Source organism: Lactuca saligna, chromosome 2, assembly GCF_052625555.1.
Source record: "Lactuca saligna cultivar CGN05327 chromosome 2, ASM5262555v1, whole genome shotgun sequence".
NCBI lineage: Eukaryota > Viridiplantae > Streptophyta > Magnoliopsida > Asterales > Asteraceae > Lactuca > Lactuca saligna.
In genome coordinates, this window is record NC_136418.1 from 128,009,604 (window position 1) to 128,081,692 (window position 72,089).

General features: G+C 35.3%; 2 protein-coding genes and 1 long non-coding RNA gene across 5 annotated transcripts; 1 reads left to right on the forward strand and 2 right to left on the reverse strand.

Moving 5' to 3' along the window:
- Positions 1-11,731: 11,731 nt before the first annotated feature.
- On the reverse strand, positions 11,732-16,486 carry ATH13 (ABC2 homolog 13). Its single transcript, XM_078980149.1, has 20 exons — positions 15,857-16,486; positions 15,656-15,791; positions 15,412-15,578; positions 15,217-15,337; positions 15,037-15,137; positions 14,818-14,916; positions 14,544-14,654; positions 14,364-14,443; positions 14,222-14,291; positions 13,825-13,898; positions 13,575-13,733; positions 13,375-13,499; positions 13,203-13,283; positions 13,065-13,125; positions 12,915-12,969; positions 12,722-12,820; positions 12,544-12,633; positions 12,406-12,465; positions 12,192-12,315; positions 11,732-12,126 (listed from the first exon to the last, which is right to left on the reverse strand). Exons 1-19 carry the CDS (start codon positions 16,310-16,312, stop codon positions 12,199-12,201), a joined length of 2,262 nt encoding a protein of 753 aa, XP_078836275.1. The 5' UTR covers positions 16,313-16,486; the 3' UTR covers positions 11,732-12,126; positions 12,192-12,198.
- A 4,714-nt stretch (positions 16,487-21,200) lies between these two features.
- On the reverse strand, positions 21,201-24,429 carry AGT2 (alanine:glyoxylate aminotransferase 2). The gene is made up of 9 exons (XM_078980150.1): positions 23,968-24,429; positions 23,405-23,635; positions 23,145-23,315; positions 22,927-23,070; positions 22,652-22,831; positions 21,879-22,104; positions 21,684-21,797; positions 21,512-21,598; positions 21,201-21,422 (listed from the first exon to the last, which is right to left on the reverse strand). Exons 1-9 carry the CDS (start codon positions 24,205-24,207, stop codon positions 21,379-21,381), a joined length of 1,437 nt encoding a protein of 478 aa, XP_078836276.1. The 5' UTR covers positions 24,208-24,429; the 3' UTR covers positions 21,201-21,378.
- A 16,984-nt stretch (positions 24,430-41,413) lies between these two features.
- LOC145029073 (uncharacterized) lies at positions 41,414-42,034 on the forward strand. 3 transcript variants are annotated; one of them, XR_013676354.1, is made up of 3 exons: positions 41,414-41,432; positions 41,560-41,671; positions 41,774-42,034. It is a non-coding gene; the product is annotated as an uncharacterized LOC145029073 (long non-coding RNA). The 3 variants fall into 3 exon arrangements; XR_013676353.1 differs by lacking the exon at positions 41,414-41,432 and adding an exon at positions 41,448-41,466; XR_013676352.1 differs by lacking the exon at positions 41,414-41,432 and having other exon boundaries at positions 41,473-41,671.
- Positions 42,035-72,089: the final 30,055 nt, after the last annotated feature.

Genomic DNA, 72,089 nt, shown 5'->3' on the forward strand with positions numbered 1-72,089 from the left:
AGGGTAATGATCCCTTAAATATGGTGCAAAACCTCGAAAATTAGGGTTTCATCCTCTAGCTCCTACTCGTCGAGTCCCTTCTTGGACTCGGCGAGTAAGTCACTTAAACACGTGGACCAACCCGCTGCTACTCGACGAGTCAGGGAACCCAACTCGTCGAGTAGACCTTGAAATCATGAAAATTTAACCATAAATCAATACTTTGGGAACTGGAGCGTTACAGTTTCGGTAGCAAGGAAAGGGTCTGACATGATTACGTTGCATCCATTAGAGATTCCAATATTTTATGACTTTTGTTTTATTACTCTGATATTTGATACTGGAATTGACTGACTTATACTTTGATTTTATATTTATCTTGGAATGAAAATACGATAAGTTCTTTTAAAAATAAAAATTTTGTTATGAAATCTAAGAAGTTTCACCAAGTTTTTTTAGGAAAAAAAATTATTAAGATGGATAAATTTCATATTTTCCCCCTCAAAACCATCATCCCAATATTTGGTTGATCAAGAGGGAAAACAATATAAATATCATCGTACTTGGCTATTTATATTCACCAAAAAGTATTTATATTTACCAAAAAAATCGGCTATATATTAACTATGTTACACAAACATGTAAAAATGACATTTTAATTTCTTTAAACTAACGTTCTTTAAATTTTCTTTTCGTTTCCTTTCAACTCCATATAATTAATTCCTTTCCACTCTTTTATTTTTCTTTAATTTTAAAACTCAAGATATTAGTTAAGATAAAAAATGCATTTCAAAAGGTTGACAATTTAAGAAGGTTTTTGATAATTGATTAAAGTTGCTAAGAAACAATGTGACAAAAGTATTAAGTCATAGTATAGATCAATCATTATGGACGCTCTTTGAATAAATATAAAATATAGTTTTATGTTTCCTTTTTGGTACACGAATAACTCCCTTGTAGATAACTCTATTAATCTAACAAGGAAAAATGGTTTGTTGATCTAACAAGAAATAATGATGTTATATGGGCGATCCAACCTTGTTTGATATGATTATCCATTATTCTAGAAATAGGGTCAGGGTGTTTAAATCTCATAGGCTAGAACAGTTAAGATTATCTTTGAAAAAAAATTTAATCTTTTCAAAAGAGATGTTAGCGAAAAATAGCTCCCAAAAGTTAAGTAAAACAATTTAAGTTGGAAATTTAGTTATATGAAGGTATTCAATTATATTTAAAAAAAATAGTCTAAAATAAAACATTATAATATACAATGCCATCTAACTTTCCAATCTTTACGGTATAGTATATAATTACATGTCTAGATAGAAACATCATGTTTGAGAAGTTAGTAAGAATTCAGACTTCGACTTTTGAATGAAATTGGACAGTGGACATAATCCAATTTCAAAGTCACACCCTCAAAAATACTTTCAAAACTATTATATAACTGTGAGTATATAGTCATAGCAATCATTAGTACTAATCAAATTTACAACCAAAGCAAAATATGCAATGCACATTCAAGTTCTCAATCTAATTTTCTACACTGAAAACAAATCCCTTTGTACAAGTGGTCGTGATAGTACAATGACATAAACAAAGTAATAGCATCACACTCAAAGCCTTTCAAACCCCGTCGACGTTTTGTACACATGTGACCATCCCATATAAATCCATGAAATGAGTTTGCAAATTCTATCCCTAAACTTTTAAATGATCGTCAACTCATGACGAAACCGTCCACCTAAGACAAAAAAGTTAACTTATGATGAAATGGGAGTTAACCCGAAAAATACATGGGAAGCACTCAAGTCCACCCATTGGATGAAGGGTGTCGATGGCGGCTTCGATGTTACCTCCAAGGCGACGATTCCAAGCAAGGCTAGGTACCGTGTTTGGGAAAAAAACAGGTTCGTGTCAATTTTTTTAAGTTTTAATAAAAAATTAATAATATTAATTAATATAAATAAAATAAAAAACCATCATATTAAATGAAAACGGATGCATAAGGGCCTCGCCCGCTACAACGGCCTCGCCGCTCCAGGCCCCGCCTGGCTTCGAGCCCCGCTCGGATACAGAGCTGTTTCACTTAGACCTCGCCTATCACTGGGCCCCGCCCGCTAACATATAATACCACATAAGCATATAACAACACATAAGCTAACATATACTAATAAATCCTATCCTGAGGCATCGCCTATCTTGGGCCTCGCCCTTGTCCTGCTACTGATGAGTCATGGAACCCCATCCACGCCCCTACTGGTGGTGAGATACGGGCCCAACCCACACTCACTCTTTCCCTAACTTGGGCCTCGCTCTACTCTGGTGCTAATGAGATGTGGAACACCGTCCATACTTTGCTTGTGGTGAGATACGGGACCTCTCCCACACTCACCTCCCTACCAGGCACATACAAGTATCACACAGACAACAAGTATAAAGTATCACATAAACCATTCCTTTGGCACCCGCCCGCTACCATTGGACCCCTTCCTTAATATCATACTAGCATATTGTGCCTAGGGACAACCCCCTGGTCTTCTACTCATAACTACATGGGCCGACATTGTGGCCTTAGACCCATTCACACAAAGGGAAACTCACCTGGTACTGCTGAACTTGCTGATAACCCTTCTGGATGCTGACCGATAATTCCCTGAACCGCTGCTCCACTAGCTCCCCGAGCTACCAATATCAAACATATATCACTTAGCTTAACTGATCTCCAAAAGTCAACTATGATCAAAGTCAAAGTCCTGTTCAAAGTCAACCTTCCAGGTCAACCCTACTCGCCAAGTCTGCCTACTGACTCGCCGAGTTCATCAGCTCAGAATCCTTTCATTCGCGACTCAACTCGCAGAGTCATCCCCTGACTCGCCGAGTCTACCGATTTCCGAGTCCTGACCTGACCAACTCACTGAGTCCCCACTCAACTCACTGATCCGAGTCTTAACTCGAAGGGTTTGGGGTTTCTCAACTTGACTTGCCGAGTCCAAGGCAACTTTCAACAGACTCGCCGAGTTGTTCTTCCAACTCGCCAAGTTCCTGCCCAACTTCATCCAACTCGCCGAGTCCACCCATGTGACTCGTCGAGTCGATCCAGTTCTTAATCCATTCAGTGGCTTTTCGAGCCATACAAGGGCTCCAAATCATAGATCCATACTTTCAAAGTCCATTCCCCATGTAAAGTTGCAAACTTTACGTATAACTAAGGAGATCTAAGCTCAAAACACTCTAGGGCTAGGTTTTAAGACAACCATGCTTCACCTACACCCCCAAGGCTGATACTTTATGACTCTCTAGGCTAGAATACACTTAGATCTGAAGTAGCGACTTCAGATTTGGCTCTAACTCGAAATGGTTCAAGAACATGGCATAAAAGCCCCAAAACTCACCATGAAGATTGATTTACATGCAAAAGAGGGAAGGTAACGACTCCTTACCTTGAATTGCTCTGGAAAGGCCCTCAAACTCTGGATCTACTGCAAACCCTTGAATCCCCAATGGTTCCTTCCTTCCTTTTTCCTTCAAATCACCCCAAAAATGGCAAGAAACTTGATTGAGCAATAATGGGGCTTAAGGTTTCAGTTTCTGGATGAGAGAGGCTATATGGAACCCTAATGGAGAGAATAAGATGCTTAAATAGTGCCCAAAGTCCTGGATTTAGGGTTTTCCTCGTTCAGACCAGACTCGCTGAGTCCCCTTTGCCGACTCGCCGAGTCGGTTACTTAATTGATCCCCCGGATCCCGCTCCGAATCATCGAGTTCCTCCCTGGACTCGACGAGTTGACCCTTTGACTTAGGTTTTCTTTCCTTTCTGATTTTGGATGTTACATTGATTCTATCATACTTGTATTCTGAAAAAACTAGATCTATTAGTAAAATAAATCTATGAACAATATTTTGGTAAATAGAAAATAAATGTGCACCTTATTTGGCAATTTTTTCGTAATATGTCACATACAAAACCTATGTGATGACACTGGAAGAACTTCATTTACAACTTTGTTCAAAGTTAGATCCTGATCTGTGAGAACAAGCTTAGATTGTTTTTTTAATGCTTTCAAGAATGCTCTAAGTAGCCAATAATAAGAACTACCATCTTCTAAACTCAAAAGTCCAGCAACAAAAGTTACACATTTCTTATGGTTATCTATCTCAGTGAACGATACGAAAACCATATCATATCTGTTTTAAAATTTAAAAAATAATTAATATTATTGGAAGTAATAAAAAAATTGTTGATAACATTATAAATGTAAAATATACTTATTCATGTTGAATGTGGCATCAAGGGATACAACGTCTCCAAAAGCATTGTAGTAATACTTTGTGGTTTCGTCAGCCCAAAAAAGTGCATTCAATTTTTTTCTGCACGACTTTAAACTCAAAAGAAAAAGTTGGGATATTTTTTTCCTTTCCATCATCTTGACAAAAAGGAATTTTGTATCCCTGGAACCTATGTAAGAATTAAAATTTCTCGTACTGTTCTTGAAATCAGAAACCAAACCACCTCGAACATAAGACCCACCCTGAAGTCCGGTATACAATATATGTGCTCTTGAGGCACCAATATTTTTCTTTGACGGGTTGTGAATAAACATCTCGTGAGAATAATCAAGTTTCCTCTTTGTACGGGACAAAAACACGTTGTCCTTAACAAACAACTCATGAGTATGTTGTTCGACAAAATCATCAACAATATATTTATTAGTACCATGTAGTAGAATAAAAACAATTTTTTCTTTGCATTCGCACCTAAATGAGTCTTTCCTTCTTTGAATCTTATTTTGTTGAGGGTTTAGAGTATCCACTTTAGCGGATCTTGGTTTACCTTCCCGATTGCATAGAAAATGTCGTTGTATAATAATGTCGGATTTCGTTGTTCTAATTGTTCCAAGCCTGACATCAAAATATGCTTCTTATGCATATTTATTATACATTGATAATGTTAAACCATATGAATCAACTGTTGAGTTGATTTTAGGTTTGATGTGGTATGAAACAACATGAATCCAATAAGGTGAGCAACCAGAAGAAACATAATAATGTGTAACATGTGATTGTTCTGCATCAAAAAAAATATTAAATTATATACCACAAAATACATATACTGTGAAATGAATGTCGTCAATGTGAAAATTGCAAACAATAGAAATGAAATAATAAATGTTCTAAAATAATTTGTTATTGGTGTGCTTACCTTTCTGTAAATCAATATTATCATCGGCTATAGTATCATCTGTCTCACCATCAATGAACTTGTTTTCGTTTTCTGCATCTTTTAATATAATTAGTATAATGGAATAATTACATATACAAAAAAAAAAAAAAAAAATACATCACCTTGGTTATGATTACTAGTTTCACCGAAATGATAGTCAGAATTGACATCAAAATGATTTTGAACTTGTTCTAATGGATCCTCCCATTTGTAAGTTAAAATTTTGCCATAATGCAAAAAACAATATACAAGTTCAACACTATTGTTATAAAATTTAACACGTAAATAAACTTAAAAAGAGAAATCGCCTCCATTAAGATTAATATTCCTGCCTATTCAAAATCGATATTATGTAGAGAATCATGATCAGATAACTTGAAATCTTCATTATCGTTTGCATAATCAATAGGATATTCATGTTGATCATGAATATGATCATCACTAGGTGATAGTTCATCATCCATAAGATAATTAACAGTCCGATTTAACACCAATAAATTGCAGAAAGTCGTATAAAATAAATCCACTTAACTTTGAGCTAGATAAATATATATTAAAAAAGGGGAAACCGTATGAATGATATGTAACTAAAAAGGCGTGATATCTGCAGTCATTATTATGAATGATTTATTTTTTATATTTTTTGAAACATTGTAAAGATAAGAATCAACTCCAAATCCTATTATTGATCATGATATTGTTATTATTTGATAAATTCATATTCTAACTTCACAATACATCATATTCCATAGATAAGACTTTACATTGATTTCTTTAGCAATTTTTATTAAACACGATTATTTCATATGAAGTTTTATATGATTACTGATTAATTATGGCATAACAATAACAACACAAATATTAAGAAGACATTGGAGATACAAATCTCTTATTCTGTCAGTATAAGTGAAACAACAATAACATATGTATGTTATCTTTTAAGTACGGATTTATATAAAAACATAATAGTTTGTTTAGTTTTATGGTTTATTAAATTGTACATTTGTTTGTATAGTATATTTTACTAAACACTAGCATTCTGCATATTTTACTAATAATATTTATACGAGAATCTTTGCAGAAACAATATGTATAACACAATTATGCTTTAAGAATACAAAAACAAAATACATTTAAAACAAAAATTATGTCAGCATATCATAAATAACAAAATGTATCAAAATAAATCAACATCACAACTATTTCACTTGCATATGATCATCCTGTAAGACAACTATAAACGATAAACTCATATGGAAACTATAAGATAGTTAATCATTTGATTATAAAAATAACTAATGAACAGGCTAATGAACAAACAATAAAATTGATCAAACCATGAAATATTATTAATATTTAATGACTGAAAATATAAATTTACAAGGAAAAAACCCTTAAAATTCATGAATCCATATTTTTAGTTTACTGAAATAAAACTCTATTAAAGCTGATACGCGTAAATTGAAAACATTATTAGACTTCTACTATCTCTTGACCAATGCATGATGAGGACAGTTCCTCCTATCATGACCAACACCAAAAAAATCCACATCTTTTTTTCTTCAAATCTTGATTCACTTTGGACTCCTTAACATTACCAACCTTGTTATCAGAAATATCATTATTTTTGTTATCAGCATTATCTTGGTTCTGAGAATTAAAATAAATATACTAAAAACAATGAATTTGTTAAACAACATCGATGAAACGAAAAAAATAAAGAAAGAATAGATGAAAAAGAAAAACATGAAAAATATATCCATTCACGAAAGCTTAAAAGAAGAAATACAATATAAAGATGATGAATGAATAATTTGGGATAGAAGAAAACGCATACGATACTAATGTTTGTGTATATATATATATATATATATATATATATATATATATATATATATATATATATATATATATATATATATATATATATATAAGTGAATGTATGGATGAATGTGGATCAATCATTTTATAAGGAGATCATAATAAATTTATAATTAAAAATTAATAAGATTGTAACTATTTAGAGGTAAACTATCAGTTACAAATTAAATCTCCTTATCTTTACCTTCTTTTCCTACGTACGCAATCATTACTTGTTTATATGATCTTCGTCACTTTATACAAAAAAAAATGGTTATCTTGTTTGTGTATGGAAGTGAAAAAATGTGTTATTATTCTTTATAATCTTTGAAACCTAGAAATGGTTTAAATCAGTATCAGGTTTGTTAATTTGTTAATTTTATTTTACATGGTTTTAATTATTCAATTTGACATCTGACAAGGGAAATCCATTTTTTTTAAATGTGATCTTATGCGTTAAAATCATTGAAACTCCAAAAGCATTTTATTCAATTTAAAATCAACTTTATGTATTTTTAATTTGTTTTTTTTGTTCTACAAGGTTTTAGTTATTAAAATTGGCATTTGATATTAATTCACCTCATCCGAAAAGTGTTTCACTTTTGATTGTTAATTGTGTTTTCTAGCTTTTAAAACTTAACTTTGATTTCTAATATCTAACTAAGTTTATACAGAAACTTTTTATTTTTAAAATTATCAAATTAATGTTGGATTAGATGTCTAAACCCATAATTATAATTGGAATGTACTTGATTTGATAGTAGCATGGTCCTTTTGGGTTGCCTTCACTTTAGCAACTTGACGGGATGACTTTTGGAGAGAGAGATTATTAAATGATTTATTAATATATTATAAGAATAATATATTAATTAGAAATCATATTATTTAATTAGTATTTAATCAGAAATTAATTTGATATTAATTTTGGGATTAAATGAACTGATTAAAAGTGTGGGGACTAATATTGCAAATCAATGATAGTTGCAGTATTGGGCTGATGGACTCCCTTGGAAAGGGTTGGAAGAAATCTATAGGAGGCCTTATAGAATTCGTCCAAGGCCTTCTAGAAAGTGGGTTCATGGGTTGCTTGAAGCCTAAGCAAGGATTAGGCTTTCCACCTGAAAACCCTAGCAGCCACAGCTATTTAAAGACCCTTAGACCTCTCAAATTCGACACCTGCTTCCCAAGAGAAACCCTAGCCGAATTTTCGCCCTCTTTCTCACTCATCATTTTTTTTGTGACTCCATTAGAGGTGCAACACTTGGGGCACTCAAGCTTTCAAGAGTCAGAATCATCCGTAGATTACTTGTTATTACGAGATAACAAGAAAGATAACATTCTAATCCTAGTTTCATATTGAATTTCAAAATTATATGCTAGTATTAGGGTTATTGCTTTGGAAGATCTATTTGTATATATAACTAGAGAAAAACTTAGATCCAAAGCAATTAGGGTTGCATGAACACATGAGAATGTTGTTATGCTCAAAACGCATCAATTTAGTATTTGCAAAAATAATATAATTTAGTTGATGAGTTGTTTGTCACTTAAATCCAAACTAATTTAACTAGGTTGAACAAAATTTGGTCAAAATATAGATTATTTAGGCATAAAACTTAGATATGTGTTGGTGAAACCATCGTATCCTCTCAAACTTGTGTTTCTTCATTATAGTTATGATTTTATGTTGTAAACATTAACAAAATTCAAATTGTTTTTTCCTGGTTATGAAAGTGGCATGGACAGTTTTTTTTTCCTAATAACAGTTGAGAAGTTATTTGTTGCTTGTTTTTCCAAGTATGAATTTGGCACCGGCAATTCTTTAAGAATTACGGTATGAGAATAGAGATTTATTACCTTTTTAGAAGTTTACGGTTCAAGTTACACATTTTTAAAGAATACTATTTGGTCATTTTTTTCATATAGTTGAACCGACTTTGTGTGTGTGTGTGATATATATATATATATATATATATATATATATATATATATATATATATATATATATATTCTATAATAATTTATTCACTTTACTTATTTATGTTTGTATTCTCAAAGAATATAGAAATTCAATGTAGTATGTATTCAATTGTTTTGGTCGATGCTGGAAAATAGAGGACTGAAACCAACGTATATTTCAAGAATGGTACATGTATTAAAAATAGAGGCATGGAAAAACCATCAAAAACAACGACATGGGCATGAGAAAATCATCAAAAAGCCAAGACAAATTCTTTATGAATAATAAAGATTCTTCAAGAATGTATTATATATTGTAATTTTTGTATATTCATCGGAAATGATAAAAGATTCCTAAAGAATATAATATAGAAGTTTGTATATATTCTTTAAAATATTGTATATATTCTCGTATTATGTTATAAAAATGGTTTTTATTTTCATATTTTATATTATTAATTGTATTGTAATATATTTTCCTTAAAGAATTATATGTTATTGTTTTATATATGAGGTATTTTATTTAAGAATGTTACTTCTAAAAAAAAATTGTATTCTTTAAGATCGAAAAACTAAAAAAAAAAAGTATTAAATAAAATCATATTCTTCAAGAATGAAAGAATCAAAATATATGTTCATGTGTTAAATGAAGACTGTTATCAAAAAAATTTAGATTAAATTTAAATATGTGATTTAATTTGATTTTTATTAATTAGTTTTACTTTGCTACCTAATATGTTGATAATTATCATTTCACCGTCTTTATAAATTATCATAATCATCTTAATAATTAATAGTTGTATTTATATATTATATGTTAGTCCATGTTAATAATATGTATCTCAAGATCATATCATTTCATTTTTTTTAATCTAATGGTCAAAATTTGATACACATTCACACGTGATTCATATTTGAACCTTATATATATATATATATATATATATATATATATATATATATATATATATATATATATATATATATATATATATATATATATATATATATATATATATATATATATATACTCCCTCTGTCCCAAATTGATAGTCCATTTTTGACTTTTGAAGTCTTTTGCTTCAACTTTGACCTTAAATATTTTTATTTGTGTTATATATTACTTGATAAAACTTATAAAAAATAACAAACATTTAAAATACAATCCATTCATATATTTTGCATCAAGTATTATCTATCAAAAACAAAAATATTTAAGATCAAAATTGAAGAAAAAAAACTTTAAAAGTCAAAAGTGAACTATCAATTTGGGACGGAGGTAGTATATATATATATATATATATATATATATATATATATATATATATATATATAATATATATATAATATATATATATATATATATATATATATATATATATATATATATATATATATATATATATATATATATATATATATATGCTTTCTATGTCATGGTTACTTGTGGTTTCTACAAAAATACTTGTATAAAAATAGTTTTATATGTTTTTATTTGTTTGTGAATTAATTTTTGTATGTTTTTAATATTTTTTGAATTAGTTTTGTATGATTTTAATAATAATAGTGATGCGACCAACTGGGTTGAGAAATAAGTTTTCATGTGTTGTAAGTTGAAAAAGATGGAAGAAAAAAAAATGATGTGTAACTAATGTGACAAATGGTTTGAGTATGTTGAAATTACCATCCACCCGAAGTTATATGCACATTTAGGATGAACATGTCCATTGCTCCAAAATCATCGGTCTAACTTAAATCAAAATTAAAATCTTTGTTTTGAAGGTAGAAAGTTTAGAGTTAGGGGACAAACCCAATTAATTCTTTCGATTGAAAATTGAAATATAAGTAAGCCTTAATGAGATTTTACTCAATGTAAGGTATATCTTCACAATATCTTATAAAAGTGTCAATGTCAAGGTTGTTAAGACCAGAATCTCACATAAAATCATTTTCAAATTTGCAAAATTGAGATAAGAATCTTAAGTTACCACAAAAAGTGATAAAAAGGTTATTGATTGCATTAAATTTTTTTTCCATATTTTAAAGTTAAATAGCTCAAAAAGGTAACAGGTCATGTAGCAATTAATGACACGATTAAAAAGCTTAAAAGAGTATTAAGACTAATCATTTATCATATAACATAACAATAACAGCTCACAATCATCATGTTATTTGCTTTAAATATTAAATACGTTATATGTTTTAACTAATAAGGAAGAAACCAGTAACAATTTCAACTTTTAAAACTTATTTAAAAACCACAAGTTCTCAGGCTCTTAATGAAAAGAGCTTGAGAAGTCAAAGAAAAGAATCTAGAAAAAAGCTCACCTTTATTGTTGAGCGTCAACTATTGAAGGAATCAATTAATAACAATCCAAAGCTTAATCTCAAATTCTACCATCCATGCAAGTAAAATGTAAAAGGAGAAAAAGATTTATAATGTTATTGGTCATTTACAGTTCATAAAACAGTACAAAAATATGGTTATTCTCGATTGACCTTTGGCTAAAAACCAGATTAAAATTTAAAAATTTTCATGGATTGGTAGGATCGGATCGGATCTACGATCTCATTTCAACGATCTTACATACAAAACGATCATATTGCGATCCGGCAAGATTTTCATTTACAATCAAGATCCCAAATGTGACCCCATAACGAACTATATTGCTCCATAACATGCACACAACACTAATGTAATGTAAATACTTTGTTAAAAAAAATCATTAAATACCTTTATTAATATAAATAAATTACCAAATACACTTTTGCACCATATTACATTTAACATAACACCAAACAAATCATCCCCCGATCATAGAAAATTGACTACAGTACTAACAATACCAATGTCATTTCTTACGGGGATATATATATATATATATAATATATCATATATCTACAGTATTTAGGGTTACTAACATTTAAACATCACACACCACACACCCCAAAACCCTAAATGGAAATATGGTTCAAGTTCAAGCACATGGACATGGGTGGGTCAAATTTAAGCACATGGGAATGCTTACCATTTGTCTACAAAACTCCACAGCCTTTCTCTTTGAAGGTTAGGTCATCATGAACATGTATTTACTCTTTTAACCCTGCACACAATTACCATATTGTCATCGATTCATGAAGTACATGGGTAAAAAGGTAAACTACTTACGGTTTATTTAAGCTGTTCCAGTGATCAATTTCTCCCGTTGATCGAGTTTTTTAACCTTCAGTAGCCCAAAAAGAACTTGGAATCCAAAAATTGCACAAAAGATATATGATATTGTAGCAGGACCCTGAAAGTATTTTATAAATCAAATGAGGAAATTAAAAATGTTTTATTTAATTTTATTACCATTGTAGTATAAATGAAATTTGATGCTTACTCTTATTGAATTCATGTGTAAAATTGTTGCTAGGTTGACTAGGCTTCCAGCAGCTACAGCCTGCTCATTTGACCACAGATAAAATTAATATTCGAAAATTAGGATATATATATTTATATTAAAAAAAAAAAAACATACATTTATGATTGTTTTTTGAACAGCAGCAACACGTTGAAATGACCTCTCGGACTCTAATGCTCGAACTCTTAACTTCAAATCACCTTGCTCCTGTTAAAAAAAAGTATTGTGGTTTAAAATAAAAATAATAAAAATAAAAAAGTATAGTTAAGTTTTTAAGAAAAATTTATATTATTACCAATCGTTCAATAACTTGAGCGAGTTTTTCAACTCTGTCAGCTTGTCTAAATAAGTTGTAAAAAGCTTGTGATTGTCTCTCCCATCTGTTTTTGAAGTCCTGTAACATAAAATTAAAATATAAAATTAATTCTTGAATCAACATTAGGGAAAAAGTATAACAACAAATGGTTAAAAAGGTAAAAAGTAAAAACCTTGATGACCACTTCAACACCAGCTTCACGAAACCTTAGTAATTCCAGAGCATATCTAAAAATATTTATAAAAAAAAAAAAAAAGAACCTTTAATTTTATAGAACTTTAGGTAAGATTAAGAATATCTGGATTTATAAAAATTAACTCACGGTTTAGCAATTTCGGTTATATCAAAACGAGGATCAAGACCCTTCCCAATTCCATCTAAAACTGAAGGATTAAAGTAAATAAAGTGAGATTAGTCACAAAATTTACCAATTAATAAATATTAAATTTTAAAAAGAAACCTGAAAAAGCTCTAACAACAAAGGTGAAGGTGGCAGGAAACCGAAACGGTTGATCTGCTGCAATAGCCAATAGATCCTCCCCTAAACATTTAAAAGAAAAAAAGTAATTAATTATATAAACTCCTGAAGTTTATATAATCTGATAATAAATGCATATAATAAAATTCAATACCAATTGCAGCAAGACGCTGTTTTTTCTTTTCTATTTTTTCCTCTTTGCTCAACTGTTGCTTAAATCCAAGTTCTTGTGTTGCCAATTCTCTCTCTTTTCTTTGTGCCACAAGTCGTTCTTCAAAACTTTAAAAAGTGTACATGTCATACATCTATAAATATATATATAAGAAAAAAAAAGTATATAATTTTGAATGTAACCTATTAAGGAAGAAAAGCGCTGTTCTCCTGACAGCTGTCATGTCGCCAGTTGGCACAAGAACACCCATTTGAACCATTGCTTGAAGAACCTTATTTGGATCCTTCTCATAAACTCCATAAAAAACTTCCAATAAACCTTCTCTGATATTCGGGCTTATGCTGCAACAAACAACTCAAGACTCAGTATTTCAAGAAAAATTATAACTTTTTTGTTTGAGAAATAATAAAATAATTACTTATTACTTATTACCTTCCCATCATTCCAAAGTCATAAAATATTAGCCTTCCACCATTCACATCATCAACAGCTATATTACCAGGATGCTGTATAAAAGAAGGTAACTTTTTTTTATTATAATTGGCATGTGAATTGTATTAGAAAAATTGAAAAGAATAGCAACATACGTTTACTCTTGCTACAATATACATATTTTTTTTTTTGCATGTTATTGTAAATTTGTAAGTATTTGCTATTTTTGTGTAAAGTACATTTCTATTATGGAACTACATAAGTATGTTTATATTATGGTTAAAAGGATGAAAGTACAATGTTATTATGGATAAAGATAAAAAAGAATAAACAAATAAAGAAAGATCTTGAATTCTTGATATACAGAAAGCATAAAAATACTAGATAGGAAACTCACAGGGTCAGCATGGAAGAAACCATGAGACAGAATCTGTTCCAAATAGGATTCAACAGCATACCTACTCAACCTATTGGAAAAAAATAAAAAGAAAATGTAAAAATTGAAAAAAGGAAAAAGAAAAAGAAAATACTAGACTTACTTTTGGCGATCAACACCTAATTGATCTAAAGCTTGTATTCTGTTAATCTTGATTCCTGGGACATACTCCATTGTAAGCACCTACATATGAAATAAACTATTGAGCCAAAAAGGGATAAGAAAAAACTTTGATAAAATCATAAAATCCAACATCAGTTTATATTTTTACTGAAATATTAACCTGTGGAGTGGTGTATTCCCAATATATGCTTGGGACTTTTACATAATCAAGATCTTTGAAATTACTTGCAAACAACTCGGCATTTGCAGCCTCCTTTGTATAATCAATCTCCTGAAAAAATTATAAAAATACGAATGTAACTCATGAGAAATTCTTACATGCATCTTAGACCTTGGTTTTAAAAACCTAAAAGGAGTGGATTAATATTCTAAAAGAGTATGAGTTTCACACCTTATGATTTGAAAATCCAAGTTTTGTAGTAGAAAAGAGTTACCTGGTATAACACATTAGCACACTCATCATAGATAGCAACCCAATCCCTTTTTGCTCCATCAGATTTAGGATCAAGTTTTTGAAGATTTTCTGCTATCACCTGAGAAAGAAAATAACAAAAGATATTGCAACAAAGTGTTAATTATATACATCCACATCCACTCATTTGTAGAAAGGTTTTATAACAAATATTCAACTAATGAGAAGTCTTTACACTAACCCTCAGATTTTTAAGATCAATATCAAAAAGATCCTTGAGACCTGGTCTCTGTACTTTAACAACCAATTCTTGACCCTTCAATCTTGCTCGATGTACTTGACCTGAATTTGAAAATAATGAATGGTTGACCATTTGACCAACATAAACTTTTTCATTGACATATGAACAAACTTGTATTACCAAGACTAGCAGCAGCTATTGGTTCAAAATCAAAGTAATCAAACACTTCATTAACAGGGGATCCAAGCTCTTCTTCAATGATGGAAACAGCAGTCTCTGATGGAAAAGGAGGAACTTGATCCTGTATAAAGATTCACAGTTAGCTTATTTGTGAAAGTCAAAAGGTAACTAATGTGTTTATGATATATTATATACCTGAAGTTCTGATAACTGATCAACATATTCTTGGGCAAGAATGTCTACTCTTGTTGAGAACTGCTGTCCGATTTTGATGAATGTAGGCCCTAATCGCAAAATACTCTCCTTCAACCACTTGGCTAGAGTTTTTCGCCTTTGAGCTTTCTTCTGCTCAGTCATCCCCCCTGTAGCAATCAAAGAGTTAAACTAAAAGCTAATAACAACAACAATGGTGATGACAATTGATAACTGATAAACCAACCTCGATATGCAAATTTCTGATTGTTGAACCAGGCTTTGAAGACAAATGTCAGAACAAAACCCCATATTTCACAAGTCCTTTGAATGGTTGAATAAGTTTTGAATCTATTCCATCGTCCACCAGGAGCAACAGATACCTACACAATTGAAGCTTTCATCAGAATGATACAGAATTAAAACAAAAAATGGTTCAAACATATACCTCAACTTTGCCAGCTCCATTTTTCTTCCTAAACCAAGCATCTTCTTGACCAATCTCCTCAATTGTCTTCTTCTTCTCATCCCTCTTCTCCCCAGCCTTTTCCCCAATTTTCGTCGCAACGCCTCCATTAGCACTACCATTCCCATTACCATTAACATACTTCATGAGACTACCATTTTCGCCAACAACGCTCCCGTTCGAACTCTTCCCGTTAACATATTTATAGCTCCCATTACCACCCAGATCGATCTTCCCATCTTCCTTCTCAACTACAACGACTTCATCCCTCCCAACCGCTCGAATTCGACCTCTAATAGAAACTGTGGTTGAGGAACGATTGAATTTACGGAGAGCATTACGTCTAGAAATTGAGAAACGAAGCTTGTTAGCGCAAGTGTCTGGACGGAGAAACCCAAGTTCAGGTGAAGTTGATGCAGAAAAACACGATGCCGCCATATTACCGAGGAAATGTTTTATGGGTTATTGAATTAAACCCTAACCCTGAGCATCAGAGGGAAGCGATGGCAGCCATGATAGAGGGGGGAAGTAGTAGCGCAAGGAGTGGCGGATGAGAGGACACGGAAGCAAGAGGAAGATGAGTGTAGGAAGGAGAGTCGAGGTTGTGATTGGTGGAATGAATTTCACTTTTTTGTAGTTTTGTATGCCATGGATGGCGTTGAAAAGTCAAACCAATTTCAGCCGCAACTAAACATGTCGTGTCCTTTTTTGTTGAATCAGGATCGACTCCTTCGCGTTGTGCCCAATTTAGGGAGTTCTGTTAAGTGTGGCATTTAAAAATATATATTTACGATAAGACTATTACCATACGTTGACAGTTTTTTTTTCTGCCATATAAGCATCATGTTATTTTCGTTTGGATTCATCTTGACCCATGAACTCAACTAAATTGGACTTACATATGGATTAGAGAGATGTGTGAAATAGTTGACTTTAACCCATCCATTTATTCAATTAAAACGGATTCATATTTCACCCGTGGGTATAGTTGAAAAAGATTTAGGGGTTATTGGCTAAGCTAGTTAAAACAACTTATTAAAAAATATTTGGATTAAAATAACTTATTCGGGTGGAAACCTCTAATAACTCAGTTTTTCATAAGTTACCATACACTTACTTATTAACATATAAGCTAATAAACTAATATGTTATAAGCTAATAAGCAATAAGTTTTTTGGCCAAACACCCCCTTACCATACATTTGGTTCCTCCCGCAAATGGAAGGCAAATGTGGGATACGGTATAGGGAGGTGGAGGTGGAGGTGTTAGACAATTTAGGGATGAGCATGGTGTCGGTGTGGTTTTTGACCAAAATCGAATAGAAAATCGCAACTTTGGTTTTTTGAAGTTTAGAAACCGTATCGTTCGGTTTTTATGCGGTTTTTTGTGGGTTTTATTTTGTCATTTTTTTTTAATTTTTGTTTTGCCTTTTTACTAAAACTCAAGTAACTCAACGAGTTACTTTGACTCGGATGAGGAGTGTTAATCATTTATTGAGAAACTTTATATAGAGATGAGGAGCGTCGGATTTTTCATCCCCAACAATGTAGGACTCCTCGAAGATGCGAGTTAAAAGCCATAGACTTGACTCTCTTATCTGAAATGTGAGAATGGTGAAAGTTTTATCTCAAAAACAATGGGGGGGGGGGGGGGGGGTACTCTTATAAGGCTGACAAAATTAAAGCCCAAATGATATCTTGGAGATGAATCGATACCACCACCTTTTGGTTTGAAATCAAATGACATAACCACTCATCCAACATGTTTATAATGCTCGAATATAATACGAATTAAATATAATATTTGTTTCACATATACATATCATAATATCAATTAATGTATCCATAAAAATGATATTATCATCACCATCACTAGTATTCTTCATATTTAAATGTTAAAAAATATAATAAACATTATTTATTCTTGTAAATATCACTATATGTATACTTAAAAATATACAATCGTCATCTGATAATATATATATATATATATATATATATATATATATATATATATATATATATATTCAGTGCAGTTTGATTTTTTGCAGTTTTTGCAAGACTAGAAACTGCATCACACCGAACATTTTTAGCTTTTGCAAAACTAAAAGTCATACCGTTGGTTTTCATTTCGGTTTCAGTTTATGCGGTTTTTTGGTTTGCGGTTCTGTTTTTGCTCACCCTTAATTGGACATCACACAATCTTCTTCTCTCCATACCTCATAGCCTTATATGGTACTATTAACAATATTTATATAAAAAAAATAGTAAAATCATTTTTGAATGTGGGTCTTATTATTTTAAAAAAATATATAAAAAGTGTTTTTTGTAACAGCCCAAAAATCAATGATGAAAATTTCATTTTATTATAATCAAAACATAGGTGTAACTTGATCCAAACATTTTAAAATATTTCTAAGTAAAACAATTATCAGGGTTAAATCCTAAAATCACATATTACGGAAAACATGGGTGTATGCGCTGCGATCAAACCAGACTCCTTGCTTTTGAACCGGAAGTGCCTGAAACCAAAACCACAAACCGTAAGCACAAAGCTTAGTGAGTTCCCTAAATATGAGATACCATACCTATCAAACGAACCATACACACCATACATAATCATGAGCCATACATATCATACATATACCACAATCAATAGGAGTACTATGTGCCAACCATAGTCTTGTCATTATGCTACGAGCCGCATCGTGGTCTTCCTTTCCAGGTCAAAGTCAACGTCTTGGTCAAAGTCAAAGTCAAGATCAACTCCTAGTCAACCCAACTCGTCGAGTTATCTCCCAACTCGGCGAGTCCCTGTAATGCTTAAACTCGTGGTCAACTGAGTCAACTCGTCGAGTCCCTTCACAGACTCGTCGAGTTCTTCTTGTCATAATGATCGGGACAGCCCGCTTCAAGTCGTCGAGTCCTTCCTTGGACTTATCAAGTTCCCCTGTCTGATTGAGCCATCCCAAAGGATTAAGCACCTACCTTTTAGATCTATGCTCCAAACTTCATCTACATGTTGGGAATACACTCTTAAGGGTAAAGTTTCCAACTTTAACCGTCCTTAGTCCTTCTTGATGCGTTTAACCCAAGGGAAAATGACATAAAATCCCTTAAGTTTTCACAAAAGTGTCGGTTTTACCCTTGGACGTGTTTTAGGTCCAGTAAAGCCCGAAGTTTTGTTTAATTTGTTCATTTTTACCCTTGTAGCCGGTTTTCAGGTAACATACCGATTACCTAATGCTAGTAAAGCCCTTGAATTTTCAAAGATGTTTGGATTTACCCTTAAGTTTTTCAAAAATGTTCGGATTTACCCTTACCTTGATTTCTATTTTGATTATTTTGATTTCTAGGCTTTTAACATCTGTTGGACATATAAAGTCCCGAGCTTTCCTTCCATGCATTGTCTTTTAGGACTAAAAGGCCATATACTTGCTTACGAGCTTGCATGGGGATTCCATGGTCATAAAGTTTGCACCTTTATGCCATGGAACCTTCCTAGATCCCAGATCTGAGATATAAGTCACTTGGGACGTCCTAATCTCAAAGATCAAGGTTCTTGAACCAAAACCTTCATAAAATGGAAGCAAATAGATCAAGTTAGAGACCTGATCACTAGAAAGTGTAGCAAATTGAGTGTAGTTTCTGGATATACTTCTTCCCTCTTGAGCCTTCTATCTTCTTCTTCTTCCACAAGCTTCAAAATGCACAAAGATTGCTTAAAATGACTCACACACTCAAAGAAAGCTCTAGGGTTTCGTGAGTTAGGGTTTGGGACAATGAGGCTGTAAATGAGGCCAATGGATGGGGATTAAGATGCATAAATAGGGTGCAAGCCTTAAAGATTAGGGTTTCATCCAACCTGTCCTACTCGTCGAGTAAAGACATTGACTCGTCAAGTAGCTCACTTAAATCCCGCACATAATCTGCTTCTACTCGATAAGTTAGGGCCACCAACTCATCGAGTAGCCCTCCTAAAATGAAAAAAATAAAAATAAATTAAGTGCATACCAGGAACCAAGCGTTACACTGGACTTGGAAGCAACCAATGTAACTAACCCAACGAAGTTGATATCATTGGTTATATCTACACCAAAGCATGTGTAATCCGGAGCAAGATACTACAAACATACATCGATACGCTGCCATTGCCCTCCACTAGAAACTGGAACTCGGAAAAAACCCGTATACATACTCATTCTGGAATGTTTTTAGAAAGTATCGAGCATACAAATATATTAAAAACACAAATGTATTGCATATTTGGAAGAAAAACACAGAAAAACCCTAATTTTATCTCTCCGGAATGTACGGCCATTCCGAACGTCAGTCTGAAAGATACGGAGTGATAGATTCCGGACCTCATCCCCACCAACCGGCAACCACTCCGGAACAATATCATAAATACTATGAAATATCATATTCTGAAGCACACCTTCAGAACAAAACATCGTGCTCCGGAATATGGTATTCTGGATCAAGTGGCCATTTTTCCAAAAAAAATTGTTGGTAATTTTTATTAAAATGGTTGTTTATAAGGGTTAGATTACTCAATCTCCTTTTTTAACACTATTATTAATGATTTTGTATATAAAAGACTACAAAAAGTATTTTCTTTAAAATAGTAGACTTTTGCGGATTGTTTAGCTATACTTATGGCTTTAAAAGGTCTTCCACTCACCACAAATTTTGATATGGGGTACAAACATTGTCAATATATATTATATGTAGTTATCCAATATCAGACATTAAAAAACATGTTATAATCTCTTTAGTTGATGGTATAATAACATGAAACATGTTTACAAATAATATATATATATATATATAACAATTTTTTGAAGGTACTGTAGTACCACCAACGCCCCATCTAACTCCACCACGGCTTCCACTCTCACCCAACCCAAATTATATTTGGACCATCCACCCTGATTTGTTGATATTTTCAAATGCCATTCAAAAGTTCTTTGTCAAATTGTATTACTATTACATATCATATTATCATTACCTTGTAGTTATCGAGAAGAGTCGTAAAGATTTAGCATAACTGTCTTTTCTGGTCGACAAGACTGTCAAGTGTTTGTAACTTGGCTTTTCCAATAATAAGAGAGTAATATATTGCAAATTGCCAAATTCTAATAACATTTGTTGTCCTTTTAAATGGAGTTTATCACGTGCTATGTATTATCTTACTATATTATAATGATAAAAGCCAAATCCTCTAAAAGCATTTTCACAAAAATCCTTTCATGTGACATGTGATAAGTCATATAAGTTGTTGGAACGTTTCAAGTGTTTTTGATAGTTTCAAACTTTACAAAATATTATAAAAAAATTCCATTATGAGCATTTAGCATTATTAACTAAAACAAAATACAAACTCCTTTTCTTCTCCAAACAACAATCTTAAATTGTTCTACAATTTTTGTACGAAAGATCACCATCTAAAAAATGAAATAGTAACGTTTAACAAACTGTTCTTGATCATCAACATCCCATGACTCACAACTTTGACATGGAATAATCCAATGCATCCACAAGGAAATCTACACACAACATGAATACAATGTTAAAATCTATGTATACATATACGTATATGTATACACATGTATTAAGTATATATGTGAAAGAATACCTGCATCATCTTTATTGAAGCACATAGGTGGTTTTATCCTGAAAACATTCCCATGTAATCCACCTTTTCCAACCAGAACCCCGAGCTCTTCATTCACAATAATATAATAAAAACAATTATATCAAGGTCAAAATGGGTATTTCAAAGTTTTCATACATAACAATTAACATACCTCGTAGTTTTTCAAACAAAATGCCAGTTTCACCCTTTGCTGGTGTCTTCTCTTTCCGATCAGTCACAAGCTCAATTCCCACCATCAATCCTCTCCCTCTCACATCTCCAATCACTAAACAACAACAACAACAACATCAAAATCTTGTAAACCAAAATAAATAAGGAAATTTTTATGAAATGATCAAATTATTACAATCATGTTTTTGTTGAAGATCTTTCAATCTCCCAAACAAATGGGAGCCCACATCAGCACAATGTTTTTGGCGATTTTCTTTGTCAAGAACTCTAAGCACTGCAAGTCCTCCAGCTGAACACACAGGGTTCCCTCCAAAAGTGTTGAATTGTATTTTTTGAGACATTACTTGTGCTATTTCAGGAGTTGTAACCACAGCTCCTAAGGGTAATCCATTTCCAATTCCCTGGATCCACACATAAGGGCAATTTCGTAAAAATCCATGACTTTTTCTATTAAGTCGTTCTGAATGGATGGATGATGTTCGTCTGGAGTAAGTGTTGTTGTATAAACAAAGACTGTTTCTTCTTTTGGATTGAATGAACAGTCTAAATATGAAAAAAGTTGACCGTTTTACCCTTCTGTCTAGAAGTGATGCTAAACTATAAAATTTAAATTGGAAATGACTACAAATCAAAGAAAAGCATATGTTTATGATAATATTGTACTTTCAAATTAATAATTTTCAGTTTATTATAATAACAAAAATCATCCATAATGGAATATACCCAACATAAAAATTGGATTTAGTTTTTAATAGTTTGATTAAAGGGTAGCAACATAAAAAAAATGATGTCTTAATGGATAAAGACACCCTCATCTCACTTACTCCTTTAAACCCATCTATTTATATTAAGTGAAAATGAAACATCACTATATATCTATCCAGATTAAGTTCTATCCCCATTAAGTCAAAAAGATATGTTTTCAACTTTTCATGATTTAAAAGCTACCTTTGCCATGGTGACAATATCTGGAATTACATCTTGTGTTTGGAAACCCCAATAATGACTTCCTGTTCTACCAAATCCAGTTTGAACTTCATCAGCAATACAAACACCACCCGCTTTACGCACCATTTCATAAACCCGTTTCAAGTAACCCGGGGCCAATTCCACTGCTCCCCCAACTCCCTTCAATCAAGATTCCGATTCCATAGTTGTAATCAAATTTGACATAACAGAAAACAACACAAACTGATGATATTTAGTTTTCATCCCATCCTAACCTGAATGGTTTCAGCTATAAAACCAGCAACTCTTCCTGAAGTTCCATGATCAATGTGATCTTGAACATCTTCAGCATATCGAATCCCATCTGACCCAAAGACCCCACGATAGGGGTTTGGATTCACAACATGGTGAATTTCACCCTATACATAAATACAATATGAAATTTGCAAAAAGATTGAAACTTTTTTATTCAAGATTTAGGTTTTATGCATGCCTGTGGTATTGGGTACTTCCATGTGTTCAAAGCTGTTAATCCAATTGTTCCAGCACTTCCACCATGGTATGCATTTCTCAAAGCAATCATCCCAAGGTTTCCACTGTATAATCTAGCCATTAACATTGCAAGCTCGTTTGCTTCTGTCCCAGAGTTTACAAAATACACAACCTGTTGTTATGTACATAGAAATGGACTCTTTAGAAATCAAGAAACTGATAGATTATGTTTGGAATGAATGTATTTGAGAGAAAAACGACCTTTAGATTTCCAGGCATCTTTTCTGCTAGACCTTCTGCAAAATCACCGATTGCATGGTGTAAGTATATAGTTGTAGCATGTTGAAGAAGCTTGTTTTGCTCCTCGATAGCTCTTAGAATTTCAGGATGACAGTGTCCACAAGAGACAGTTACTATTCCAGCAAACGCATCAAGATAACGCCTTCCACTTTCATCAAACAAATATTGCATCTTTCCTTCAACTATATTAAGCTGCAAGGATAATCCCATAGTGAAAAGGGTTAATTGTTCTTACGTTATCAGAGGTTTTCATAGATGAACACAATAGTAAGTGAATCAAGTACAAGAACACATTTGGGGTTTTACAACAAGTCTAATTGCTAATTGGAAATGGCATTTACAAGAAGATACAAGACTTAAAATGTGTACTCTTTCAAAACCAATCAAGATTTGGGCAAAAATATTGAAGGGTGTTCTTGGGGATTTTTTTTGATACAAAATGTAAGCACGAAGGTTTGCATGTGAATGTGGACATATAATAGTGGTTGAAATGATCATAAGCAATGAGAGGGAGAGAAGATTACTGGTTTCTGGTAGTAATGGAAGAGAGAAGGGCCAAGGTACTTCTTTCGCTTTACGAATACTTCATCGGCTAATGGACCTTTGTATGGAACCGGCTGGTAATCAAAAGGAGGAAGCTCCGGCGGCTGCAATGACGAAAACCGGCGGAGGGAAGGAAGATTGGACTTCAGATTAGAAACCCACATCGCATTTGCGACATGATTGAGGGTTTTTCTGTTCATGAGGTTTCTCTGTACCCCCATTGATCGTTATCGCCTTTTCGGCTATTCACAACACAAGGATAGATCACTCGGGTTCTAAACTCTAGCAGCAAAACTGGCAATTTTGGGGGAAATTGTTGAGAAGAAAGAAAGGGTGGTGGAATCAGACTTGTTAGTTTAAGGTATAAGACGCAAGATATGACATGGTGACTTGGAATGCCGTGGACGAAAGATTCTATCTATCCATTGATTACCAAATATTGAAATGAATAAGATAGTGAACAACTCCACTCACTGCTTTATGCACTAAACGACTAAACTCCAAAGAATTGTTAATTTTTGTTAAATGATTCATAAAAGCATCCAATATAATGTTTGATCTCTATAAACAACTTTTAAAAAGATTACAAAAATCATAATGACATCCGGGTTTATGCATGTTGTTGTCGGCATCCAAGAACATGAATCATGAATCAGAGTAGGTCCCATGCTCCCGTTACCTCACGCAAATGAATTGTATATCGTTTCATTCATTTGCATCCATGCATTTTATATACAAAAAGGGGAGATTAAGCTTGTGTTGTGGTAAATTATGTTTTTATGGAAAAAGAGGGTTATTTTAGCCCAACCAATTTATCTTATTTCTTTTAAAATGTCATTCATTAAATTATTTATTTTTATTTTAAGGGAATGAAGTCCGGGTTTACCGTTTTAAAAGATTCTTATTTACCTTGGTACCGGGTAAACGGGTAAAATATGTGCCTTGACTACTGTTTGACCATCAACTACATAACACCCTCCAAACCATGAACCTAGTTTTATTTGCTGTGTAACCTTCTTCTTCATCCCCATTTTATTTGTTTCGTAACCTTATTCTTCATCCCCATTTCTTCTTTTCTTCATTTACATCAACTGAACAAGACATTTGTTTCTACACATACGAACTCTGCTTCTTTACCCCAAGCTTCTTTTTTGTTTCCATCTCTACCATTGGTGAAGACATTTTGGGCATTTGCTTCTACTTCTTCTCCATCTCCACCATTTGTACATACGACAGTGGAGCCAGAATCGAAGCGGAGAACATGTATGGAGGTAATGATTGTTATGTTCTCTTGGAAAAAAGGCATGAAGATCTTGTCGGGACATCATGCTCACAGCCGATAGGGAGATGTTTACACCTCTCTCTCTCTCTCATCGTTGGAGTACCAATAGGAAGATGTTTACACCCACCTACACCATTAATTTATCTCCATTTCTTTTTTCCCTACGATACATTCAACACCAACATCAAACAAAGATCCAAACAACATTTCTCCACGATTGGATTCAACGCATACTTTATCACTCCGTTCCATTCTATCAATCTCTAACTAGATCTATTTACATATTTGTATGTTTAACAAATCATTTTCATAAACACTCACATGGATCTCATCTCTACTGCATTTGATAAGTTTTAATGGCTTTCTTCGAATTCTAATCAACAACAAGGCCAAATTCCAAATCGATGAACCTCCATTGAATCCCCTGAAACTTGCAATGAACCTACATTTATCTCTCCCTATTCTTCCTTAACTTACCAGAGATCTGAGACATAAAATGAAACATTACTTCCATCTATCTTCTCTATCTAACTCTCCCACTCTCTGATGCTTTCTATCTCACTCTCATTTTCAAGTTGGGGAGAAAAAGACACAAGACGTGACTTTCTATCTCTTACGTGGCATATTAAACCGGTTGTAGTCGGTTAGGTGACTAAATAAACAGGTCAATACTCATTTTGTTCCCTTATAATGCAAGAAATTAAAAAACTTAAGGAGCTATTTAAACCATTTCAAGAAAGTTTGTCGGGTTAGAATGATATTAACCCTAATAAATAATATAAAATATTTGTATGTAAGACTATTTGGGTAATTATATATATATATATATATATATATATATATATATATATATATATATATATATATATATATATATAATGAAAAGAACAAAAACATAAAGAGGATATATTTATTAAAACAAATAATATATAAATTTTATAATAAAAACTAAAATAGAAAAAAAAATTACAAAAGTGGGGATAAAATTGTGACAACCCCATTTTCAAGGCTAGAAAAGACCGATTTGTTTAAGTTTATTTAAAAATCAGAGTATCATTTTTAAAGAATAATATTGCGGAATTTGTTTCCCAGAAAACATGATAATGATATGATCAAAGCATTTTCCGAAGAAATGAATTTTATTTATACTAAAATATTAGGATATCTTCGTCAATACAGAAACATAAGCATAACGAAATATTACAAGCCTTACAGTAATTAAACTAGTGGCTCTATACTTATTTAATCTTTCAGCAGAATGTATCTTTCATATCGCTATCTGTGATACAATAAACTGAGTGGGTCAGGTTGGGAAACCTGGTAAATACATAGGGTTTTCAACGCACAATAATATAATTATTATGGTTAATCATTAACAATTAACCCAATTTCACATCCCCATTATCTTCTTTATTCTTAAGGATCTTCCTTAAGAATCATTTATTCTTCATTTATTCATTCCTAAGGAATAGGCACAAAGTCCATCGTTTTAGGGTTTATCTAACATACACTAAGTCCATAGTTGACGATGTTATCTATTAGGCACAACTGCCAATGTTATTTATTAGGCATAACTGTTAATGTTATCTATTAGGCACGACTGGCATTGTTATCTATTTAACACTAAGCCCATAACTGCCAATGTTTATTTATAAGTCACTAAGTCCATAGCTACCAAGGTTTTTAGAGTACATCTGGTGAACACGTACTTTAAAAACACCTACGGGTTGTGATATGAGCATATTTAGTTATAAAATTCATGCATTATCTTAATACTTTATGTTGATTTTGTCTCATTTAATGAACAAAAGGTGCTTAATTAGATTAAATATTTCATTTTCAGCAACAAATACATGCTCGAAAGGAAAATGAAGAGGAACTAGCGATTGGACGCTTGGATCATGGATTTTGAAGAAAGAAGGACGTTGCTGGACAGCTTGACCCCTCGTCAGTGTTTTGGCCATATCTCATGAACCGTAACTCCGATTGACGAGATTCAAAATGTTCTGAAAACTAGACACAATTTCGGATAACTTTCGTGTTTTGAGAAAATGCTGATTCCAAACGTACTCGGCGAGTAGGGTCGATTACTCGCCGAGTTGGTCTGAAGTTTCGTGATTCTGGACGCGCTGACTTGCCGTACACGGGTTTTAAGTGACGTACTCGCCGAGTAGGTCACTGGACTCGCCGAGTAGCCCCTGTTTTGTGAAAATCTATATAAAGGGACTTTCAGATCGATACCCTAGCATATAGATGAACCCTTGGAGGCCAATTGTCGACTAAAGGTGCTGCTGGAGCGTGGGAAGCAAGGGAATCAACCCTACATTCAATTTTAAGGAGAATTAAGTCAAAATCAAGTTTACTCTTACCTAATCTCTTGTTTGAACTATGTTTTTACCAATTGATTTTGTTTTTGTGCTTGTTTCCGCTGTAATCATGAGCTAAAAACTTATTCTTCTGTTAGGGTAGACAATTTTGTGAACATGGATTGATTATTTGAGTAGGATTAATTTTGATTGGTAATTATGTTTTGTTAAGCTTGTTAAAGAACCTTATGTGTTGACAATAACTATTCTTCTATTAATAAATCAGTAATTAAGTTGTATGAACATCTCTTAGTTATTAATTTCATATGATTTATTGTGACCACATAGTTGTATATCTAGGAATAACAAACGTGAAACTAGAATTAACTAGAAGATAGGTAAGTTAATGTGTAAGCTTGTTGGATGAACATCGACAAGAGGTTAATTGAAGGGCCAATTTAGTTAACCACTACAAGTCTTACTTAACCCGAATAATTAATCTAGGAAACCCGTTAATTTAGACAACTGGCCATTGCTTGAGTTAATTTGTTTTCTAAGAATTAGGAATAGCGAACATGAACCTAATTATCTTAATCGGTAGCCAATGAAGAATTAATCCGATACATTAAAATCATCCATGGGAACAAATGAGTCGTACCTAAAAAGAAGTCCTCTTTACTATTAAATTTAGTTGGTAATTAATTCTTTTAGTTGCTAGTTAGTTAATTTGTGTGTTGGTTATTCTAATTAAGTTTCTAGTCTTGTAAAACTAGAGAAAACCCCCCTTTTGTTATTTGTTTTATTTAGATAATATTAGCATTTATTTTAATTGTTTACCGTTCCCTGTGTTCGATACCCTACTTGCTTGAACTATATTACTAATCGAAAGGTACACTGCCTTTCGTGTGTTTATTTTGTGTCTAAGTTAGTAGGATTAAAACTAGTTGGTTTTACACACATCAGGTTGTGAGTCTGCTAGCTTTCCACTAGACTGTCTAGAATAATCCGTAGTTGTCATCTATATTCTGCAAGATGATTGGATTAGCTTTAAAGTCAAGGCTTCTCATCATCTTTCACCTTTCATCATCTATATCATCTTTCTTCTCTCATCATCCATATCATCTTTCATCTACCCATCTTTACCCAATATATTTATAGGTATAAAAATACATATACAATTTAAATCAAGTAAAACATGTATAAATCGTTCATCTAGCATAGATATCAGGAACACAAACAATAAGCACATATAACATTTATTAATATTAAATATTTCATATCTATGTGTAAGATGAAAGTAATTATATACTCACTTGTTAAAGTGACGACTTGAAATTCGGGTAGCGCTTCACTTCTAGAAACTGTCTTTTCCTTTGACATAACCTAGTGTCATTATCACTAAGTTTTAGTCTAATATTTATTGCGACTAGTTATTAGTCTTGATTTACCATTAACTCAAAGTCTACCTCAAGATCTATCAAGTAAGGAACAACTAGGTAGGATCATATCGGAAGTAGGGTCTGTTTGGTATACGAAGTATACTGTTTGGAAATTGCACTTTAAACACCTCACTAAGTCCAGCCTAGACATCATCCCCATAAGTAGATCAATAAGTATAAAGACTTGGAATAATTGATAAATCTTTTTATAGGTTCATAATAACAATAATGAACTTAAACATAAGTTATACTTAAAGTACGGTAAGCATAACTCAACTTATAGGTGGTTTAGTGAGATACCGAACTCTGCATGGGTAGAACTTCTAAGACAAAGGCTCTACTTCTCGGGGGTTTCTGGCACTTTGAGGATTCGCTACTAACACCTTGGAAGTGCTAGAGAAAAGCCTTGAGGCTTGGGGGGGGGGGTAGGATTGCCACTCTAGCCCATAATCTCCTGATTGGATTACCCGAGTTTGTTGGCCGACAACACAAAGTAGTATAAACTTAACCCACCCATACTATGTCGACATATGTAACATATAAACATATAACCAACAAACACCTAATCATGCAGATCTAACAAATCACTAAAGCATATCAACATCCTATATACCATGATACATAACCGAATGGGTCGATATTGGTGCCTTCGACCCACAAGTATAGTGAGGAAACTCACATCACAGTCTGAAAAGATAGCATAAGAGAATGTTGCTCCAAATGAAAACTCTACAGGTCACCTATACAACAAATCGGGACCTAACTCAAACTACAACCCACAATACCTAAAATGTAACGACCCGATTTTTCAAAGGAAAATTTTCATTTTTGATTATCCAAACACATTTCCATAAATTACAAAATCCCATATATAATTGTTTTCAAACTCATATCAATTACAACTTTTATTTAAAATATCAGAGTGTCCATAAAATGCCTGTGTGAAAGTGCATGTCGCGCCATCACGCCTTGCCCTTGCCATTGGGATCCAATGTACCTGAAACAAATCCACAACCCGTAAGCTAATGCTTAGTGAGTTCCCCAGAGCATACCACACACACAATCCACGTAACACATTATTGGGTTTGAGCATTCTAATACTCCTTTGGTGTACATGCAACCCTATATACCTTGGATCTATGTTTTCTCTATTATACATGCAAATATCAATTTTCCAAGGTATCATCCTAGCTAGCATATTATGGAGTATATACAATATGAAATATAGTTGGATGGCATACCTTTTGTTGCAACTTGATTCCTTGGATCTTAAAGAGCTTAATGCCCCAAGTGTTGCACCTCAAATGGTTCACACAACACCACCAATAGTTGGAATAACTTGAGTGAAGATTATATACACTCAAAATCGACTATCCCTCATGTGTCTATCACTAGTCACTCCTTAGTGCCAATTTCATGAGCTATGAGGCTTCGTATATAGTGTCCACATTATGGTTACACCATGTAACTCATGACTTTCCATATTCCTCATGATCCATGGGTTTTAGCCTCTATGGAGTATCCATGGGTCACCACATGGATTTAGCCCAACATGAAGAACTATGGATCATAAGCCCACTATATAAGAATGAATGATTTACCAAATCAATCCCTATTTATTTAATTAGTCTCTTTTGATCACCAAATTAAATCCAAACTAATTCTTGATCAATACTAATTAAATAATATGATTTCATATTAATATATTCGAACTTATAATATATTAATAAATCATAAATATCCTCTTCTCATAGAAGTCTATCCAAATTGTTCCGATGCCATGCAACCCAAATGGACCATGCTACTCTCGGGTCAAGTACATACCAATAATAGTTATAGGCTTAGACACCTAATCCAACAGTCTCCCTCTTGGATAAGTTTAATAAATATTATTACAAGCATGAATCCAACCCGACTAGAAATCGTAGCTCTTAAAAGTCGTTGTCGAACTCTGATATGGTCAATGACGTATCCATTAGATAAGGGATCATATATTCCTCCATTCTAGATATCATATGGACTGAGACATGGATTATAATCATTCTCTCTGTCCATCTGTTGTTTCCCGATTTTCGATTTATGACGACCGACTAATTGAACAAATCAAATCAGTCCAGGCTTGGCTAAGCACTTAGGGGTGTCATCATTAAATCCTTGAGGGGACCACATATATCTATTTTATCTACATGGAGTAAAAGGAACGGATAAACTTCGACCCAAATGCTCGCTTGTACTTACTCATCAAATTACACACAACGATATGCTTTATAACAACCAAGTTACTGTTGCATTTACATATGTCAGTGTGCAATTGACTTGTAACTACAACTCACATGTCTCCGTTTGAAGAATATAAAAATATTATCATCTCATGATCACTCGTGATAAAATCCATGAAGTGATTCAAATGAGCGTGGGTTGAATCCAACACTCGAATCTTATTCGATGAGTACTCATGAACACTGCAGCCACTTTGTCCTAGACAAACTACAGACCCAATCATGACAGTCTTGCCTCAATACCTACTTCCAAAGTATGATCGACTATGGATGGTTTTAATAACCTAGTTATTCGGGAAGTCAAAATATACAAAGTGAAACACAAGAATAATACTAATCCTATATGGCCCTAAAACTTTTAAGTCATATTGATTACTCATCATTCATTGTATAATGTTTCGGATAATCAACTTAATACATGAGGACAATCCCCGATGACATGACCAACCTTGCTACACTTGTAGCAGACCATACCCCTGGAATGATAAATCTCATCATGCAGTTTCCCGCACGTGCTGCACTGACCCTGACCCTATTGGCCCCTTAATTACTAGTCTGAAGTCTTTGGTCTATTCTCGGGACCATCCAATGCCTACACATGATCTGGACCCCTCTTCTCTAGGTGTTCTAAATCGATCTCCCACTCTCGGGCTCTAGAAATCATATCATTCAGGTTCTTGCATCCTGATATACTTACAAACTCCCTGATGTCATCCCTCAGCATATCATGATACATTACCTTCTTCATCTCCTCATCTTCTGCATACTGCGGAACCAATAAGTCCCTCTCCCGGAACTTGGAAGTGATCTCTACGACAGTCTCAGTAGTCTGGCAGAGATCCTGAAACTCTTGTGCCAACTGCTGCACCTCAATCACTGGTGCAGACTCAGCTCGGAACCTGGTTGAAAAATCATCCCACATTATAGTATCAACAATATCATCACCCAACTCACAGCATACCTCCTCCCACCAGTCCCCTGTCCTGTCCTTCAAATAGCAGGAAGAAAATCTGACCTTCGACTCCTCGGGACAGAAACTCATCCTGAACGTGTTAGCCATATCTGCTAACCATCTCCTACTGGCAATGAGGTCCTTCTCCCAGAGAATGTGGGAGCTCCACATGCACGAAACTCACAGAAAGAAAGAGTGTGAGCTCCAATGATAGCCATAACCTCAGCACGGAACATGCCTAAGCGCTCATCCAAAATCTCCAGAATCTCGTCCTTGACCGTACCAAAGATTATAGGAGTCTGCTCCAAAATACCGCGAGTAATCTCCAACGAGATGAACTCCCGCATCTGGTCGCTAATCGTCCCAGTGCCTGCACCTAATCCGTAACTAAAACCTGAACCTCCTCCTTAAGTGCTCATCACCAAACTGAAATACAATCATGAAAATAATTAGAACATACTCAAGAATCCTCATCCCACAAGCTTCCTAGATTCTCTAAGACTCTCCCTAATCTGAGTATGTATATTGTGCTTTCAGTAGTATGGGTCCAATACTACCTTGCACACCTATCCATACTTTAATCAGGAATTATCCTGAATCCTCTAAGTCACCCTCTCAAATTGATGCAACCTTTTATTGCTAAATAATGCAACTAAACTTACTGAAGCATTTCCTAGGCTCTTCTTGGTTCCCGACCTCACCTGCCCTCAACTACTGAAAGGCTCTCACCAATGTTAAGTAACTACCTCATGAATATAGTCACATGCAACATAGATACAATAATCTTTTGAGTAAAAGACTCAACCCTGTACCACATGTGACTTAGCATATTCACTTAGTAGTTGATCCACATTGCTAAGAGCCCTACAAAGCACAAAGGAAGCAACATTCAAGAAACGGAAAATCTAACCAACATACACTAATCAAGCCATTCCATCCACTTATCCGAAAACCATAATAGCATGCAATCCTAATAGCTCATACAGTTAGACATATAAAGGCATCTTTCCTATCATAAAACCCTGAGTAGATCCTTAGCCCTAATCTAGCATGCAATTCTCATAATCATATCATATATCATAATAAACATGTATTAGTATTCTGGGAACCACTTACTTGAGCTTGATCGATTTCACACATCACACCCTTTTCTTTGATTAGAAACCCCCATTTATAAAATATTGCTTTTATGAAAAATTTCATCAAATCCTTAGTTTGAGTTCAGGCACACCCGAGAGTATGCCCGAATCCCTCAAACCAAGCTCTGATAACAACTTGTAACACCCCAAAATATGAAGGTAAAAATTTCATTTTTAAAAACACCCATTTATCATTTACTAAAACGCTTAAAGGTATTTTATAATAAAAACAGTTACCAGAGTACAATCCCAAAATCTCAAGGTTACGGAAAATATGGATGTATGCTCTGCGATCAAGCCGAACCCTTCCCTTTTGAGCTAGAAGTACCTGAAACCATAAAAAAAACAACTGTATGCATACAATTTAGTAAGTTCCCTAAATACCACGTACCATGCATAACATATGAGTCATACTTATCAAACATGTAATAGGAGGTGCTATATGCCAACCAGTCTTTCCACATGAGCCGTATCATGGTCTTTCATTACCAGGTTGGGGACCAAAACCTTGGCTCTTACAAAAAAGTGCTATGATCCACCTCTTGGTTCCATGAAATCATCACAAAGACAACTAGAATACAATCTACAACTAGTTATCTACTTAACTGCTAGAGTCCAAACTCTGGTATTGCATATAGATTTGCCAGGAGCCACCTCCAGGTCTTTCATATAAATGCCAAGGGCCTCCCCTGGTCTTCCTATAATACATAAAGCAATAGGCTGGCATTGGTGCTTTTGACCCACTAGTACAGTGTGGAGACTCACCTCAGAAAACTGAAACCCACAGATAAAAATTTGACTGTAGATCCGCTAAAATCCACGTGCTATCAAATACCAAAATGACAACCCATCAATAACTAGATCTTGACTCACACTAAGAGTCCAAATCAGGGTAAAAGATCTTATTACTCTTCCTCCAACTTGGCCCAATCTAGATGACCCAAAAGCCCAAAATCTAACACAAGCACTCAAGGCCCACATGTGGCCTAATTTCCAAATTGGGCCTAATCCATTTCATGGGACTTCGCCCAAAATATTCCAATAAACTCTCAATAGCCTAACCATAAAATACAGATAGCCCTAACATGGCCCAAGACAACCAAGCCCAAAACAAAGAAAGCCAAGCCTGATGAGTACGCGAGGCGTACTTAGCTTGTACGCTCATCGTACAGTATGAAAGGCTTGTACGCACATCGTACAAACTTGTACACCCAACGTACTCACCAATCATGGCCAACCTTTTCAATTTAGCTCTTAATCAATTAAAACTTTGATCTAAACTCATATTTGACTTCCCCAAGGTGGTTAATCACATAAAGTTGCCAACTTTATGTGCATGCATTGCTTAATGGGGATCTACAGATCAAAGGATCTTAATGAATGACTTAATACTCGCATGAGACCAAAATCACCATAAAGTTTGCACCTTTATGCACAAGAAACCATGAACATGTCCCGATCTATAAGGCTATGCTCTAAAAACAACCTTAATTCCCAATCACCAACCAAAAGGACCAAAAGAATGGCACAGAGAAGATCTAAGAAATGAAATGGCAAGGTTTGAACTTTATACCTCACAAGCCACCAAAAGAGGATGATAAAGCAGGATCTCAAAGCACTCCTCCAAAGAACAAGTCTTCGAGCTGATTCTTCTTCTTCTTCTTCTTCTTCTTCTTATAGATAAACAAAACCCTCCACAAAAGCTTCACAAGAAATCAAGTTCACCAAACATGGGCTATGGAACGGATTAGGGTTTTTAGGATATCGAGGCTAGCTAGGAAATGATCAAAAGAGGATAACATATGGCTTATATAGGGTACAACTTGAATAATTATGGTTTTATTACCTCCTCCTCGTACGCCCAACGTGCGAGGCTACAAACCTAAGACCAACATCCACTAGTACGCTAAGCGTACATCAAAGGTACACCCGTGTACTTGCTTCTCAGCCAATAAACCAAGTGTAAGCTGTTGTACGATCCGTGTACTACTTACAAGGGCCAAAACACAATTATTTCATATCCGAAGGGAAACAAGGAACATCTCTATTTCTAAGCATTACAACCATCATGGAATTAGTTTTAGTAACAAAGTTCCAATGGGGCATTTTGTAATATCGGTGGCTCAGTCTCTGTGACTTTGAAGCCTCGACATCACAGAAGATTAATGCATGAAAGGTTGGAATTCCAATACATTTTGGAATTGTGAAATGAGCATCTTTGTAATAGTGTCCAGTCATTCTGTTCACCAAGGAAGGACAATAGAGAGACATAGTATGCGTGTTTATAACATGGCATGACTGATGTTATTTAATTCAAATTTTTAGTTGATTACTCGAATTATTATACAAGGAATAAAGTCTTAATTATTATGGTGATGAAATAATAAGAGTTTTATTTATATTGAAAAGTTTTGAGACCATAGTTAATTACTTTTTATTGTATTTCATTTTGCATGTTTTACTCCCCGAATAATTCGATTATTCAAACTCCACAGTCGTTCGTATTTTTGAAAGTAAGTAGTGAATTAAGACCATCATGAATTGAATTGTAGATTGTCCAAAAAGTTTTAGACATAGCAATGGTATTTGTACAATGTTCATGAGTACTTAGAAATGGAGATTCAAGTATTGGATAAACTCATACTAAGAGAATCACTTCATGAAATTTATCACGAGTAATTCTGAGACGATAATATCTTATAATATTAAAATGAACATATATGGGTGGTAGTTTACAAATCGGTTGTGCATTGATAATATGTAAACACATCGGTAACTTGATATTATAAAACATATTTTCATGCGTGATTTGATGAGTAAATGGTGCAAGCATATAAGTTAAAATTTATTCGTTCATTTTTCCCTAATGGAAAAAGCGATATCTTTGGGCCCTCTGTGATTTGGTATTGACTTATAGTGCCAAGCTTGGTCATGACTAAATTGATGTGTTCAGTTAGAAATTTTGTGTCATTACAAACAAGAAATCAAGAAATAAAGTATTGGACAATGAGATTGATTCTATTCCATATCTCGTGTTCAAATGATGTAACACCGGGAATCTTGAGGAATAATTGTTTGGAATAAATCCTCTTTTTAGGATTGGACACGTCGTGTTGGAGCGAGTTATATTATAAATTCGGGACCATGACCCGAATATCTGGCTTCGGTCCTTGAGGAAGAAGGATTTAGACTCTTTTTGGATATGGGTAAGGTAGGTTATGCGATAAAAGAGTTCGGGTTGTACTTTAGAGCCCAAAGGTATCGGTATAGGCGTTGCTTCGCACATTTCATGAATTTTGGATTTAAGTTCGGTTGGTTTTCTGGCTAAATAGTTTTGATAAAAGTGTAGCGCTTCTTGTTACATTTCCGTGGACTTAAAGAACGTAGAAAACGGATAAAGGATGCAAAATTTATAAGCATTTGAAGTTAGAGGGGTTTTGGGCCAAACCGGGTACACATGGTGTACCACGTGGGAATACATGGCGTTCAAAAGGAAAATGGACGCATGCCAACTTGGGAACATTGGGCGTTACCAAAGGGAACACAGGGCGTTCGCGGGGTTGTTTCAAAAACTCGTTTTTAGGGTTTGGCCCCTTTATAAGCATCATTATGGACCCAAACATCTTCTATTCTCTAGCCTCCATCCTCTTTAACCCTAATAATGAAACCCTAGCCCCCATTTGAGTTATTCTTGAGCTTCAAAGTGATCTATATGTGTTTTGGTGCTTGCGGAGGAAGAAGGAACTTCTTGAAGAGTCATTGCTTGACTTGGAGCTTTTGGATGTAGGATTTGTTCACCTTGCTTAACTTCTGGAGTTATAAAGTCTCAACCTTGACAACTCTTTCATGTAGATCTATCTAGGTGGCACTTTGTTATGATTTTGGTCCCTTTGTGGTAGATCTTGTGATTAGAAGTTACTCCAGAACCTTTAAGCTTCATATTTGGCCCTTATTGGGGTTATGGAGTCATACAGTTTGGATCTTGATGAGTATAAACCTTCCATGAATGATTGGTAGTCATTTGATGAAGTTTGGGACTTAGGGTTTTGATTTGGGTCCCATTGAGTTATGCTAAGTCATAAAGTTGGAAACTTTATGACTAAAGAAGTCCCTTGAAATCAGATTTGTGGTTTGGACTTCTAGGCTTAAGCATTAAGAGCTTAAGAAGGATTTTGGCTTAATGGATTAGTACGCTAGGTGTACAAGTCTGTACACACAACGTACAAGCCAAATAGTGTGTACGCTTAGCGTACAACTGAGTACGCGGGGCGTACTCAGTTGGGTGGGATTTTGCTTATTGGGCTTCGAGTTTGGGCTTGGGTGTTTGAGTTTTTAATGGGTCATCTAAGTACAAGTGTTTTGGACTAGGAAAAATGGTTGGGCTTTAGGGTAAGGCTCATGTAAGGGGTTGGGCCCAATTTGGAAAATTTGGCCATATTTGGGCCTTGGTTGATTAATTGGCTTTTGGGCATTTCAGACTGTGAGTTTGGGTCTTAGTCTTAGACCAAGACAGGTTGGGGGTAAAATGGTCTTTTTACCTAGAGTATGGATTTATGGTTATGGATTGGGACCCAAATGTTAATTGGGTGTTGTTTTGATATTAACAGTTCGGAGATCTATCAGCCAGCAACCATGGATCGTTTGTATGATTCGGTAGTGCAAGGTGAGTCTCCTCACTGGGTTTAGTGGGCCGAAGGCACTAATGCTGGCCCATGGTTTTTATGTTAGAATGATAGATGTCTGCGTAACTCTTGCATGCTTTATGAGATGGTATGCTTACCGGGCAAGGCCTGATGCCAGGTGGGGCCTGATAGGTATATTGTATCCTAGTTATTAGTACATGTTTTATGCTTACCAGGCGAGGCCCGATGCTGGGAGTGGCTCGATGAATGTATGGTATGTTATAGTCTTTGTGATTATTACATGGGATAGTAAGGTTATATGTTTATATGATTATGTGTGTATCGGGCAAGGCTTAATGTCGGGCGGGGCCTGATGATTGACAAATCTATAATTCGAGCAGAGCTCGATCTCGGGCGGGGGCCGAGGCTGAGTGAGACTCGAGACCGGGCGAGCCCTGATGGAGGGCAGGGGACCAGTATGCGATTTATGTATGTGTGGTGTGAGGTATCTTGGGGAACTCACTAAGCTTTGTGCTTACGTTTTTCAGTTTATGTTTCAGGCACTTCAGTTTTCAAATGGAAGAGCTTGGATGATTGTAAAGCATACCCAACGCGTTTCCACATTCTTTGATTTACTCTAATTTGATGATGTTTTGATAAATATTGATGACCTTGGTTTTATGGAAACAATATGTATTTACAAATTATTAATCCAAAAACGAAAATTTTATGTCATTATTTACTGGACATTTCAAATGATATCTTACAGTACAAAGGATTATATGATCACTTATCTTAGGACACGTAACTGACTGGGTCAGAGTTCAACAACGGCTTTTTGAAGCTACAATTTGTTGATCGATTCAGAAGTTATACTAACAATTATAGTTGTAGACTTATCCGAGTGAGAGACTGTTGGACTAGGTGTCTAAGCCCTTAACTAAAACTGGTATGTACTTGAACTGATAGTAACACAGTCCTTTTGGATTGCCCTAAAACCTAGCAATTGGATAAGATAATTTTAGAGAGAGAGAGATTAATTTATTATGTGAATAATAAATTAAATAAATGGTTTATTAATGTGTTATGAAAATAATATATTAATTAGAAATCATATTATTTAATTAATAATTAATCAGAAATTAATTGGATTAATTAAAAATACACAGACTGTTTTGTTATTTATTAATAGTTGAGAAATGAAGGCTCTAGAACTTCATGAAATGAGGTGGATGAAAATCTCTAGGGAAACCCTAAGAGATTTTATCCAAGGCCACTTGGACAAGGGGTTTTGGGTTGCTTGGTCACCAAGCAAAGGATCTAAGGCATATCCCTTTTACTCTAGATTGTGTGTGATTCCATTAGAGACAAGACACTTGTGGTACTTGCTTCCAAGATATCAACAAAGGAAAATTCTAGTTGTTTGCTATAACAACTAAAAGGTATGTAATCCTAAAACCCTCTCTTCTAAATTTCAAAAAATATCTTAGGGTTTCCAGGTTTCTTTTTGATGTTCTTAGTTATAGGTTCAATAGATAAAACATAGATCCTATTTAGGTTGCATGCAAACTTAAGGTTTTAATTTTTTTTGTTTACCTAAATCCCATCACAAAGAATGAAGAAGAAATTATGATCTTGTGTGTACCAGTGTAAAAACGAGAATGACCAATTAAAAGGGGAATAATCTCCTGTCTGAAAACTGCCAAATTAGTAGTTATAGAAAGTAACTATGTCTAAAAACCGACATAAAATAATTACTAAACTCCTTTAAATTCGAGTCTAGAACTAGGGTACAAAAACGGGTCAATTTTCTCAAATTCAGATTTCAACCTCAGGGGCTCTACCCCTTGGGCCCACCATGTGTATCCACTCCTTGGACCTCGCTACCAGGGGCAGCGCCCCCTGAACCCTTCTTGGTTCAGAGTCTTTGCCCTTAATGACAATTTCCTTTGAATATTGAATAAACTCAAAAAGTACGTATTTCACATCATTCTTACTTATTTAATGTATATCAAAATTACATTGGTCAACAAATTAATCTATTACATTGAAATAAAATTAATGATACAAATCACCAACACCATAGAAACATGGATAAAATGATGCATCAATCTTAACAAAAAAGAACGAAAAAATTATTGATCATCGGCTCATCGCTAAATTTGTGAATTCCAAACACCATCAATCATCATCGTTAATCCTTCCATTGAGTTTGTATAGGATCAATGATAAAAACCATAAATAATAATTGGAATCACAATTGTTAATCCTCATCCTCGTCCATGACTGGAAAAAACTAATGGCTAGCTATTGCCGTTATCACAAGGGAGAAAACATATGCGATTTCAAGTTGACATGAAAAGATTGTTGTACACTTGTATGGATCGTAATGGATATGATCCAAAAAAAATGTCTAACTTTTTTGTTCCTTTATTGATATTATCTTATATATGATCATGAAAAAAATGTATTAGTATAAGGTAATCTTCTTTAAAGAGTAAAATGAGTAGGAAATTAGAAGGCTGTATACATTGGAAATACAATGTGAACAATGTTAGACTCCTTTCGGCACGTTTTTCTTTGGGCTAAATTCTTTTAATTTTACATCTAATCTATTAGAGATAACAAATTATATAAACTAACCAATTTATAAGCAAATAGTTAAAAGTTGTCATATCTACATCATTTTTTTTTGTGAGAATTGATGATGATCTTCTACGAAGAACTATTTAGGGAAAGAATAATTGGTTAACATTACTTGCATCATGTGTGTGAATGTGATATTTCGTAAAACTGAGTCCTTTTTTATTATTTTTATTTTTTTAGGACTGATCTTAGGCTGGACCGGTCCCGGGTTTTTTCGGACCCGTATTTTTGTTCATAGATATGACCCAAGCTAGGCGACTATCACTTGGATCTAAAACTGGGCTAACTGTGAAAATTAGAGCTGGACACTCAGAAGAGTCTCGGGCCGAAGCCCACTTCATGATCAAGAAATGCGTGTTTCACGTAAGAATTAAATAATCATTTGAAAATTGGAATACATCTTTTTATATTTACATTTAAATTTTAAAACCCAGCTTTCTTTAGCTCTTAAATAAGTTGTAGCAAACAGTATAAAATTGAAAACTCTTAGAAATTCCAAACACCCGATGGACATCTTTTTAAAGTTCCTTAAACACAACACTATGCAAGAATATGAACATAAGGAGTTTTTCACAAATGGTTTTTTAAAATGATGTGGAAATATGTTTATACGATATATGTAACAAATCTTCTTTATTAGAGAGAATCTTTCAGAAAGTCAGTAAAGGTGATCAATCTTGGAGTGACATATATATTATATATATAATAGCAAAAGAAGCCAAACGCATCTCGTTGATGCTGGCGCTTGCTGCCATGGAATCAAGGGACAGGTCAAAAGCTGGTACAGTTTCACAAAAACCCACACATATACATATGTATGTGTCAGACTAAACATACGTATACATAGTTACATACATATACATATATGAATCTGCTCATGTTCACTTCTTGATGCAACACATCACCAGATATAAAATGAGATCTACAAGCCTCCTCTCTTTGCTGTTCCTCATCCTCATCTTATCTCATGTGAATATTGATGCCAAACCTGACAAGGGATCTATGAACTCTGTCCATTTGGTTAGATCATCATCACCACCACCATCATCATAAACATCTCTCTTTATATATATGCATACATCCAAACATATATATTAACATGCTTTGTGTTGTATTAATCAGATTAATGAGGAGTCATGTGAGAAGACCATGAAGGGTCATCAGCAAGGCAGTGAAAATAAGTCAAACAAGGGCGGTTTTGAGGATGAGGACTATATCTATACTCAATCAGTCCCTTAGATTGATCATAGGCAGCCAATGCGAATTACCTTCCTATTATCTATCTCTTAGACTTATTTTGAACCATGATCTTATGAATGATTGTAACTATATGTTGTAGATTCATGAATTTAAAAGTTCTATGTAACAAATCTTTTTTGAGCATGCACAAATTATACTGATAAATGTTAAATTTGAGGTATTGAAGATTGGGTTTAAAATGTACTAGCTAGCTACTTGATGATCGCAATCGAGGCATGATGGGGGAGAACATATTCATTTCCCCTGCTAGTGCCTGTAGTTTGTTGGTGATTTTAGTATCACCATGTCGTTTTAAGTAACTGGAACTAACATGTGAGCTAAGAGACTTCATGGTTTGTACTCTAATACATGTACGGGGGTTGTGCGGAGTGCATGCATGTATAAGATCGAGTCAGAAGCCGGTTCGACGACTAGTCGGGGGTCTGGGGTTTCCAAAGGGGCAGCGCCCCTTTGGCGGGGTCTAGGGGCAGCGCCCCTAGCGGGGTCATCCACGACATGGGCCTTCCTTGGCCACATCGTAGGAACTATATGAAATGTCATTTTCTTCATTAAGCACTTAATCCTTACAGATCTAAGCCCAAAACTTCATATCTAAATCTTCTCAATGACTTAATGTATAAAGTTTCCAAATTTATCCATTAGGACCTCACACAAAGGCATGATCTACAACCCTAAGTCCTTTAACCTCTTAATATGACCAAAAATTGAACATTAGACCAATAACACTCAAGCTAAGACCTTTTTCTCATAGAATTTCATGACAATAAGAATGTCATATTAAGCTATGGAGTTCCTCAAACTCCAAGAGCATCCAAGAATGGGACCAAAACCAACTAATAACGGCCAACAACATGAATCTCAAAAGAACAAGGTCAAGGTGCAAGTTTTTACCACCAAAAGTCCAGAAACTTGAAGAAGATGATGGATCTAGGCTTGCTCTTTTGCTTTCTTGCACCAAGATGGACTTCCTTCCTTCACAAGCTTCACCAAATCAAGGAAACAACCTCAAGATCAAGCCATCAAGCTCAACATCATGGAAAGGAGGCTAGGGTTTTGGGATGGGGAGGTGGAGGATAAAGAAGCTTACATAGAATGGAAGTTAAGGTGATTATATGTAACGGGAACCCTAAAAATCTCGAGTTTGAGTTGCAACCGCTGCCACGGTGTGGCCATCTTCATGCCACGTCGTGGTGTATTTCAAAAACATATGTTTCATTTAGCTCACGCCATGTCGTGGACATCTATGTACCAAATTGTCACAGAGGGTTATCTCCACATTGTGGTGTATTCCAAAATGGCCAGTTCGGTTTGTCAGGTTATGGAGTCGGTTTTGACGGTTTTCTAGTTTCTTGGGTTCAACCCATATACTCATGGTTTCTGAGTTTAAACCCATGAGTTTTGGGTTTTAACCCATTTTCCAAAAATGCACAACATTACCATATTTTTCATGCTAGTTCTATGTAATTTATGCATGAAAATAATGCACCCAAGATATTCCATGAACATTTATCATCTTAGAACAATAAACACGATTCCAAAAATAGATATAGACAGACGGATTGAACAATATGTTTAATCATCAAAATACATCATTTTTCAAATCCGTGTGAAAATATTCAGGATGGTATTTCAAAGCTTTTCATGATTTTTTCTATATAACTAATTATTTATTTATTATTATAAACAATAATCTTAATATAACCTACCTATAAAATGTAAAGTGTTGTTTATATTCGACTTAACAAGGGCACATGAGTTATTCTAGTAATTTATGCAAGAATGTTTTTTTATATCAAACACATAAAGACATAAAGGGACAGTATAAAGAGAAACAAAAAAAAAAGATTTGCAAAAATAAAAAAATCTTTTATATATAATCGAGTAAATACCATGAGTCGGTTTGTCGATTTCATGTGTGGGTCATTTTCTCGGTTCAGATGGGTCGGTTTGTAGGTAAAAAATGAAAACGAAACCAATTTTTCGATTTAAAAAAAATAAATCCTAACCGTCGGTTTTGCTTCCATTTTTGTTTCTTCGGTTTTGGTTGGTTTCTTGGTTCCTTCGTTCAGTTTGCTCAACCCTACAAAAAAGATGGAACTTAGTGGAATAAAACACATTTGACTAAAAAACCATTACCTCTTAGGCTCTCATATCTTCCGTTTCAACAATGTTTGTCATCCCCATTTTTTTCTTAACGGAAGTATTACAATATATTCACAGTAACTTTTCTTCATATCATCTATTCTCCACCGAATATGTTTTTTATTTTTCTCGAAAACAAAAACCATTTTCACCTTAAGTTTGGCCAAACATATGAAAGGCACAACCAAGTCTGAAACTCGGCAAAGGCACCAAGACATCCCACCATAAACTTGATTCACATGACTCTACCACTAGACCATGCACCTCCCACAACTTCATTCCATAAAAAACATCTAAAAATGAGACAATACTATGTACGAACCCATCATAAGTTGTCCCTTCACCAACACTATAGATACACCATACACATGAGTTATGAACAAGTAACAATTCACTACCATATTCTTCGTATTTCTCGCACACACTTTCTTGAGTATATGTCACTGACTTGATCTTTAGAGTGTAATCCAGGGACAAACCGAAATTACATCTGACTTTAGTGTCTCTCTTGACCTTAGTTTCCCTATTTTGATCAGCACTCAGAAAGAAGATTACATATTCTATATCCATCCTTTCGTTCTTAACATTCTCACTCCAGGATTTATTTCATTATTTTTGCTCCATCTATGGCACCAACGACAACAACCCATAATCTATATAATCCCAATTATAACTTAACCTCATTAAAGTCAACGTAGGATTACTTAAAATGATAAAATATCCAACCCAAACACCAACTTACCACATCCTCCACATGAAAAAGCACAAATATCTAAATCATCAAATCCACAAAGACATTGATGGTATTCTATATAATTTGAGCACCATTTTATGGATTGCACTTTGATGATACATATCCAGTCCCCATACATTATTAGGGAACCGAACCTCTCATCATCTAAGCACAGATAAGAAGATCCATTATCTTCCATGTACATGTAGATAGAGGAAGTGTAGTAGATATAATGTTTGAACCATGTTTTAAGAAACTATCCAACTCATGGAGATGTGGTTTGCATAAATCATAACAGGCTACCCATTAATGTTCAAATTGGCATCATAACATCAACCAACATCAACATTGTATATCCTACTAAAATTTTGAACACCAGAAGGAGTGACAACTGTGATTAATTCACCATAAAAAATCTCCATTGTGATCAAGTCATGACACCAACTTAGATCGCAAATTACAATAGTCACCACTAGTTAGAGGAACTAATCGAAGAAGAACTTATCAATGACTTATATAAGGATGATAAACTGGTCCGAATTGGGAAAAAATCCCATTCGGCACGATAAAATTACAAAAATTGTTTTGAAGATATAAAAATATATTCACCTAATAACCATCAAATATGGTACAGATCTCCTTAAAAGTTATCAAACAAAGTATGACTAATATCCCTTCCTCAAGCACGATAAAAGAAAAGAAAAGAAGTCAAGCTCGAAACCAAAAGGATGTCATCAACTCAGAAGTTAACAAACTTGTTATTGTTGGAATCTTGAGATAAGTAATGTTCTTGTAATAGATTCCAAATCCGTTCCTCGTAAAAAATCACGATGGGTCCCTACATATGTGTATCAATTTCACTAACCTAAAAAAAAGCATGTCCAAAACACTACTAAAATTTTCCAAAAATTTACCAAAAAGTCGAATCTCAACGTGGCTTTCGGTGGAAGTGCTTATTAGACACATACAAAGGATATCACCATAAGCAAACAAAAAATAGTATGAGGAAAAGACAACATTATATGTGAACCATAATATATTTTGTTACCTAAAACTGTCTTTTGGCCTCAAATATGCTAGAAAAACCTACTAATGATTGGTGGATAAAGTGTGTAAAGACCAAATTGGACAAAACATAAAAGTTTATATTGATAACATGGCAATGAAGATTCAGGATAATTCCAGCCTCCTCAAAGACATCAAAGAAAATTTCATAACCCTTTGAAATATTCAGATGGAGCTCGAACCGATTATATGTGTGCTTGAGGTGGAAGAAGGGAAAATTTTAAGGTATTTCGTCACTAAAGACGATATATAACCAAGTCCAACCAAGTTTAAAATCCTATAAGAAATGGCACACCCAGACAAACTAGAGGAGATGCAAGGCATGGCTGGAAAGTTAACCCCTCTTGGTCGCTTCATTTCAGAATCAACATAGAATCCCTTCCCATCTACAAAAAAATAAAGGGTGCATGAAGAAGACAAACTTTTGATAGACAGAAGAGACAGAAAAATCCCTTACAACACTAAAAGAAAACTTGAAAATCCTCCCAACATTAGCAAGCTCAATTCCAGAAGAAATCTTATCTCTATACATGATAGCCGCCCTAGAAGCCACTAGTGTCTTCCTAGTGGTAGAAGGGAAAAAGAAAGAACTCCCAATCAACTTCACCAGTAGGGCCCAATAAGGAGTTGGGCTGAACTATTCAAATCTAGAAAAGTTGTTTATGGCCCAAACGTATGTGTGAAGATGATTTAAATGATATTTTCAAGCTCACTATATCGAAGTACTTACAGATCAATCCATAAAGAAAATAATATTGCAACCAGAAAAATATAGGTGACTGACAAAATGTTAATCGTGCTAGGATAAAGTTACACCCTAAAATTAAGACTAGATTATTAACTTAATAAAGTAAATAAATAGATGGTGATTTATTTAAATAAACCATTATGTGGTAATCATATCATTAGATGATATGAAGTTTAGAAAGTTAAAAGTGAAATAAAAACACTTCAAATTCCAAGGGCTAAAAGTGTCAAGTTGGAAAAATGAGTTGACTAAAGGGTTGACTCAATTAATAGAAGGGAATATAAAAGTTATATAATGGATTAAGAAGGACTTATTATGTCAAACCTTAAGTTAAAGTCACAAATATTGATAATTTTGGGTTTTGGCCAAAATAAGAAAACTTAGGGACCAATTTGTAAATTTTTGGAAAATAAGATGCACTTATTCTCCTCATATGGAGATATGATGGGATTAAGCTCTAATATCCCTCTCTAATGATGATTTTCATATCTTTGTCTTCTATAGTTTGATTCAAGTGGAGATTTGAGCATCAAAGCGAAAGGAAGAGGAATCAAAGGCTTTCTAGGTATAACTTCTCCTCTTCTAACTCTATTTTTTAGTTCATGATTGGGGTTGAACCCTAATGTCAAATTTGGATTCAATTAAGGATTAGGATTTGGTTTTCTAACCTTCCATGATTATTTTTGATAGTTTGAATCTGAAACCAATCATTCCATTAATGGTTTTGATGATTTGGGTAAAAATACCACTAAGAACCCTATAATCCCAAATTGAGAGATATTGCATTTGAATGTGAGGTTATGATGGATTCAATGACCTAGAGGATTTTTTACACCAATAAAACCAATTGGAATGCTTAAACACCTCCATGATTGTAGAATGTTTCATAAACATAGATTTTAAGTGAGTTTGGGGAAATTGTGATGAAAACAATGGAATACTTTTTATGTGAGCATTTGATGAGTATATGATACTCATAAACATGATTTGATACTATTAGAATGATTTGAATGCAAAAACATGAATACTTGAATGATCTTTAGTTGAATTTATGGGATATTTGGCCATAAGGACATGGGAAATCTATTGATAAATACGTAATTATTGATATCTAATAAGTGAATTACATTAATGAACATGAATTGACACTCTAGATATATTATTGGAACATTAACATGAAATAATGCTAGTGAAGTTCTAGCTCTAGTGATTATTTCGTCTCGAGGGTAATTTGGAAACATGGAAGGGAATTGAGGATTTTAGAGTAACATTAGATACTTACAATGAGTTTGGTTGTGGTTTTATGTACTTAAAACACCCAATGGTGTATTAAATGATTTGGGAATAATTTATATTGGTTAAAGAGTATTTTTTGAGCAAATTGAGTTCTTAACCCTTTCATTTAAGTGTTTGTAAGCATTATGAACTTAGCATTTTGATTGAAGACTTAATGAGTTAACTTGAATGTTTTGACATGATAAAACTTCCTATGGTAGTGCTTGGAAACGTTTACAAATGTTACAAATGGTTGCCTAAAATACCAAAACCATCCAAGCAACTTTAAGCTTAAAAAAGCGAGTTTTTGGATGTATTTGGGCTGCCTCAGGACGTAACCCACATGGTTAGGCACGCAACCTGCATGCAGGAGTCAGAAGGGCCATGTCGACCCAAAATCTAAACTTTAGGATTTTCCTCATAACTTTTGCATATGAACTCGGATTTACACATGGTTTTTGCCTACATACATATTTTAACATATGGAATGAGTTGAAGCAATAAAATGTAGTAATGAAACCCATTAGAGGTATTTTGGTTATATGGTTGACTTTCACCTACATTATATATCTAGTGTTTAAGGAGTATTACTTGTAGAAAAGAGCTTGAAAGGGGTGTAGCAATCTACTTTGGTGAACTAGGTGAGTACGTGTTGGAATTTTCCCATAATAGGATACATGGCAAAATGATTTTATGATAATGAAACACCAATGCTTTAATATATGAAATGTTTTGAAATGAAAGTGTTAAATACTTTTGAAAAGAATGTTTTGAAAAGAATGCGTTGAAAGTAAGAAATTTTTTGAAATCAAAGAATGTTTTAGAAGAACAAATGTTTTGATATTTGAAATGGTCATTTAAAAGTGTATCTTTTAGTAACCTATTCTATGATAAATGATGATAAGGATATTAGTAACGGGAAATATGAAAGCTAAAAAAAAGTAAAGATGAAATGAAAGTTATCCGGATGATGATGCCTCATAAGAGGTCTAGAGGAATCTAACAGGGTTGTACATCCCCTTCGCAAAGTAGATGTCCTGAAAGCATGATGCCTTGGTGGATTGATTTCTTCTTTCCACCTTGGTCTTGGAAATGGAAATGAACATGAAAATGAAAATGGAAAAGAAGCTAATGAAATGATAAGATATGAAATGATACTTATGATATGATATGTTATGTTATGTATGAAATGCTCTTCCATGTAAATGATTGAAAATGTTTTATGGTATGTATGAAACGAGTTTTCCGTGAAAATGATTGAAAATGTTTTATGGTCTAAAATGCATGTAACTCACGAGACATTTTGTCTTACATATATCTTTTTAATGTCATGTATCCCAGGTTGCACTTAATGAGAAAAGATGATAAATGGAAGTTAGAAGTTAAGAGATAGAGAATGGAGTGAAACTTGTGAAGTTCTTTATTAATTGTACTGATGTAATTCTTATTTGCTTGTTGTGGTTGTATTGATTCTTAATTGTACCACCCAATCTTTTAATTGTAAAAGTTTTTGTAGGACAGGTTTTTATTAAATACATATTAATTCCCAAAAAAAATTATAACCATAGCTTTGAAAAAGTTTGAAAATTTTGTGGTGTTATGTAACACCTCAAATTTTAGACCAATTTTTTTTTTTTTTTTTCATTTATAAACTTCCCAAAACATAGTTTCACAATTAGATCAAGTACAAGTCATTTAAAAAAAATGTCATAGTTATCTGAGTACATAAAGATCATGTCCTAATAGTAAATTCCCAGTGCGTGTGTACAATCAGACCTTCGCCTTTCCGTGGTCCTGTGAAGTACCTGCCACATACAAATCAACAACTGTAAGCACAAAGCTTAGTGAGTTCCCCAAGATACCACATATAACACAACATGAGATAGCAACTATGAGTTATGTGCAACCCTGGGACTATCAGCAGTCCCGGTGAGCTAACAACATGCTCGTAAGGTTATCCGCAACCCTTGGATGGCTATCAGCAGCCCCAATCACAAACAATATCATAACATAACATAACATAACATAACATAACATAACATAACATAACATAACATAACATAACATAACATAACATAACATAACATAACATAACATAACATAACATAACATAACATCACACAACATAACATAACATAACATAACATAACATAACATAACATAACATAACATAACATAACATAACATAACATAACATAACATAACATAACATAACATAACATAACATAACATAACAGCTAGACCCAATTGGTCATAAAATTACAGCTATCCTACCATATAGGTAAGAGTAAGTGAGGAGGCACACCAGATACTAATGACACAGAAACCTGTCACCCGAACTGCCAGATCTAGACTCCGTCTAGTTAAAAAAATAATTAACCGTAATTAGATTAAGGTCCAAACCACTCATGAGTCCAAACTCCACAGTTAACCTACTAAGGGCAAAAAGGACCATTTTACCCCTTGGTCCAAAACCCTAAACTTTGAACAAAAGTCAAAATCAACAAAATTCAATAGAAAGTTAACACCCAGCAAGTACGTTGGGCGTACTACCCCTTACATTGGGTGTACAACTTGGCTAATCATGCGACAGGCAATCACCAAGATACGTTGCACGTATCTAGGAGTACGCATGATGTACTCCACGAACTTCCTTTTTCCTTACTTTTTTGGTCTTAATCCGTTAAGACAACTACTCCATCCATAGATCTGACTAATTTAAGACCTTTTAATCCATAGGCCATGGGCTTTAAGCCTTTTCATAGCTAAGAGAGGCTAAAACATCATTTCATCCATTCTAAGGTACTTTAATCATGCATGGGGGCAAAGGGAAGATCAAGCAAACATTTTTATCAACCTAGAAGCCCAAAGATGCATAAAAGGACAACTTAAACTCTTTGGAGAGTCTCCAACTCAATAAGGTCCCAACTTTGGGGAGTTAAGCTCATAAACCTTGCACTAAAGAGATCTAGAAGAACACTAGCCAAGGTATAAGCTTTATACCTTAAAATGATGCACAAAGGTGGGAGGTTTTTGGATCTCTAAGCTTGATGACACCTTCTTCTTCTTCTCTAATCTTCTTTTTTAACTGCAAGAGCGAATAATCACTAAAAACTTGCAAAATCACACTCACAAGCCACACACACGAAATTAAGGTTTTTGAGAGGGTTGGTGGCTGATAACGGTGGCTAGAAATGAGACCATCATGTTCTATTTAAAGGGGTCAAAATAATATTAGGGTTACATTTGAAACTAGTACGCCCAAACGATCCACTATCACCCAGATAGTGTCAACACCTCATGAACATAAATCTTAGCCAACTTCTCTGTATAAGAGTTCTATAACGCCCTGTTCCAAATCGATTTCCTAATTCGGGACTGTGGCCTGAATATAGGTTATCATAATGCTTAGGGACTTTGTAAAAGATAGATCTATACCTATTAGGTATAGATAATGTAATTGAGATGATCTGGGAGCTTGGGTTGTGCCTTAGAGCCAAAGGGTATATCAGTAAAGTGGTAGTTCGATATCTTTATGAATTTTGTATTTTTTTCGGATGGTTTTGAGGTGAGTATAAGTTGATAGATGTGTGGATCTTCTCTCCGCCTTTCCGTGGATATAAAGGACATCAAAAACGCAGTTAAAACGAAGAAGTTATGGCCGTTTGAAGTTGGAGTAGTTTGGATAAGTGATGGTTGACTTGTTGGCCAAGCTCATTTAAGGCTCACGACGTGAGCATGAAGTGCTCAAGACATGAGGAGCGCCTGATCCACCAAAACCCTTATTTTTGGGTATTTAAAGGTATGGGATGATTAGGGTTGCTTCTCCTCAGCCTCTTGCACTCCCAAGACCTCTAGAAACCCTAATCTCATCCCCTATTGATGTATTTTGTCATTCTTGGTGTTATTCAAGAGATTTTGAAGCTTTGAATCCCTTTGAGGAAGAAGATCATTGGTAGTGCATTTTTTAGCATCTTGGCTTCATTATTAGCTAGTTGAGGAGCTTTTGGACCTGTGTAAGTCCTCAAGCTCATACCTTTCCTTTACTTGCTTGCTAGATCTAAGTTTCCATGCACTTTATGGCTTGTAATGGTGGTTAGCATGCATGGAATCCATAAAGTTGGCAACTATATGGATTATGTTGGTACATTACGTCATATAAGTTCTAGAATTAGACTTTGTTCATGGTTTTCGACTCCAAGTTTGAGTCTTGGCCCCTTTTCCTTCATTTTGACCTAAGTTGGTGTTAAGTCATGTATTGGACATATGTGACTAAAAATCTTCGATTTTTGTGGTCCTTAGGGTCAAGGAAGACCCTCTAGACTGTCCCATGTTAAAGCTTAATGGATTAGGAGCTTAATGCTCATTTTTTGTCAGATATGGACCCACGACATGAGGAATGAAGCCTCACGACGTGAGAGCGTGTTTGAGGAAGTTTCTAGGCCAAAGTCACGACCTCACGACGTGAGCATAAGGTGCTCACGACATGAGAATCACCTGTGTGAGTTTTAGGCTCTTTAATTGTTGGCTAGCTTGGTATTAGACTTATCCTTTGGTTGGGGATCGTAATAGACTAAGGATTTTAGAGTAATGGACTTCTGGTTGGGCTTGCCTTACTAGGCTTGCCCTAATGAGCCTTGGATGATGAATTAGGACTTAGTGGGCCCATTGTAGTTAGGCCTTGATTGGGCCCAATGGGCTTGGACCTTCGGGCCGTCGGAAAATCATTGGTTTAGAAAATTAAATGGGATTTAAGGAAAGGCCCATGTAAGGGTTTGGGCCCAATTTGGAAAATTAGGCCATTGATGGGTTTTTTTGGATTTGATAGTTTTGGGCCTTGGTTGTGAATGTTGTTGGGCTAGGGGTGAAACGGTCATTTCACCCCAAGTATGGATTATGGATAATGGTTTGGGACGCAATTGCTAATTGGGTGATATTTTGGTTTTGATAGCTTGAGGAGTTTCCAGGATGGCAACTAAGGATTTCTTGCAGTGGACTTCAACAATGTGAGGTGAGTTATCTTCCTGTATGAGTGGGTCGAAGGCACCAATACCGACCCACTAGTAGTTGTTGGTAGTAGAGATGATTGTCTTTGTTATCATTGTCTGGTATGCCACTATCTGTTATGTTTTATGTGCTTATTTGCTACGATATTATGTGGTAGTGGTAGGGGTGAAATCGACCAACTATCCCGTTGGAATAGACCGAAGGGGGAGGCCAGCACCCAGATATGCTCGACGGTATCCGATTGAAAAAGACTGAAGGGGAGGATAGCACCCATATATGCTTGAGTGTATCCAGTGAAAATAGACCGAAGGTTGGGCTAGCACCCATATATGCTCGACAGTATCCGGTTGAAATATACCGAATGGGAGGTCGACACCCAGATATGCTTGGCAATGTAATTGTTGTATGGTATGTGGTATGATGGAGGAACTCACTAAGCTTTGTGCTTACGATTTTTAGTTTTGGTTTCAGGTACTTCTTCTTCAAAAGGAAAAGAGTCAGCATGATCACAAAGATCACACTATGATTTTCCACACATGATATCTTTGGAAGTTATACTCTGATGTGGTTTTGTTATGACATGTTTTGGATATTGATTTTGATTATGACAATATTGATGTTTTTAGACTACGGGATTTTATAGTTATGTAACTAAAAACAAAAGTATTGGTCATAGATTTTGGGATGTAACAAGTTCTCACTAATGGCTAAGAAGTGGACACTCTTCGTCAAACCATCCACTATCACCCAGATAATGTCAACACCCCTTGCAGTCCTTCGTAGCTTGGTAATGAAATCCATAGTAATTTGTTCCCAATTCCATAGAGGAACCTCCAGAGGCTGCAACTTACCATGAGGGCGCTGGTGCTCTTCCTGGACCTTTCGGCAAGTCAAACATCTCTCAACAAACCATGCAACGTCTCTCTTCATACATGGCCACCAATAATTATGCTTCAGGTCAAGATACATCTTTGTAGCCCCCGAATGGATAGAGAATCTTGATTTGTGGGTCTCCTCCATCAAAATCCATTAGGCCCCACCTACATATGACATGCATACCCACCCATGGAGAGTCAAAAGCCCTCTATTGTCCATATCTAATGCCAAAAACTGACCGATCACCTGCTTACTCTTACGATTATCTTCTTTTATGGCATCCAATTGTGCTTCCTTGATGACCTCTAAAACGAGAGTCATCATTTTCATCTCCATATATACATCTCGCATCGAGGTACTCGTTGCCCTCCGGTCAAGGCATCGGCCACCATATTAGCCTTGCGTGGATGATACAAGATCTCACTATCGTAGTCGTTCACTACATCCAACCATATCCTTTGCTTCATATTCAAATTATGCTGATCCAAAACGTATCTCAGACTCTTATGGTCCGTGTAGATGGTACACTGAACACCATAGACATAGTGGCACCAAATCTTGAGGGTGAAAACCAGCACCCGTAACTCCAAATCATGAGTGGGGTACCACGCCTCGTGAGGCTTCAGCTGCCTTGAAGCGTAGCCTATCACATGCCATCTCTGCATCAACACAATACCCAATCCCGCAATATATGCATCACAATAGACTACGAATTGCTCAACTCCCTCTGGAAGGGAAAGCACTGGGGCCTACTACAACCTCTGACGTAGAGTCTCAAATGATGCTTGCTGCTTAGGCCCCCAACTAAAGGCAACATCCTTCCAGGTTAACTTGGTGAAAGGAACAACAATATTGGAGAAATCTCGGATGAACCTTCGATAATAGCCTGCCAAACCAAGGAAGCTGTGAATCTCGGATGGAGATCTCGGCCTCTACCACTGCATCACTGCCTCAATTTTGGCTGGGTCGACCAAAATACCGCTCTAATTGACGAGGTGTCCCAAAATTTGAACCTCTCTCAACTAGAATCACACTTGGAGAATTTGGCATAAAGCCTATCCATCCTCAAGACCCCAATAATGTCTCACATATGATCCTCATCTTGTTCCTTAGTCTTTGAATATCTAGAATGTCATCGATAAAAACGATCACTGATCGATCCAACATGGGCCTACACACCTTGTTCATGAGGTCATGAACGTTGCCGGTGCATTGGTGAGCCTAAAATGCATCACCATATATTCGTAATGCCGATAACAAGTTCGAAAGGTCGTCTTCTAAATATCCTCCTCCTGTACCGTCGTCTAATGATACTCGGGCCTCAAATTAATCTTTAAAAACCAAGACACCCCCTGAAGCTGGTCAAAAAGATCATTTATCCTGGGCAAAGGGTAACAATTTTTCACCGTCATCTTGTTCAGTTCTCGATAATCAATGCACAATCGGTGCGAACCAATTTTCTTCCTGATGAAACGGATCAAAGCTCCCCACAGAGAACTGCTCAGTCTAATGAACCCTTTCCCCAACAAATCCTACAACTAAGAGGATAATTCCTACATATTAAGAGGTGCAAGACAATACAGTGCCTTGGCGATTGGCACCGCAGCCGGAATCAAAATGATTCAGAACTCCACCTGCCTCTCAGGAGGCACACCCGGTAACTCCTCAGTAAAACCCTCAAGAAAATCGCATACCACCGGAACATCAAAAACATAAGTCGATCCCTTCTTGTTAATCTGATTATGCACCACATATGCTAGAAAATCCATACACCCATGTTGTAAACACTGCCTTGTCCTGGTGGCAGAGCAGAAGGCTGATCCCGATCTAGTACCCTCGCCATCAATAGTTAGCACTCCCCCACTAGGATCCTTGACTGTCACTAACTGACGCTCGTAGTCGATTAGAGCCCCAAAACTGGGTCAACCAATCTATAGCCATGATCACACAAACATCCCCAATCGAGATATGGATGAGATGAATCGGATATCCATCACCGAAAATCTGTATCACACAACCCCGGTACATATCTGTAGCTGAGACAAGGTGCTCATCTGGTATCGAGACCCTCCAGTTCCTGCTCAAGGCCTCTCACGGAATGCTAAAAATGCAGCTAAAAGACGATGACACAAAAGACCGACTTGCACCCAAGTCAGAAAGCACAAGCTCGGGTATAGAATTCACAAGGAAAGTACCTACACAATTGACAATATAAGCAGCATAAATAAATAAACATAAAAAGTTATGAAATACATACCAGCCACGACATCTGGAGTTGCACGGGCCTCTTCTATTGTCAACTGAAAAGCCCTAACCCAAGCCCTTGGTGCCTCGGCCTTCCCCTGCCGGTTATTGGTGATACACAATGTATCTGGGGCGGGAGTCTGAACCGCCCTAGATGCAAGTTGTGGGCAATCAACCTTTTTGTACTTCTCGCAAATGAGACCTTTCTTGCCTCCAGATGTCTGATCTGTGGGCTTAGCCTGTTTAGTCGTTAGCTGCGACTACACTGGCCTCCTGTCCCTACTCTGGGCACCCCTTTCCTCCCTAGCCTAAGTCTCTATCTCGATATCTCTCCTCCTGGGATTGGTCTGCAGCTCAACCAATGTTATATATGTGGTGTTCACCACAAACTCCTTGATATCCCTCCTCATAACACTCAAATACTGGGCCACACGATTCTGCTCCGTTGATACCTGCTCAGGGAAAAATAAAGCCCTCTCAGTTACCGTATCTGTCTTTTGCTTGAGAGACATGAACTCCTGGGCTAACCTTTCCCGCTCAACTGCGGGCACAAACTCATCCCTGAACATCACAATAAACCTCTCCCAAGTCATATCAACATGATCTGCAGGCATGTAGTCAGCAGTCACAAACTTCCACGAGTTCTTCGCTCAAAAGAGAAGTAGGTTCAATGCGAATCGAACCCTCAAATTCTCTGAACAGGAGCAGGTATAGAAACATCCCTCAACATCATAGATCCATCTCATAGCGGAAATCAGACCTTGGGTCCCATCAAACTCGGGTGGCTTTGTGTTGGTGAACTCCCGATACCATAACGAATCACCCCTGTAGTATCACAACATTGAGAGTTGTGGTGGTTGTGGCAACACCAGCCTCAATAACAACAACATAGCACTCATCAAAGGTCTCAATCATCATGGTCTTAACAGACCCAAACATCTTCGGGATAGTGTCCCGAATTTCCGCGACCACCTCTGCGACAACAATCTTGCGAATCTCATCATCACTGACACTCAGCCTTTCAGGGTCGCTGAAGCCTAAACCTCGGGTAACCACCATACTAAAATGCACATGAAAATCATCAGCACATGCTAAAAACATATATCGACTCTCACACCGCTACAAGCTCTCTAGTCCCTCAAGGTTATTTCTCAATCCGCATATGGATCCGGTGCTTTCAGTAGTACAGTCCCAATACTACCTTCCACACCAATCCGTATTCGTCTCGGGTTGCGCCCTCAAGACCCCAATAACTCTACATCCTTATATAAACTATGGAATTGCCCTACTGGTTCTTGTGAACCTCAACATATGTCTATATACTAGTTCTAGACCACTCCCAACATTGCTCTACCTCAAGGGCTCTCCGTTGCCTCGCCATTTGCCTTGCGTATCCCAATTGTACATACTACATAGTACGAGACTTGATAAACATTTGAATAAATGATCCTACCTCAAATCCATAACTATACAATGAACAGGAAGAAAGGCTAAATAAAACATTCAAAGGCTATAAAATCTTAACTATGTATAACTATAAAGCATACACCAAACAAATAATTACGACATATTCGATCCGATAAGGAATAAATTCCTAGGCTAAGGCTTCATTAATTAGGCAACATTTATATTGATTCAACAAGATTCTTGTAACATTCGAATCATGAGGTATAAAATGTTAGTTTTTGCACTTGGAATAGGCTCACGACGTGAGCCATAGTGGTCACGTCGTGAGTAGGGCAATTGACTCTTTGACCCGCATCCTCGAACCTTATGACGTGAGGCATTATTTCTCACGATGTGAGACAGGCCTGATGCTCTCAAACCCTAAAAATCGGTTATAAAAATAGAACGAGGAGGCTAGGGTCGCGTATCCTCATCCTTTTCACTCTCAAGTCACTGAAAACCCTAAATTTGATCCTTTTGAGCCCTTGAGCCTTTGTTAGAGGTGTTGGTGTTAAAGGTGTTTTGTTTTCATTGAATAAGAAGAAGAAGCTCTTGTGGTGACTCATTTTGGCAGGACCAACTCATCTTTGTAGACTAGCTGAGCTTGTGAACTCTAGTAAGGTATAAAGATCCTACCATTTTCGATTAAGGTTGCTAGATCTAGGTTTTGGCTACCTTCTTTGCATAAGATCTTGGCTTACCAAGCATGAGGTTCATAAAGTTAGCAACTCTATGAACCATCGAGTCATTTACTGTATTATAACTTCTGGATCTGGACTTTGGTGCAAGTTATGGCCCCCAAGCTTGAATCTTTATGATTATATCAACTTTAAACCTAGCTAGTGGTTAAGTCATGCATTAGCCATGCATGGATGAAAATATATGATTTTTATGGTCTTTTAGACTAAATAAGGTATTCTGGAAAGTCTCAATGCTCATCTTAAAAGATTAAGAGCTTAATGCTCACAGAACAGTTCTCACGACGTGAGGGGTATAGCCTCACGATGTGAGCACGACGATTTCCCCAGTCTGAGACCATGAGACAAGTGAATCGGGATGACTCGTTGTGTCGCCCCAAGACGAGTTGACTCTCACGACGTGAGATGATGAATCTCACGATGTGAGGACAGAAGGATAGGAAAGGATGGGCTATTTCCTTGGACTATGCTACTATGGGCCTATTAGACTACTCTTTTGGGGTGTTATTAGACTAAATCACTTGTTGGGCTTGAAGAAGGGTCCATTCTAGGAGTTGGGCCCAATTTATAAAATTGGGTCATAAGTAGGCCGTTAGTGGGATTGGGCCAAGCCATAAAGAATTGGGCTTCATGTTATGGACTTGGGCCTAGGTCATGGACCAAACTAGATTAGGGACAAAATGGTCATTTTACCCTAAGAAGGATTATTGGATTTTTACTAAGTATTAATTGTGATAATAATAGCCAGGGAGTCGCGGAAGGAGCTGTTAGAGATTCCTTACCAAGAGATATTGTTTTCAGTTTTGCGAGGTGAGTCCTCTTCCAGTAGGAACGGGTCTAAGGCCATAATATCGGCCCGTTTAGTTGTTAGTAGTTCCGGACTACAGTCCGATGTCGGGGCGGTCCTGAGAAGAGTATATGTATGCTTGATGTCATTGTGATTCATGCATGTTATGTGTTATGTGTTCTGGGGCAAGCCCGATGTGTGTTAGTGTATCTGTTATGTGTTATGTGTTCCGAGGTGAGCCGATGTTGGGGGAAGCCCAATGCATGTTAGTTTTATGATATTTGTTACGTGTCTTGGCTTCAGTCAGATCTTGGGGTAAGCCCGATGTATGTTATATGCTTATGTTATGTGTTTATGATATATGATACGATGTGTATGTGTCGGGGTAAGCCTAATATCAGGGTGAGCCTGATTCCAGACATGATCTGATGCCGGAGTGAGCCTGATGTTGGGCAAGAGTCTGATGTCGGCTAAGCCGATGTTGTGTTCATCCCGATGTAGTTGGGCGGTGTCCCATATTTGTGTTATCTGTTATATGATATATGTGTATGGTATGTGGTAGTTTGGGGGAGCTCACTAAGCTTCGTGCTTACATGTTTCAGTTTGGTTTAAGGTACTTCAGCTAGCAAAGGGAAGAGCTCGATATGATTGCATGTTATACACCCCAATTTTATAGCCTGGGAGATTTAATCTTATATTTGATATGAGATTTTGATATGTTGACAGATATTATGATATTTTCAGACACATGGTTTATGATTTTATACTATGGCGATGATATTTATGGTTTTAATAATGATTTAAAAACGAAAATTTTGGACGTATTTTTGGGATGTTTCAATTCCTTACACTACAACTAGCAAGCATGCAACCCTATTTTTTCATAACACGACATATCTGCTCTACAAAATAAAATGAAAATGAGGTATTTTGGGAAATTGTCGCTCGAGCGCTAGTAGATTGTACACACCGCTTCTTTGGGTATTTCCTCTTGTAAAAAGTCTTCATTCCTTGTTAATTTCTTTAAAATGTTCAAACCCACAGTTTGAGTTTAGAATCACCCAAAGGTTTATCCAAATCCCTCAAACTAGGGCTGTAATACCAAATTGTAACACGTTAAATTTTAGACCATTTTTTTTTTCATTTTTAAAACTTCCAAAAACATAGTTTCACAACTAGATCAAGTACAAGTCATTTCAAACACAAATTTCATAGTTATTAGAGTACATAAAGATTATGTCCCAGTAGTAAATTCCTAGTGCATGTGTACAATTAGACCTTCGCCTTTCCGCGGTCCTGCGAAGTACCTGCCACATACAAATCAACAACTATAAGCATAAAGCTTAGTGAGTTCCCTAAGATACCACATATAACACAACATGAGTAAGCAACTATGTGTTATCTGCAACCCTGGGACTAGCAGCAGTCCCGGTGAGCTAACAACACGCTTGTAAGGTTATCCGCAACCCCCGAATGGCTATCAACAGCCCCAATCACAAACAATATCATATAATCACATAACATGACATAACATAACATAACATAACATAACATAACATAACATAACATAACATAACATAACATAACATAACATAACATAACATAACACAACACAACACAACACAACACAACATAACATAACATAACATAACATAACATAACATAACATAACATAACATAACATAACATAATAGCTAGACCCAGGTGGTCATAATAGTACAACTATCCTACCATACATGTAAGAGTAAGTGAAGAGACTTACTTGATATTGATGACACGAAAGCGTAGCACCCGAACTGCCGGATCTAGACTCCGTATAGTTAAAAAAATAATTAACCTTAATTAGATTAAGATCCAAACCACTCACGAGTCCAAAGTCCAAATTCAACCTACTAAGAGAAAAAAGGACTATTTTCCCCCTCCCTTGGTGAAAAACCCTAAACTTTGACAAAAAGTCAACATAAAGTCAACAACCAGCGAGTACGTTAGGCGTACTACCCCTAACATTGGGCGTACAACCTGGCTAAGCATGCAACGGAGTATCACCGAGCTATGTTGCGCGTAACTAGGATTACGTACGATATACTCCACAAACTTCCTTTTTCCTTACTTTTTTGGTCTTAATCTGTTAAGACAACCACTCTATCCATAGATCTGACTAATTTAAGACCTCTTAATCCATAAAGTCATGGGCTTTAAGCCTTTGCATGTCTAAGAGAGGCTAAAACATCATTTCATCCATTCTACAGTACTTTACTCATGCATGGGGCGAAAGGAAAGATCAAGCAAACATTTTTATCAACCTAGAAGCCCAAAGATGCATACAAGGATAGATTAAACTCTCTAGAGAGTCTCCAACTCAAAAGGTCCAAACTTTGGGGACTTAAGCTCATAAAACGTATACTAAAGAGATCTAGAAGAACACTATCCAAGGTATAAGCTTTATACCTTAAAATGATGCACAAAGGTGGGAGGTTTCTGGATCTCTAAGCTTGATGGCACATTCTTCTTCTTCTCTAACCTTCTTCTTCAACTATAAGAGCCAAGAATCACTCAAAACTTGCAAAATCACACTCATAAACCACACACACGAAAATAGGGTTTTAGAGAGAGTTCGAGGTTGATAAGGGTGGCTAGTAATGATACCATCATGTTCTGTTTAAAGGGGAAAAAGAATATTAGGGTTTACATCTGAGCCTAATACGCCCAACGTACTAGGTGGCCTCTGCGATCCTACATGGTGCATGAGTACGTTGCGTGTACTCATGTGTATGCCCTGCGTACTGATTTTCCATCCTTTCAGATATAGGGACTACTTTGACATATTAAAGAAATATTTAAAGAATGATAATTGTACCTCATTTCGGGATGTTACATGTTACAGATAACACGACATCGAGTATAAAGCTCATAATAGTTAAAAGGGATAGGCCCTAACTTATTTGTTGACAAAATTCCCACATGAAGGAAGAAAAAAACGTCCCATACCCTCAACTAGAATATAATTTTGGAAAAAAAAACGTGTTGGGAAGAAAGGAATGTGGACCTTACATTCAAATATAGCATCCATCAAGGAGAATTCAAAAGTGGCCTTGTCCTTAAACAAAATATCCTACACCTTCACATTTGACTTCATCAAGTTAAACAATAATCCCAAATATAAAACACTTCTAGCATCACGTCTAGCAAAGTAAATAATGTGAAATACATGACGATATTTGGGCACTCCATGCTAGTCGCCAACTAGATTATAGGAATCTATGAAGTTGAGGAACCTATAATTCAACAATGCCTAAACACATTCAAATGACTAGTAGAAGGATTTAAGACATTTATGATACATCAAATTCTTCAAACAAAAACCAAACATGTTGATGTCCTCAACAAAATTGTTGTGCACTTATTTGAACACCTAAAATGTAACATCCCAAATTTCAAACAATTTTCTTTTGACAACATAAGTAAAGTAGCCATTTTCCATAAACATAGAAATACCAAGTTCTTTTAAACCACAAAACCAAGTCATAAAATCCAATGTATCATAATCATCATAAACAACATAAGTCTAAAATGTAAAACATCAATGATGCATGTGTTGTACATTTAAGTTGGGGCCCTTCCCACGATCACCATAACAACCTAAAAAACATTTAGTCCACAAGTGTGAGAATAAATCTTAGTGAGTTCCCTAAAATACCATATATCACATTACATAAACAATGCATATAAACAAGCCTCATAGTCAAACACCTCCATGGGCCTATAGGCACAACGTCATCATACCAAAGACCTTTTGAACTTATATCCATTCTCCTAGTGGGAATGAAGGCTTACAACCAACTTCACCAAGGTACCAACATTCTCTTTGTAGGCATGAAGGCTTATAGCCAACTTCCCCTAGGTTCCAACATTCTCCTAATGGGTTTGAAGGCTTACAACCAACTTCCCTTAGGTTCCAACATTATCATAATAGGAATGAATACTTACAACCAACACCCTTAGGTTCCAACATATATCAAACCTATACACTAACCATCCTAAATACATAAACATGACCTAACAATACACATCCAACATTCCACACTATACATACAATGACATACACAATATAGTGAGAAAACTCACCTGAGTCAAAGAATTGAATGGCCACACACTCACGAACTCGAACAAATCACCAACATGGTCCACCTAAATAACAATCAGATTCAACCCTCATTCAACAACTTAAATCCTCCAAATTTGACCAAAAGTATGGTCAAAACCTAATGGCCAACATGTTGCGACCATCTAATGTCGCTTCGTGATCACAAGGCGACAAAATTTCTTCACTAGTGTCGCACTTTTCATTGGTAGCGTTGCACTTTTCGACGTAGAAACCCTTTTCCCATTAAGCACTTAATTTCTTCATATCAAGGCTTAAACTTTCATATATGAATCTCTTAAGGGACTTAATGGATAAGGTTTACAAATTTATCTAGATCTATAACCCAAACAAAACCAATCTCTAACCCTAAATATTAAATGTCCCAACAATGACATGAGTCATTTGCATGGAAAAGAAGAAGCTCAAACATGCTCTCTAGAGGCTCTAAAAAGTCTAGAAATCATCCAACATCAAGAAAATGGTCCTGGAGTTCCCCAAACTCTAATAACTACATACAAAGGGATCAAAAGAGATCAAAATCTCTTTAAAAGTCTAGATCCAAGAATGAAATTGAATAAAGCATGGAACTTTATGACTTACAGTGAAAATAAAAGGTCCAGAATGAGGAAAATTCAATTGTATATCACTTCTCCAAGAACCACAAGCTTCCTTCTTGTTAAAGAATCTCACAAACACACCAAAAAACTTTCAAATACTCAAAAGGGGGCTAAGGTTACATTCTGGAGATGGATGGTGGTGCTAAGAGAGAACCCTAAAATGTTAGTGTAACGTCCCATTTTTCGCAACCAAAAATTTTCATTTTTATTTAATTAATGCTTCCCAATTATAAATCCATTATGAAGAAAACCATTTATTCCAGTTACATTTATTAAAAATTAGAATAATATTGAAGCATGAAATCTTTATTATTAATGATGAATGTGTACAGTCACGCCTTCGCCTTCTCATGATGACCAATGATACCTGAGACAATAAACAACTGGGTAAGCACAAAGCTTAGTGATTTCCCCCTAAAATACCCCTTACAATAAACATGCAAGCATGCATAACGACCCACAACCTCCTGGTTGGTATGCCTAGGCCCAATCAGTCCTCAGACTAGAATGCCAACATACAACGGGTCCAATCATCCATTGGGCTAGAATACCCAGGGTTTGTTGGCCTACCGTATCAACCCAACCACTCTTATCGAGACTCAGTGCCCTCAACTTACAGTTGGCCCACATCGGGTATCTTGTCCTATAGTACAAAGCAGGAATGTCTCAACCCACTACTACCATATGTCGACATATAAACAATCAAGGATCAAGTAGAAACATAATACAGGAAAACAACAATTATGCAACAACTTAAATAGGGCCCAACGCCCAATACCTAGGGTTTTGGGTTGTAGTAGCTTCACGTGTCAACCGGTACATGTTCACATCGCTACTTATCGATGTGGCAAGCTTCGCGACATTCAGAAGTCGCGATACGCTAGCAAAAAAAAACTTGTTTCTCAATCTTATGTTAAATCAATCTAATATCAACTCATACCCGGAAAGTGGGTGTTAAATAAAACCATCTCCAACCCTATACCATTTTTTACACCAAAATGATGTAAATAGTACTACATATCCAACCCAACACTATTTTTTACACCAAAAGTATGTTCCTTTTTTTTTAACTTATATAGATTATTAAAAAACACCCCTCAACTTATTAACTTTTTACATATTTATTTACATCTTTTTTTATATAAAAAAATTATAAAATGTACTATTGCAATATTATAAGCAAAGTAACTATTTGTATACTATTTACTCGAATTAGGTTTTATTTTATCCGAACGACATTTGTTAAATAATTCTTTTTTAACTAAATTCAAAACATTAAGATACGTTTTATATTAAATAATATCAACTTAATATATAACATAATATTATAATAAATAATTGGGAAATCTGCGAAAAAGTCCCAATATTTTAGGTCAGTTTACGATTTAGTCCCAAATTAAATTTTGTTTACAAAAAAGGAAAGATTACCGACTAAAACTTCGGATTAACCCTTCGTGGCCGGTTTCATAGATTTAGCCGGTATCTCGTCTTTTTTCGTTAATTAATCAAAATTTTGGGGCTTTTTCATTAATTAATCAAAATTTTAGGGCTTTTTCATTATTTGTTACCAATAAACCAAAATATTTGGACTTTTCTGAAGATTACCTTTAAACTAATATATATTATATGATCTAATTTAATATGTACTATTCCATGTCTTCTTTCTTATGCTCTTCTAGGCTCACTGTGTGTTTTTATCGGTGTCGTCAAACCCAACAACAAAAATCTCACTCACAAGTCTTGTTAACTCCATCGATTTTCCAAAATTATCCATTCACAACTCTATGATCATATTTCAATCTCCAAATAAAGAACGGAGAAAATCCTTGTTGATTACGTGGATGTCCCTATTACCTAACCATGACTTAAATCGTGGTTCCAACACTTGGATGTTCCTATTACCTAACCATGACTTGAACCCATACACTAATGGCATTGTCCATAGTGTTGTTAACAATAGAAGACGAATCTCACATATTCAACCACTGATACATTGGCTCAAGTCTTACTTGGCCCTTGTTTCCTTACAACACTATAGAAGCCCCGACATAAGATAAATCCCACATGGTTCATCATTTATTGGTTTTTTTTGTCAAAAAGTAAAGCATTTTAGAAGCCCCAAATAGACTAAAATGTAATAATGACAATTATTGTAATATTACAATAATTGTCATTATTACGTCTTAGTTTATTTGGGGCTTCCAGAATGCATTAGTTTTTGGTAAGACACAAACCCTGAAAATTAGGGTTTTCACACTCAGCTCCTACTCGTCGAGTTAGGGTCCTCCAACTCGTCGAGTAGACTCTAGAAATTACGCGACCATTAACACTCTCTACTCGGCGAGTTGGGGCCTCCAACTCGTCAAGTTGATCAGACAACAAGAATATAACTTAATTAAATATTATACCTGGGAGTCGGGATGTTACACCTATTGTAAGGAAACAAGGGTCAAGTAAGACTTGAGCCAAGGTATCAGTGGTTAAACCAAGTGGGATTTGTATTTTGTTGTTAACAAAACTATGGACAATGACGTTAGTGTATGGGTTCAAAATAAGGTTCGAGTCATGGTTAGGTAATAGGAAAATCCGAGTGTTGGAACCGTAGCTCGTAGGTATACCAAATTAATATTTTAATAGTTTATGATGGATAGCTTGTTGACATTTTTTTTACAATTAGAGTTAACATTCTTCATGGTTTTCAATACATCATATCGAGTTGATTTTTTTACATATGTTGAGTTTTTTAAGATTAATGGTTCATTCTTCATGGTTTTCAAGCCCTATTGTAAGGAAACAAGGATCATGTAAGACTTGAGCCAAGGTATCAGTGGTTAAACCATGTGGGATTCGTATTTTGTTGTGAACAACACTATGGACAATGCGACTAGTGTATGGGTTCGAAATAGATTTCAAGTCATGGTTAGGTAATAGGAACATCCAAGTGTTGGAACCACAGTTGAAGTCATGGTTAGGTAATATGGGCATCCACGTAATCAATAAGGATTTTCTCCGTTCTTTATTTGGAGATTGAAAGATGATCATAGAGTTGTGAATGGATAATATTGGAAAATCGATGGAGTTAACGAGGCTTGTGAGTAATATTTTTGTTGTTGGGTTTGACGACACCGATAAAAACACACAGTGAGCCTAGAAGAGCATAAGAAAAAAGACATGGAATAGTACATATTAAATTAGATCATATAATATATATTAGTTTAAAGGTAATCTTCAGAAAAGTCCAAATATTTTGGTTTATTAGTAATAAATAATGAAAAAGCCCTAAAATTTTGATTAATTAATGAAAAAGCCCTAAATTTTTGATTAATTAACGAAAAAAGATGAGATACCGGCTAAATCTGTGAAACCGGCCACGAAGGGTTAATACGAAGTTTTAGCCGGTAATCTGTCCTTTTTTGTAAACAAAATTTAATTTGGGACTAAATCGTAAACTGACCTAAAATATTGGGACTTTTTCGCAGATTTCCCTAAACAATTATTATATTTAGAATATATCTATCATTTTGATGAACTGAAATTGAATTAATTATAAAATTGAGGGTCTAAATGTGAGCTATGAAAATTTTACTCCATTTTGATGTAAAGAAATAATATAACACCAAATTTTATTTAAAATTGTATATGATTGGAGATGAATTTACACAAAATGATGTAAAATATGGGATTTAGTGTTAGGTTGGAAAACCCTAAGGTTTTTAATTATATAATTGTAGAGTAGTAAGTACTCGTTCTAAGTGGGGAGTACTCGGTTAGGGTATATAGTAGAGCAACTAATTTTCAGTAAATTTTATATATGACAAATATCATAAGTTGATTAGTTTGAAAGAAAATCCATAAAATATCAATATATATATATATATATATATATATATATATATATATATATATATATATATATATATATATATATATATTAATCTGAAAAATCTTGAAGGTGGGAGTGAAAGAGAGGAAAACTTATATGGCATTTTTATATCCTTTACATTAGTTTTAGGGTTATAATGTTAGAAAAAGTAAAAACAACAAAATAAACAAATTAATGTTGAAACTCTTGATCTTTTGGGGGTTTTAAGTTAATTTTAACTATTTGACTGAGTTCCTGTGTTTAACTTAGTTGGTCCAAGTTTAATCGAGTTGGTCCGATTTTGACATAGGTTCTATAAATCTTCTTAGTCAGTTATCAAACTCTAAGTACTTGACCAAGTAGGTCAAGTTTTACAACACTGATCTTGCATCCAATCCTCATCTTCTTGCTCTTATAGAAGTTGCAAAGAAACAATGTAACACGCATTCCAAGTAAATAATTCTTTTATGTTCAATTGAGATTTTCATGACAACCATGATGTGGTGGAGGAAGCACCACAACATGGTGCCGGCTAAGATGGATTGCATATTTGTGTATGCCATAATGTTGCAAGGTCCATGCCACGATGTAGTGGTGGCCAGCATGCAAACCCTAATTTTCCAGGTTTTAAACCCTATTTAAGGGACATGATGGCTAGGTTTTGCTCACTCTTATCCTCCATCACCTCCCTTTCGACCTAAAGTAACCCTAGCCTACATTTTTGACATCTTAAAGCTTTTTGGTGGTATTAAAGAAGAAGGTGTTCTTGGTGCATTAATCCAGCAAGCAAACCACCTCATCACCTTCTTGCATACATGTTTAAGGTTGTTTGAGTGGATGGATTCTAATTTTATGTGCTACTCTTATAGTTCTATAATTTTATGCATGTTTCTTCATGTTTAAGGTTGTTTAAGTGGATGGATTCTAAAAAGTTTTCAACTTTATGGATTCTTGAGGTACATTTGTAGTTTCATGTTCAAGATCTGGAGCTTTGTAGAGTTTTGGTCCCATGCATGAGGTTCTGACCTCATTTTCACCATTTTTTACCTAACTAGAGTTCAACACATGCATTAGACATGCATGTTCATAAATCAAGGGTTTTTATGGGATTTTTGGGTGTAAGGAATCTTTCTATAAGAGATGAGTGAATGGATTAATGGAATAAAGGCTTAATCCATTGAGATTGCCATAACGTGGTGGCTAATTGAGTTGACTTTGACTGTTGACCGTTGACTTTTTGACCTAGTTGACTTTTGGTCAACTGGAGGGGTTTTAGGCTATAGATTGAGGATGTACCTCTTATTGTTGTATTTGTGGCTCGGAGCACCAGTATTTGTTTTGTGTAAGCTATGTTGATTGTTTGCTAGCCTGTGATGTGTCACACTCCCGGTCGGCGACAGAAATGTCGGGCGGTGCGAACATGGGGAAACTGGATCGACGCATACAAATATATATATATATATATATATATATATATATATATATATATATATATATATATATATATATATATAGAATGTAACACAAAAGTATATCACAAACATTACTTTTATTTATTATAAATTATCTGGGATTACAATGTTAAAAAGTCAAGCACACATCCTAAACATTACTAGAAAAGATAAATAGATGGAACTAAACTCCAACAAGCTTCCTTGGAAATCTCCTCCACTTCAGCATGACTATCCTCCACATTGATCTCGCTGAGAATATATGTATTTTTGAAAACATCAACATAATGTTGGTGAGTGCACATGTTTTATAGTTTATTTGGGCGTGTTAATTTAAGAATCCTTTTTCTTTTGGAAAAACCTTTCTTAAAATATTTTATCAACCCTAGTTTACTATTTTTGGAGGATATCCAACAATCTTATCTTATTATCTTTTAAGATGTGTTATTAATCCTAATTTACTATTTTTTACAGGATATATAACGATCCTATCTTATTATCTTTTAGGATGTTTTTTCAATCCTAATTTACTATCTTTTGCAGGATATCTAACATTCCTAACGTATTTTATCTACCAATCTAAGGCATCCCTAATGGTAGTATAATCTCTAAGGTGGGTGTAATGTATTACCATGAACCCCCATAATCGACGCTATTTGACTAGTGATTTATCTGTCATGACGCTTTATCGGACATCGAATAGTGAAGAAAAAGAAAGTTATCCTGTTAGGATTGTACCTAGCAATCGTAGGTGGGAGTGTCAATCCCCGTATAGATCTATACATATCTTTCTATCTCTGGAAAGATTAATGATTATAGGTATCTGGGTAACCGAATTTAATTAGGTTAAGGATGAATATTAACAGTTCACTAATGCATTAACCTTATGTATTTTATCTTTTATCTCAGTGATTTCCTATGATTATCATAATATAAACCCCTTATATATATATATATATATATATATATATATATATATATATATATATATATATATATATATATATATATATATATATGGTGACGTTCAATAGAGAACCATAATTAACAAGGAACAAAGGAACCAATCGTGAGCGTCGGAAATCATAATGATCAACGGTCAAGGAAATAGATATACACTTTTATATTGGACGCGCGTGCGCGCGCACACACACACACACACACCAGATTATATCAAAATATCCACCTCTTTACCAAAAAAAACTCACCTCTTTTTTTTTCGTTTTTAATTTTTTTTGGGCCACATTTTTTATCAAAAAAAAAAAAAAAACAAATATACCGTTGTTCTTGATTATTCGTCATCTTTCCATAGAGATCAATGTTGATATATAAAAAAACGAACTTTTTGTTTTGAAAAAAAAAACCCACTTCATTTTGTTAGTTTTTTCAATATTTAAGTTTATTTTTATAAAAAAAAAACTAATTATACAAAAAATATTAATTTTTTGTACTCTATTAATAAACATCAACACAGACTTAAAAAAACCTTGAATAGTGTCAGAAACAACTGATATCGGCACCCCATAGCGTGCCACAACCTCCCGGATATAAATCTCAAGCAAATTATGTGCGGAAATGCTCTCCTAAATCGGAATAAAATGCGTGCTCTTGGTCAAACGATCCACAATGACCCAAATCGAATCCACTCCACGCGTAGTCCTGGGAAGCTTCGTGATAAAATCCATAGTGATATCCTCCTATTTCCATACGGGAATCTCCAACGGTTGCATCTTACCGTGAGGACGCTGATGCTCGGCCTTGACTTTCTTGTGAGTCTAGCACCGTTCCATGTACCAAGCCACATCCTGCTATATGCAGGGCCGCCAATAACCAGGACGAAGATCCATATACATCTTTATTGCCCCGGGATGAATGGAGAACCTCAACTTGTGAGCCTCCTCCATCAAAATCTGAGGCACACCACCCCAATACGGAACCCAAACTCTTTGCTGCAGAGTCAACAATCTACGGCTATCAAAATCGAAGGAAGCAACCTAACCCACAATACACTCGCTCTTCCAGTACTCTTCCTTCATAGCCTCAACCTATGCCTCACGAATCCACTCCAACAACAGAGTAATCACGATCATCCTCAAACATATGTCTCTGATCGGAGCCAAGACCGCCTTGCCGCTAAGAGCATCGGCCACCACACTGGCCTTCCTCGGGTGACAAAGGATTTCACAATCATAATTCTTCACCACATCTAACCACCGATGTTGTCGCGTATTCATATTCTGCTAATCCATCAAATACCTCGGGCTCTTATGATCCATGTAAATTGTCAATGAATCCCATATAGGTAATGTTGCCAAATCTTGAGGGTGAAAACCATGGACCCCAACTCCAAATCATGCGTCGGATAATTCTCTTCATGAGGCTTCAGCTGCTTCGAAGCGTAAGCGATCACGCGACCCCTCTGCATCAACACTTCCCCCAATCCAATGGTCAAAGGATCACAACAAACCACAAAGTCATTAACACCCTCTGGCAGGGTCACAATCGCCGTCTCACATAACCGTTGTCTATGAGTCTCAAAAGCTTCCTGTTGCTCAAGCCCTCAGTGAAATGTAATCGTCTTCTTTGTCATTTTGTTCAAAAGAACAGATGTCTTGGAGAAATCCTTGATGAATCTCCGATAATAACCCACCAAACCAAGAAAACTGTGAATCTCAGATGGAGACCTCGGAACCTCCCACTGTATCACGACATTAACCTTGGTCGGATCGACCATAATTCTATTTTGGTTGACAAGTTTCCCTAGAAACTGCACCTCGCGCAACCAAAACTCACACTTTGAGAACTTTGCGAAAATTCTCTCCCTCCTCAACGTCTCTAGCACTTCCTTCAAGTGTTCCTCATGTTGCGCCTGATTCTTATAATAAACCAAGATATCATCAATGAATACTATCACATAATGATCCAGCATCGGTCGGCACACACGGTTCATGAGGTCCATGAATGCAGGTGGAGCATTGGTGAGCCCGAAAGGCATCACCACAAACTCTTAATGACCATAATGAGTCCGGAAAGCGGTCTTCTACACATCCTCATCCTTGACCCAAATCTGATCATAACCCGAC

Bases quoted from the DNA above. Each gene is read 5' to 3' on its own strand.
- ATH13 (XM_078980149.1), bottom strand. From the start codon at position 16,312: ATGGCGGCATCGTGTTTTTCTGCATCAACTTCACCTGAACTTGGGTTT. The intron at 15,338-15,411 runs GTATATAATATA...ATCTTTATACAG, and splicing joins ATCAGTTATCAGAACTTCAG to GATCAAGTTCCTCCTTTTCC. The intron at 13,734-13,824 runs GTAATAAGTAAT...TGTTTGTTGCAG, and splicing joins GACTTTGGAATGATGGGAAG to CATAAGCCCGAATATCAGAG.
- AGT2 (XM_078980150.1), bottom strand. From the start codon at position 24,207: ATGGGGGTACAGAGAAACCTCATGAACAGAAAAACCCTCAATCATGTC. The intron at 23,071-23,144 runs GCATGCATAAAA...ATTTATGTATAG, and splicing joins GGAAGTACCCAATACCACAG to GGTGAAATTCACCATGTTGT. The intron at 21,423-21,511 runs GTATTCTTTCAC...TGTTGTGTGTAG, and splicing joins CTTCAATAAAGATGATGCAG to ATTTCCTTGTGGATGCATTG.